This window comes from Miscanthus floridulus, chromosome 1, assembly GCF_019320115.1.
Source record: "Miscanthus floridulus cultivar M001 chromosome 1, ASM1932011v1, whole genome shotgun sequence".
In the NCBI taxonomy this organism is placed as follows: Eukaryota; Viridiplantae; Streptophyta; class Magnoliopsida; order Poales; family Poaceae; genus Miscanthus; species Miscanthus floridulus.
This window is the reverse complement of record NC_089580.1, coordinates 196,425,314-196,496,659: the sequence shown is the minus strand read 5'-3', so window position 1 is coordinate 196,496,659 and position 71,346 is coordinate 196,425,314. Positions and strand designations below refer to the sequence as shown.

The following is a 71,346-nucleotide window of genomic DNA, read 5'->3' as shown; positions in this document are numbered from 1 at the left end:
CACACTCCTAGAGTCCAAGTCAGTCAGCTCGCTTCATTCTCACTCCTTATTTGTTTCTCCCTCGTGTCCCTATCACATCGGATATTTGACACATGCATAAAATATTAAATATAGACTAAAAATAACTAATTACACAGATTGCGACTAATTTACGAGATGAATTTTTTAAACCTAATTAGCTCATGATTTGACAATGTGGTGCTACAGTAACACACGCGCTAATGATAGATTAATTAGGCTTAATAAATTTATCTCGTGGATTACCGAGAACTTGTGTAATTTATTTTATTATTACTATCTGAACACTCCCATGTGACACCCGATATAACACCCTTAAACTTTAGCCACTGAATTTAAACAAGCATATTCCCACCCTGATCGTTTGAGCTTGTTTGACTGATAAGTCATGACTGAAAATACTGTTGACTTATTTAGTGTGAGAAAAAAATATTGTTCGTTGGCTGATAAGCCATGGCTTATAAGCCAAACATGATCAGACGAACGGGCTATCAAGGAAACACTGGTACTCAGACTGTCGACAGCCTCGACGGAATGACTAACACGCTTCCTATTCTAAGGAGTGAGGAATCTAACCGTGCTGACTGAAAATGTAGTGCGGCGATCATCACGGTGTTCTTCAATTTGTCGTGCATGTAATGCTTCCAGTATACTGACAACGAGGAGTTTTTTCTCTATGAGCTGCTGGGCTCAGCAATGGTAGCTCGTTGCAGCTGTACTCATCGCACGCGCCATTGTCCTTGTATGGACTTTTTGTTTGGTTCTCATGGATACTTTCTTTTCGCTTGCTGTCTTCTGTATGAGCTTTCGGAAGCCGTAGCTTTCAACCATGGATCGCGGACAGGGATACCATCGTTTGCTTCACTGTCATGGACTCATGGGTGGTGCCATGGATGAAGTGCATCTCTACTGTGAGCACCGAATTTTCTTGGCGCTCAGAATCAGTCGATTTTTCGGCGACTTTGGGTGCTTGTGCCGGTAACATCGACGGTCCTGTCGATGCACTCTTGTCAGTATTTTCTTCAGTCCAACGACGCACTTGCCTCTCACTCTCAAGCCTCACTGAAAGTCTCTGCGGACGACTGGAGCTACCTGCAGAGCCTGTGATTATCCTCAGCTCACTGATCTGTTTGCAATACTACTGCTACTGGTAGTTCCTATCCGTGCCTCGCCGTAGATAACTACTGATGAGAAGACTTTGGAGGATTCGAAACGCTGACGAACTTTTGTGAGCTGCATTGATCGATGAGGTATCGATGTATGACGACACCATCACGTCACAAAGCGACCAGTTCATGTCCATCCATGTAAACCGATACATCAAGAATGGTATCGTACATTCGTACCCGTATCTGATAACTTCTCAATACGCCGATCAGCCATGATACTTCCGCGTATCGGGAATTATATAAAAAAATATATAACTAAAAAAAATAAAAGTTTAAATTCCCGACGATACTTCAAGTTGCCACTAATCACATTGGACAAGCTTGAATTTGAGGTTATGATATGTGAACACGGAGAAACTTCTTAAACATAGAGATAGTTTGGATGAAACAAATCCCATATTTAGCTTATGTTGAGCATTCATATTTAGTCTTGGGGTAATGTTGAACTTGAGTTAATGTGTTCACTCTTGTGGCTTATTGGTTAGTTGAATTTTAACTGTTTACTATGTATCATGACAGACTATATTTATAATATTTTTGCCTTGTTCTATGACATATTAAGTCATTTATTATGCATTATAAAAAAATTAATATAGACATGGTATCGGTATATTGGGGGATTTTAGAAAATTGTCGTATTTCAGAAATGCCACGGATCGATCTCTAGTTTTTGTGTGAATCGAAGAATTAAAAATCTTATAAGAAACACCTGTATTTGTTTTGCCCTGTGTGTTCACTAGTGGTACATCAGTGACCATTTACTGCATATCTCACTCCTTTCTGCAAGAAATCTACTGTCTTGTTGATGAGACGATTTTTTGGTGTTCTTTGTCCTCATTTCTTCCTGTGATGAGGCGGGCTTCGTCAGGGCTTCTGGCCGATCCGATGCCGTCACACAAACACTACTTATGGGTGTAAATCCTGTACTTTTTACAAGGGAGTTGATATTGGAGCTGCAAAGTGGTTTCTACTGCTTAGCAGCGCGATACACAAAACACATCGACATGCATGGCTGATCTTCTTCGCCTTCACAGCGCAGGCAGCACAGAGTGTCGTCAACCCAGTGGCTCTGCCTGAAGCTTGGCTTTCTCGGTCTCCAGGCCGATGACAATGTCGATGGTGTCACTGGACTGTGCCTTGTACCTGTACCTGGTGCTGAGCGCGAGGAAGGCGACGAAGTTGACGCCGCCGAGCACGGTGAGGAAGGCGTAGTAGTAGTCGAGGTTGGAGGCATTGAGGTTGTTTTTGACCCAGGCGTTGCCGCGCTCCCGCGTGATGCGCGTCACCGTGGACAGCAGGAAGCTGCTGAGGATGTTGCCGATGCCGTACGCCGTGAGGGACATGGCGGTGCCCAGGCTCTTCATGCCCTCCGGCGCCTGGTCGTAGAAGAACTCGAGCTTGCCCACCACCAGGAACGCGTCGGCGAGGCCCATCAGCACGAACTGCGGCAGCAGCACGAAGATGGTGAGCCCCAGCTGGCCCCCTGTCACGTCCAGGCCGTGGCTCCGGGCGTACGCCAGCCTCCGGCTCTCGATCACCGACGCCACCGCCATGGTCACCACCTGCAGCAGCATGCCCGTGCCCATCCGCTGCAGGAGCGTGATCCCGCGCGGGTTCCCGGTGTATCGCCGGACGGCCTTCACGAACACCCGGTCGTACACCACGATGGACACGAGCATGGTCAGCGTCACGAACGCGGCCAGGCTCGCCGGCGGGATCTCGAAGTGCGGGCCCATGTGCCGGTCCATCGTCGTGCCCTGCTTCACGAACAGGGTGTTGGTCTGCGCGATCAGCGTGCACGGCATGAACATCGTCACCAGGAGGGGCATCAGCTTCAGGATCTGCTTCGTCTCCTCCACCTGGGTCACCGTGCACAGGCTCCACGTCGTGTCCAGCGAACCGCCGTCCTTGTTGTCGTTCACGGGCACGGCGGCCTTGTTGAGGAACCTCATGGCGTTGGTGGAGTCCATCCTGAACCTGCGCTTCCTCGTGTACTCCTCGAGGTCCAGCTCGTGCAGCTCCTTGGCGTCGGCCGGGACGGGGACGCTCCATTTCCAGAGTGCGGCGGCGATGACCCTGCCCATGCTCGTGAACGCGCTGCCCTGCGGCACCTTGTGGCGGTACAGCCTGGTGCCGGCGAGGAAGATGGAGATGGAGACCATGAGGCCCAGCGTGGGGATGCCGTAGCCGATGGACCAGCTGACGTTGTCCTGCAGGTAGACGAGGACGGTGGAGGAGAAGAGGATGCCCAGGAAGATGGTGAACATCCACCAGTTGAAGAAGGAGAGCTTGTGCATCTTCTCCCGCGGGTCGAAGTCGTCGAACTGGTCCGCCCCGATGGTGGAGATGTTGGGCTTGGTGCCCCCGTTGCCGAAGGCTATGATGTAGAGCCCGCCGAAGTAGACCCCGAGCTGCAGCGCCGACGCCTTCGGGCACACGCCGGCGGCGTTGCACGGCGGCGGTTTCAGCGCCGGCAGGGAGACGGACAGCACCAGCAACACCATCCCCTGCATTACATTGTAATTGTTCCACCACTTTAGCTTAACATTTCAGGTCAAAATATGTTTAGAATAAAAAATTGGAAGATGAAATTGACGCTATGTAGTTTGCTTATTAAAGTACTACTATGTGGAATTGTCAGATTCTGGTAAGGACGGCATGACTCATGAGGTTGCTAAACTATTGGGAAAAATATAGTTACAGAGTCGCCATAAAAATATTTTATAAAAACTAAGGAGTGGAGGTGTAATTGTTCCAAACGACCTACAACCTGTTCGTTTGGCTGTAGCTTATCGTAAACGATCGTAAATTTTTAGCCGGAACAGTATTTTTCTCTCACACAAACCAGCCAGCAGTACTTCTTTACGAATCAGCAACGATACGAACCAGCCAACCGAATAGGCTGCTATATTTTGAATCAGATAGGTTTATGAAAAAGCTCAGCTTGGGCCACACAATCCTACTCCTAACAAGATTTCAGAGAAAGGCAGTCCTTCTCATGAATTCATTTTTTTCCTCGAACGAGCCATTGGCACGATATTCATTAAGCAGAAGTAGAGTTTTACAAAATAAAGCTTGGGACGATAATTTGTAATTACCAAGCCAAACACTAACAGAGATCACACAGTTGTGATTTACAAAAGAAAATACTTAGCGACCAAGAGAAGGATCAAGCAGTAGGGACCAAACCCAGTAGGCCCTGAGCTCAGCGGCTAAAGAGCGTCGTGCTCGAAGCCAGTGAGGTTTAGCTCCGTGGCAACCAGATCGAAGTCTGGAGCGAAGAGCGCCTGAAGGGCCTCTTGTTTGGAGGGCGACAACGGCGCAGCGAAGAAGGCATTGATACTATCCAAAGCTATAGTGTTCGGACCGTACAGTATATCTATGATCCCCTAGCTTTTGCTTGAGCACATTTTATGCTTGGACAGTCGGGTTGGAGGCGTTGGTCTTAGCATGGCACCCAATGGTTCAACCCAAAGGGAATCTAGGTTGGACTTAAGCTGATAGCTATCTGTAACCTCCCTCAGCTCTCCAACTCCAGTAGGCTACAAGACGCACTTTCTTTTCTTCTTTTTGTGATGGTGCCCCCGCGCACTGTACTGATACGTCCGGCGAGATCTTGGTACAGACTCCAAAAATTCCGAATGACTGACAATGCTGGCTGCGACTACGACAGATTCAGAAAGCAAGACGCTGACGCCACGTGCGTACGGGAGGAGCCCGGCCCGCCCATGGTCGCTCGTGCATTGACTGTGGCGACATGAACATCTGAACAATTCACGCTTGCACTACACGAGTACCGCACGACGGTTGCAGTTGCAGTTGCACTTGCACTGTCGTACTGACACCGGTTTAATTAGTCTGGCCAGCGTCCAAGCAAAGCGAAGCCAAGTCTAAAGCAGGACGACGCAACAACGCCCATAAGAAATGTCCTGCTTACATTACACTAGTCAGCTTGCTTGCTCTGTCTTAAACCCTTCCATGTACAGTGCTAATCACTGTGGAATCAGAGACTACAGTGTGATGCGTTAATCGCTGAGCTTATCATGAAATGGATGTGTGGCTAGCTAGCTATCACCTGTGAAAGTCTAGTCACACGCACGCTAGGTCGATCGGTCCATGCATGCGATTTGCAATCATGCAACGAGTCAAGAAGGATCCACGGATAGTTGCTTGGAATACGAGTCCGGTTTACGAATTGCGACTTGACGAGTGACGACCATCAGCCTGTTCGGTTGGCTGGTTCATATTGTTGCTGGTTCGTGAAGAAGTACTGCTGGCTAGTTTGTATGAGAGAAAAATACTTGTTCCGACTGAAAATTTACGATCGTTTACGACAGGCCACAAACGAACAGCTGCATACGTCGGTTCAAGCCTCATCGATTAGGTTCGGACCTGGATGCTGATGGAGGTGCCTGGTTGCCTGAATCTATGGCATCCAACCAAGTCACAGGAAGAGGATAGCATGGTGTATACGGCGCTACGACGTCGTGCGTATTGTTCCTATCCTACTACTACTACTAGGAGCCGGCCGGCCGTTCGATACAGTGCAAGCCAGTCACCAGCCTAGATGAGTACGAGTACGATGGCCTCACCTCACCGACGATGACGATGCTGCTACTATTTATTTATCAATTTCACAGATGGCGTCCCTTCTCTTAGCAACATTTTCTATCCATAATTCCATTTTGGGGACTTATTATAATATAAAGGGCAAAAGGAGAATCCGCCTGCTTGCAATCATACGACCGCAGACCGCAGCTCTTCCTATTGTCTTAAGCGCCTATGATGTACTGTCTTCTTGTTCTACTCCATCCCTAAAAAAAAACATAATCCTAGCTTTGAACCTGAACAAGCGGACGGAGGGAGTATCTTTTAACATTTTTTCTGAAAAAAAACAGTCTCACAGTTCCATTTTAGGCTGTGTTTAATTCGCGAAATGAAAATTTTTGGATATCACATTGAATGTTTCGGGGATGTCGGAAGGGGTTTTCGAATACTAATAAAAAAACTAATTACACAGCTCGCTTGGAAACTACGAGACGAATTTATTAAGCTAACTGTAGCACTTATGGCTAATCATGGACTAATTAGTCTTAAAACATTCGTCTCGTGATTTCCAACCAAACCATGCAATTAGTTTTTTTCGTCTATATTTAATACTCCATGCATATGCCGTAAGATTCGATGTGATAATTTAGGGTGAAATTTTTTTAAAACTAAAGCAGACCTTAGTTTGTTGAGGCCGACCCTGTACCTATGAGCAGGCAAGGCACGCGTGCAGTGACCGTGGTATCCCGTGGTGGAGCCATTCTGCTCTGCTCTTCTATTCAGTCGATCAGTGGTATGTTCGCTTGTCTGATAAGGGCCTGTTCGGATGGTATGATTATGGAAGAATTTAGATGGTTTGGAAGAAATTTTGAAGAATTTATGAGAGGAAAATACCGTTTCAGATGAAAAAAAATAAATGGATTAAGTCAAGTTTAAGGACACGCGAACGAAGCCAAAGTATAACTGAAAGTACTGTTGATTAATTTATTATAAGAGAAAAATTATTAACTTAAAAAAATACGATTTATAAGCCCAAGCGAACGTGACCAAGGACGCTTTTGGTACGTGTGTCGGTCAAGCTCGCTCGCTCGGCAAGATGAGGCTTGCCAGCATGGGATAGAGCGTTTTTGGCTCAGCCCTCGTTTAGTTCCATGAATTTAGATTTTGAGGCTATTGTAGCACGTTCGTTTTTATTTGGTAAATAGTGTTCAAACATGGACTAATTAGGCTTAAAACGTTCGTCTCGCAATTTCCCACCAAACTGTGCAATTAGTTTTTCTTTTTGTTTACATTTAATGCTCCATGCACGAGCCGCAAACATTTGATGTGACAGGTACTGTAGTAACTTTTTGGAAGTTGGGATGGAACTAAACAACGGCTCATTCTTGCTAGCGAGAGGAATCCTGGAAAGCGCGGCGGAAAACGAGGTAGCAACTAGCAAGCTCTGGCTCGGTTGGCGAGCGGTGCAGGTGAGCACGCTGCCCGCCCGTGTTCGAAGCCTGACTTCAACGCAGGTGTCTCACTTAAGAACAGTAGTTTTTTAAATAATTTTAGTTGCGCGTAGATGTGCCACAATAGTCAAATGACGTGTCCGCTCGGAGTCTGTTGATCTTTAAGTACCTTTCAGCTGCGTTCGTTATCTAGGTATAGTTATAGGTTTGTTCGTATACCATATATGTGAGGTGTGCATGTGTGTGATAGTGTATGTCTGTATCCAAACAAATTCTACGACTGTACTTAAGATGAGAGAAAAAAAAACTAACAAGCAAGACAACCAAACGTGGCGGACCAAGCCATGGCAAGGACTCCAAATTAAACGCGCCCTCTGTTAGTTTCTTTCAGTTTCGGCACCAAAAAAAAAGTTTCTTTCAGTTTCAGCACATGGTATGCCCATCCAATTTGCTCGATCGATGAGCGCAAGGTTTTTGGTAAGGCAACCAAGGACGACATGCATCCCAGGCAACAGCTGATGAGCTAGAGAGGATGAGTTTATAGGCTTGCAGCTAGGGGACAACGACGACACGTACCAGGAAGTAGATGGCGGAGCCGAGGACGAAGGTCCAGTAGCGGCCGAGGTAGGCGTCGGCGACGTAGGCGCCGAAGAGCGGCGTGATGAAGACGGTGCCTGACCAGTTGGTGACGTTGTTGGAGGCCTCCACGGTGCCCTGGTGGAGCTTGTCCGTCAGGTAGATGATGAGGTTGGACGCGATCCCGTAGTAGGCCATCCGCTCGAACAGCTCGTACACTGCAGGGAGCACATCATTCACGGTCCGTACCGACGATGAAGGAGCTAGCTAGGCACCGCACGGCAGCAGGAAACACGTACCGACAATGAAGGAGCAGGCGGTCCAGCCGCCGCGCTTGGAGCGGAGCACGGGGTTGCCGCGCAGGTCCACCGACCCGTCCTGCGCGTACTCCGCGCCGCCCTGCTGCGGCTTCTCCATGGCCAAGCTCCCAGTCGTCCCATGGCCGCCGGCAGCAGCCTCCTCGTCCCTGGCTCCGGCACCCATCGGCGGCAGGCAGCTAGTAGTAGCTTCGCTGCTGGGTCACTCTCTCACCCGCTGTCCCCGGCCTCGATGCTCGCTCCCGGCCGGTCCCGGGGGACCTGCTGCATTTATAGACGCCAAAGGCCAAAACGCTGCATGTCGCTTGCCCAGGCGTCCCCACCACGTTTACTAGTCGGTCTGGGGATCTAGACAAGTTTCACGGGGCACCGGCGCGGCCTGCAGCTTCTACAGTCGCGGACTCGCGGTGCGGTACCGTCAGTGAGGTGATGGGGGAGTGTCGGTCCAAGTTGAATGGTGAAGAACTCACGGGGGAAGTTGAAGATAACACCAGCAATAAATGCCAATTTTTTTTATTTTTTAGCCCTTTTAAAAAAAAATTCACAAATACGTCCCTAGAGTTAAGATTTTAAAATCTGGATCCTTAGCTCGGCGCCGACGTCATCGTTGCTCGGCGCCGACGTCATCGATGACTTGGTAGGCAGCTCGGCGCCGAGGATCCTTAGCTCGGCGCCGACATCATCGTTGCTCGGCGCCGACGTCATCGATGACTTGGCAGGCAGCTCGTCGCCGTAGATCTCGGCGCCGAGCTTGGCGCCGTGGTTACGCCTGTCTTACGTATGGGCCCCAATCCTTTCTCTCTTCCTCTCCCTCTCTCTCGCACTGCCAGCGCCCGCCCGAGTAGCGCAGCGCACTGTCGCCGCCGCCCTTTCCCGCCCCCGGCCACCCGCGCCCGCGCGCCCTCGCCCTCGCCCTCGGCCGCGGCCGCGGCGGCCACCGCGCCCTCGCCGCCCCCGCACCGTGCCGCCCACCGTGCCATGCCGCCTGCGACCGGCCTCGCCCGACGTGCCGCCCACGCCCGCGGCCGCCTTGCCCGCGCCGCGCCGCGCCGGCGCCATGCCCGTCGTGCCGTGACCGTATCTTCGATCTAGAAAGGGAAGTTAGCAGCGGTTACAAGGACGGAGGACAGGACGACAACAATAATGGTACTGATTCACATGAGGCACTTTGCAATGATCCATATTGCACATGCCCTAACCACAAGAACAAGGCCCCCCGCCGCCACCACCAACAGCAATGGGAGGCTACTGTGGAGAAGGTGCAACATAATTTGCTATGTGGCCACACTACTAGGACGGCCCTATCTTATTTACATGGCACATCCATGTGTTTGTTGTTTGGTTTAATTACCTAAGGCATGTTAGGTTTAGTCGAAGGAACTTTGTACCCTAGTTCGGTACATGTTCTCATTTGCCATTTTATGTGTTTTATGTGTTGAATTATATAATGTCCTACTTCATTAGGTTGGGTTTACAGCACGTGATCACATTTCACTATGTCCGCAACATTATACTGAATACTATTACCATAAATAATGAAAAAACCACATAATAAAAAGTCCAATACTATGTCACATTAAATAACATAATAATACTAGAAGTACGTGCCGACAGTAGACAACATTGTTTATGAATAAACCATAGAACTAGCAAGTCATGTAGACTACTAAGTACAACGAGGTCACTTTTCCTTCCTCAGGACATCGGGATTCTCCTCCATCGCTACTTTCGCTCGACATGCACGCTCAAGCTTCTTCTCCATCTCCTGCCTGTACGCAGCAACATGCCTCCTTTTCTCCTCTTTCTTGTGCTCCTTTTTTGCAGCCTCCTCTCCACGTCTCTTCTCCATCATCTCCTTGTCCTCTGCCTCTCACAGCAACAGTTCTGCATCCATTCCTTGTCTTCAGGATTGATCTCAGTGTCAATTCACTGCTCAAAATCACAGAGCGGTGGAGGGGTCTGTAAAAAATACAATTGTTACAAAACAAAAAAATCATGCAAGATATCATATGACACAAACATCAATTTCTCACCATCTTATTAATGCGGCGCTGACGAAGTGTAGGCTCAAACGTAAAATTGGAAGACATCCAATACCTCTGTCTGTACGTGTCCTCTTCATCGGACTTGGCTACCTTGCAAGGATCACCACAAAAGCACATGGGCACTGGAACACCACTAGGCAGAGGCAATGGGTCGAAGACATTTTCGGTCATCCGACCATAACTACAATACAACCAATTTCGTTCTAAGAACCAAAAGCAATTAACATTAAACCCTAAACCTAGGTTTTCCCATTTGATGCACAACAATAAACCCATAACATAACAACATGCGCTGCGGTTACCTTGGTTTGCTAGCTTTTCCATGTCTTGGCATCCTACGGTTGTATAATACAAATATTAAAAATGACATGAAACCCTAAGTAATGACGATTCTTAGGTTGAAAAATCCGATTAATATATACCGAATCGATGCGAAAAAAAACTAGGAGGGGAGCGAGGATACCATGCTCTCGAAGATCTATGGATCAAATCAAAGTTTTCAAGGTCCAATATACCGATTCGTGAGGTAGGGCGAAGTGGGGAGAGAAAAAACCCGAGAGGGAGGAGAAAGAAGAGGAATAAGGCTCGGGCAGGAAGGTTTGGGGCGGGGTTAAAACACCACCTCGGCGTCAGGATCTACGACGCCGAGCTGCCTGCTAAGTCACCGCCACGTCAGCGTCGAGCCCAAGAGCTCGGCGCCAGCAACGATGGCACCGAGCAGTATAAGCTCGGCGCAGGCAACGATGGTGCCGAGTTAAGGGTCCAGATTTTAAAATCTTACCTCCAGGAATATATTTGTAAAAAAAAAATTCAAAAAATGACTAAAAAATAAAAAATTCGGACAATAATGTCTGCCGGTCACTGAGTTGAAACAAACAAACAAACAAAAAACTGTATAAACTCGTGAGAACTACGAGGAATACAACTTTTATCAGAATCAGAAGTTGGATGTTTATGCATAATAACACCTGGCGGCAGGCAGGTGCCCATCAATCATTTGGACCGTTCTTACTGATTTTTTGCCCGCAACCACGCATGCCGGTGCACTGGTACTGCTGTGGTTGCAGTTGGCCAGCGTCCGTGGATATATGATTCTTCGTTCACGGGTGCGTCAGCGTCTTATATGATTCTTGCGACGGGTAAGACAACGCGCTGTGTTCTAGTTCTAGAACCTCGATCGGATTTCTCCGCCGTACAAGAAAATGTATTAGCACTGGATGCAATCCTGTGTGTAGCGTTACGCTGACGGGTGACGACGTGCCACATTTGGTTCCAGGACACGCCGCCACGTACGATCCATCGATCCATCGGATCTAAGCTGAGTCCAAGCTAGCGTGTGTGGCAATCGGGCCTTACGCCTTCGCGGTCCAGATGTAGACGCCCTCACAAGTCACCCCGCCCGTGCGCTCGCCTCCGTTTGTCCGGCGCGGAAACGAAAGGCGCGATCGATCGGCGCTTTGCCTTTCGGCTGTACGTGGTGCTGGCAGGGGAGGGGACCGCTGGTGCACGAGGGAGATCGGCGGCCACGCGCACGCCGGAGGTCTAGCAGCTAGGCGAGAAATTTACACGTAGGCGCACGTGCCACGCGCGGCGGGCACCGTACCGCCGCCGGTCTCGCCGGTCGTCGACGCTAGTCGGCGTCGTAAAGATGCTTAAGGGACGAAACGAACAAGCGATCGAGCCAGTGCCAGAATCTAGCCTGAAAGCTACAGGGTTTAATTTGTACGTAGCTGATCGATGCGATGAAAACGCTTCAGTGGTCCGACGGTGGGGTAGAGACGAAACGGGAGGCACCTAGAACGGAGTTATCTCTAGAGCATAATATTTCCTCCGCAAAGATGTCCTCGCACCTAAAAAATTGAGTTTTTTTTTTCTTAAAGATCCCAAAAATATTTGAGTTACCGAATCATCCAACTTTGACGCCGTTGAGTGAGGCTATCTCCAACAGCACAGACCCAAACCAGAGACTCATTCTATGATTTAGGTCACGTACAGTAAAAGAGTCACGCATCCAGAACATGTCTTCTCCAACAACCTATGCAAAAGTCCTCCCCTGCTCCCTCTCCTCTCTCCGCTCGATCCCTCCCTCTCTTCTCTCCCCCAGGTGACAGCTCCAGATCCATGGAGGCGCCTCACCAGCGGCGGCGGCGGCGGGGCCACAACCCCACGGCAGTGGCAGCTGCTTAGGTGCACGCCGCCCCTCCTCGGACCGCTGGGAGACGGATCTGGGCCGCGCGGCCACCTGCTCGGAGCGTCGGCGGCTCCTCGGTGCGGTCGCGCCGGCCGCGCTCCTCCGCTGACCCTCCTCGCTACGCCGGCTGCTCCTCGCCGCGGCTGCTCCTCTCCGCGTCGGCGGCTCCCCGCCGCAGTCTTGCCTGGCTGCGCAGGCCACGCCCACCGCGGACCCACCTCGCCCCGCGCCCGCTCCTTGCCGCGCCGGTGGCTCCCCGCCATTGTCCCGCCTAGCCACGCAGGCCGCGCTTGCCGCAGACCCGCCTCGCCCCGCTCCCTGCCTTGCCCCGCCGGCCGCGCCTCGTCGTGGACCCGTCTGGAAGCGCCGGCGGCTCCCCGCCGCGAGCTCGCCTCGCCGAGCCAGCCTCGCCTCGCCAGGGGCCCACCACTACGGGCGTCAGAGATTTGCGTCGTCTCCATGGAAGACGCTTATTTGTGTTTCGTCTCGGGTGGTATGCAAAATGGGTTATCTGTTTGGGTGTTCTGTTGGACCGTGTTTCTAGGTACGCCAAACACTACGTACAACTGATTTTACGTTTGGGTTGCGTTGTTGGAGACAGTCTGAGTGGGACGGGTGGGCTCAGCCGTGCTAGTGAGCTCAGTCGTTCTCGTTGACAATGCAGCATGTTCGCTTGCTCGTATCTAGCTCATAAGCCATGGCTTATCAGCCAACGAATAATATTTTTCTCTCATACCAAACCAGCCAACATTACTTTCAGCCATGGCTTATAAGCCAAACCAGCCCAAACGAATATGGTGCTAGTATCTGCCGGCACTCTAGCCACGAATCCAGTGGTCCTAGTTGGCCGAGGTCGCGGCTACGACTGGGCATGAAACCTAATACCCCATTTTTTAACCTGAATTAATTCTTGACGGTCCGCATCTAAAACGGTAATGCTACCGAACATACGTCCGGAATCTTAAAAAAATCGAATGATTTGTTCCACGCTCGCTCTAGCAGCGCGATCAGACCAACGGGTCCATCTGCGCTATCTCCTCTATCTACTCCATCCACGCTGCAACAGCCGACAGAAATCCCCAACTCCTCGCTTTGCTCATCGCGGCTCACCGCGCCGCCCGCCCGCCCCAAGCCGCCTCGCGGTGGCGCCCCCATCCCACGTCGAGACGCGCCACGTCTGCGCGCCATGCCGTGCTCCATCTCCCGCCGCGCCCACTCCGCCTCGTCGCACCGTGCCCGATCCCTGCCCCTGCATGCCATGCCCCATCCCTCACCGCGTTGAGGTGCTGCCGACGCCGCCGTTCCCCACCAGGAGGTCGTGGTCGCTGTCGACGGTGGCGCTGCCGTGACGCTCGACCTCAGCTCGCAACATGACACAAGATCTGGAGTAGCCTGACCTAGAGCGGGCTACTCTGGCTGCACCTCACGCTCCCTTCCTTCCTCAGACTTTGCAAGCGCGTGTTGCAAGCATATATTTCGTGTTTCGTATGCATGTTACAAGTGTTTCATGTGGACATTACAAAAGTAGATCAGGATGTTGCATATGTTGTAATGGTTGTACAATGTTGCAAGCGTCTGTTCTAAATGTTTTAGCTATTTTAGACGTATGTTGCACATGTTTTACGTGGATGTTGTATATGTTTCACACTTATGTTGTAGTGTTTCATCTGGATGTTGTATATGTTTTCACACATATGTTGCAAGTATTTCATCTAGATGTTGTATATGTTTTGCAATAGCTACACACATGTTTCCCTCGTGTTTCAGACGTATGTTGCAAGTGTTTTAACTGTTTTAGACGTATGTCGCAAATGTTTTCTCTAGATGTTGCAAAAGCAGATCTGGTGTTGCACATACTGTAGTGGACCCCATCTGCAGCAGCCGCTTGCTGCAGCTACTGGGCCCGCTTGCATGCACGTGGGTGTGGAAGGGCGCGAGCGGTAGGCGTGGGAAAACCGTGCGGGTGCAGATCGAGCGGGAGCGAGCGTGGGACACGGAGCGGCGTGGGACCCCATGTGAAGTAGGTGTATGGCGCGGGCGTTCAGACGATAGCCACTGTCCGGACGTCCGGGCGGTAGCCTTTCCCCATCTAAAATGTCCGATTATAATTTTGGAGTAACTCTAGATTTCCAAATAGTTTAACTTGGTTAGTTTAGATATTGACCTCCAGTATCTGAATTACCCATAGTACACGGAATTCATGTATGCGTGATTTGTGATACGTATTAGTGTACATGCTATCTGATTGATCATCATTTTTGTAGTTGTAGAAGATATATCTTCTGCTTTTTGGTACACTGGTAATACCTGAATTTTCAAATAGCTGAAGTACTTGACCTGAATCTTTTGGGTTACTGGTTGAATTCCCCACACGTTGCCGCGGGGATTTTCAGTTGAGTAATGACCGATGAAGCTGAATATCAATGATGTGTAGCTTAGTATTTTGTTGGAGAGCATGCTTATATTAACGTGTTGTGAGTAAGATGACAATCGAAAACACTTTAGTCAATTGGTATTGTTGGTATTAATATAAGTGGCATAGCTGTATTTTTATACCATTTAATTTAATATGGTATAAGTAGGGTAAGAAGCAAGGTACTATTTATGGAAGTACGCATCACATGAGTACACACAAAACAGGATATATTGTAATACGGTAGAATTAGTAGTTGTTGCCCCTACAGGGAGTGTTCGGCTGCCATTATAAGCCGGCTTATAAGCCATGGTACAGTATTTTTTCTCTTCCAACAAATTAGCCGTACAAATTAACACAAGCGGCTTTACGAGCATCGGAACAGAGCCATAAGGGATTTTTATATATGGAACAGAGTTTTTTTTTTGCATAAATACGGAACTTACAAAGGCCTCTGTCTATAACTTTGACCAGCATTCCTTCAGGGATAAATAAGGTATTAGGCCTGATAGATAGCTTTGTCTTTGTTTGCATCAGACACCAAATTTGACATATCTGAATGCTCAGATGTATGCTTCCACAAATCACGACATTGTTCCTATGTGATTGGTCAGGTACCCAATTTGGTATTATTTGTTCTTCAACGCATCTTTTCTGAAATATTCCTATGTGATCGATCAGGTACCCAATTTGGTATTAATTGTTCTTCAACGCATGTGTTCTGAAATATTTACATAAATCCACTTGAAACAACGAAGGGAAAGGTAGTCGAATGATTGTGATGCATGTTCAGTATGTTCCCTTAGATGTATTAACCTCGCATGATATTCAGAGTATACTCACAGCACATATGGTTGGTGGATCATCAACTATGTAGGCTGGAGGGCCATAACGATACAGCCCCCAGCGCACAAAAGGCCCACCACCCATCAAGCCCAGGGATGACCTCAAACTGATGCTGACGGAGGAGAGGAGAGCCGGATTGTAGGCAGCGAGGGCACCGGCGCCAGAGGGATGGCACCAAGGAGGGGCAGCACCGCGCCGGTGACAGTGGTTGCCTCGCCGACCGCTTGTCGTGGCGCTAGACAGCGGTGAGGGCGATGTCGTTCGCGTTGTAGAACCCGGAGGACTCGCGAATCTGGGCGTGGTGGAGGCCGCCCGCCGCCTAGTTGATGGTGATGTTGGCCTCCCGTGGTTGAGCTTGACGGCGGCGCTGGCGCTCCCTGCATAGGCCTGGCACAGAGGGAAGACGCGAGGAAGGTGATGACGTCGTCGAAGTGGAAGTGCGGATGCCGGACGGCCTCACAGGCCGGGTTGGGGAGGCAACGAGGGAGAGATCAAGGAAGCTATGGACCGCCGCCACCACCCGCGAGCGCAACACACGAATGCGGTGGGACTTTATCGGGAGGCACCGGTAAAATTGATATGTGATGAATCCGGGGAAGATAAAAGGGCCTAGATCCCTTCATATACCTGTCAATTTTTGGAGAGCGATATAATTGCATTGTGCAGACGTTTTGAGATAGCATGCTGCAGATAGGAGGTGTTGCCATTACTTCTGGTGTTCTCGACGGTATGCTACTCATCCTCCATTCCTCCTTGTATCGGTGGGCATGTCTTGAAGGACTGCTCAGCTGCCCTTCTTCTTAGTTACTATAAAAGGCCATGCGATGTGTTGGTGAATGCTGAAGGGGAGCCAAAGAGTTGGCAGCTGCAGGTGAGAGTTGGACGGTCAGATGAAGGAATTCATGCTGATCTAACGGCTGCAACTCTAGATGACGTGGCTTAACGTGGAGCAAGATTTGAAGGGAGTAAATGCTTAGTGGGTATGAACTATATAGTATATATATAGATTCTCATGCCCGTCTGTGGCAGAACTGCCTAATCTAATGTCCTCCCAAAAGTAATTGTCTTCCATTAGATACTAAGTACCCAAGAGAGTGCACTAAATCGTGTCGTTCAGCGAGCACACCCTAAGGAAGAACTCGAAAATCCATATTTTCCGTCAGGATCATAAATGAGAGAATAAAGCTTACAACATTCTTAACCATTTCTTACATCGCTTTATTACAACATTAGAGTACTTAAACAAGTTGAATGCAATAGCGGAATTAAGACAGCTTTACATGTAAAAGAGTTTATATATTTTAGGTTCACATTTTTATCTTGCAGCGGAGAACAATATATGATCAGAGTTACAGCGAAAATAAAGATTAACGGATGAATCATTAATATAGTAAACATTTATAAACCAGATAAGATGACAGATCATAAAACTTTTCTTCTAAAAACTTTTAGTGAGGGTTATAAATAAACATTACGGTCGTAGCGTGAAAGAAATCCTCTCTGAGCCCACCAGGAGGTTTCCACGCACAAGAGTCAGCTCTATGTATCCTCCGGTCACCTGCAACAGGGGAACAAAACTCTGAGTACTCGATTGTACTCAGTAAGACTTATCCGATAGAAGGAAAATAAAAGACTCCAAGGATATGCAAGACTCTCTGTCTTGTGGGTTATTGCATCTATAGGGCCTTACTAAACGTGCATCCTTATATTCAATTTTATTTGCAGTCACCATTAATTCCTTAACTATCTAATCTAGTTAAGCACCTATGCTACTTTCAAGCATGTGGTAAGCAATCAGCATTGCTTTATCTTCTTCCATGTTTTAGTTCTTACTATGGTGCTAGACCATAGCCAAGTCGTACCGTCACACAGAAACGGCGATTCGTGAATCATTGTATCCCAGCTGGGTACCCTGAAACACACGCCCGCTTATACTCCAGGCACAAACAGAACCAACTCGTCCCACTCCTGTCAAGGGGTCCAGGTCCCTGTCCAAAAGGAACCAATGCCTCCAACACCTGAGACCCGGTCTCAGTATGGTGCTTTGACCTTCACCTAATACCCACCCCTAAAAGTCAATTCAGAAAGAGTCAGAACCCATGAGAAGAGAGTGATAAGTCTTCCCGCTCCTATAAGCAAGTATGTGCTCAGGATAATAAGTCTGTGACCTGACTACCATCCACAGCAACGGACAGTCCTTAATCGACACAGGCGGAACAATTGCAACCAGAGCCTCGCTCGATTGCCCAACCAAATCCAGATCCAAAGTATAATTCCGCTCGGCCCCCAATTATCATCCCGATATCTATTCCATGTGATAGTTTATAATAATAACAATAATAATGTCTTTCCTATCTCTCGCGAGTGACACGTAATCACTCGACTTTATCGGGTCCTATAGCAGAACAATCTACACGATCCTGCCATACTAGTAAGACTCATAGGATAAGGATATATATATATATATATATATATATATATATATATATATATATATATATATATATATATATATATATATATATATATATATATATATATATGCAAGTGGATTTTATTTAACTCCTTAAAACTTAATGCACAAACATAAAATTTAGTGCAGAATAATAGAGGTTATGCACCGGGGCTTGCCTGGATGAGATTTAACTAAGGATTAGCATTCCACCGTGTTAACCCGATCATCAAGGCACCATCCTTTCTGCTACTCCAGATGACTCTGGAAGCCGTCGTTGTTCCTATTATACACGTGGATGCAACGCAGAAACATAATTAACCAACGGCAACCGCAACTCTTAAAATACGTTGACGCCTCTCAAGCTAACGAGCAAGCTCTACGACTAACGTACTAGGCTACATATCCACGTTGTCAAGTAAGGCGTCGTTTCTCGGAAAATATTTTAGTTTTACAATCCCAAGGTGTTTTGGCATTTGATCGATTAAACATATATATATTTGAACTAGAACTGATTTAACTACTTTAGCAAACTAATTATTATGGAGCTCCAAAAATTATAGTGTGCACTTAATAGTGTTAGGAATTTTATGTCAAAGTTTCAGAGATAACCCTATCACCAATTTATTACAATAATTCCTACAAGTTTATGTCTTAACCATATTAAGCATCCTGAATTACTTAAATAGCTCCTGAAAATACTATGAACTATGTAAACAAGATATAATGGCAGATAAAGCATGATTTAGGAACCTAACAAAATTAGTTTCACAATTTTTGGACAGGTACATTAATTGTTATTGAATCTACAAGTTCCTAGCAACAAAGAAAAAGGAAAAACAATTAGGAAATACAATTTAAAAAGCAATGGACTGGCACCAACCATTCGGCCCAGCGACGACCCAAGGCGGGGAGTCCGCGCGCGCATGGCTCTTTTGCAAAAGAGACCCTGATATTTTCTGAAACTACATCGCCGTTTGTTTACTATTTCCCTCTTTCTCTGACTAATTCATTTCACCCCCTGGCTTCTTCCTAATTTCCCCACGCACGTCCCCGAAGCAGGACGCGCGGCGGCGTGGCGAGCAAGGGCACCGAGCGGTCACGCCGGCCATCTAGGGTTCGCGCGGACTTACCTAGAGGGTCGATTGCAATCCCTGACCTAAGCGGCTACGCTGGGTGGCGGTGGAGAGCTGGGAGGTGCTCTAGCGCATGCTGCAGTGGTGGCAGTGGTGTACAGTGACGGTGCAGCCGTTTCCGATGAACTAGAGCAGCTACCAGCCTATACAGTTAACGATTGAGCAGTAGGGGCTCACTGCAAACCATGGCCGTGGTGATGGTTTGAACGGGGATGCCCTGAGCAAGGCTGGCCACTGTACGCGCGGTGAGCCTCGGCGACGAGTCCTAGCGGGACCGGCCGGGTCAGTGGCGCCAGGGAGGCGGTAGTGGTTCCGCTGGCGCGTGTAGGGTGGAGATGGATTTAGGATGAGGCCATTGGTGCAGCTGGTTGAGCCCGAACGGCAACTGGAGCTGGGTTGTCACCCACAATGGCCAAACATGGCCTTAACGGCTCGGTGGCGGGGAACTCCAAATTGGAGCTCGATCGGGCGCCATTCAAGGTGGGGTGGGGACGGGTAGCTGGGTGGGTTAATGGCGAGGTCCGTGGACGTGTTGAATCAACCCGAGATGACCTTTCCTGTTGGACCATGGACGGCGTTGTGATAGCGGAAACTATAGGGGAGGGAAAAAAGAGAGGGTCGACCTACTCTCAGCATGACGTTCATAAAGGCAAGGGAGATTGGGGGTGGTATAGCTGTCATGGTAGGGTTATGCGCACGTGGGAGCCACGGCTGTGAGCACGTCCAAGTGCCAGTGCTACGGGTGCACCATGTGCGCACGGCAGAGGGGGGCAGCGCCATCGGTCTGGGCTAGCAGCGGCGTAGAGGCACAAGGGGGGACCGCGAACATGATGGTGAGGCAGCATCATAGCTTAAGGCAGGGAGGGCAGCGGGTGTGGCAGCCGTGTGGCAGGGCGACAGCGGCGGGCGAGGGAGAGTGCCGAGGGCATTGGCCAGCAGTAGGCGACGCAGCCAGAGATGGCCAAGCCACGGCCACGCTGTGGCCAGGCTGAGGGCAGCCCCCACCAACCTGTGGCCACGCGCGCGAGTGGCCAAGTGCAGCCACGGCGCACCACGGCGCGCACTCCAGGCCGAACGGCCAGACAACGTGCTATGCACGAATTTTAAAAGCGTCAAAACCAACCGCTTAGAGCCTAGTTGATATTAAAACCCAAGCTCAAGATTCTAGTACACCCTAAGGGCTTCTCGTCCGAACAACGAGCATGGCCCGAGCGTGAGCATCGAGGGAGATAGAGATGTACCAACGGGGGTTCGTCACGCTGAGTGCTGGTTCATGAACGGAGCGCCCACGACATGATCTAGCGTGTTGCAACGAAGTTTGTGAAATTTTTAACAGGACAACGTGACACCCAGCCCTAGTACAACCTATACCACGCCCAAGTACCCACTTAGAGGCAACCAACAATACAAAAACATGAAGCTAGTGTTTAAACATTTTAGTTATAATTTAATTGCCAAAATAGCATTGTCTACAATCCTTTTCAGACTTGGAAAAAAAGGGCAAGGGTTCATAAACGACCATTAACACTTTTGCCACAATTTTTAAAATGTCTAAACCTTATTAACTTCAACCAACAAGTATTTTATGCAATAGTTCATACTCCATACTAAAAGTGCAATCAAGCCTTAATTGTGGGTTTTGGTGATAGTGACCACGCAATTAGAGAACTAATGAAATTATCGAGATGACAAGCAGGGAATTTATATTCGAGGATGCTACACGAAACGGAGGAGCCCCCAATTACAAATATAGATGGCTTTAAACTCAAAAGAGGTTTAAGATTCTTTTATATCTTGAATTTGAATATAGGAAAAGTCGTACTATAAAGGGGGACACAATGCTTAAGCTAATATGTACTACCAAGTGCTCAAATAACCACAAGTATCCTCAGATTCACAGCCAAGATAGTCTACACTTCACTATTACTCTTGTTGTCTTGCGTGTTGCAGCGCTGTCGCACTTGAAGAGAGGCACCGACGCACTTGAGTAGCGACACAAGGAAGTTAGCGCCCACGCTGACTTCCCTGGATGGCTCGAGACGTATTAAATGGTCTCGCCCGACCCCTTGGGTGCGGGATCCATCTCGCCTGACCCTAAGGTCGCGGGATCCATCTCGCCCGATCCCTTGGTGCGGGCTCCGTCTCACCCGACCCTAAGGTCGCGGGATCTATCTCGCCTGACCCCAAGGTCATGAGATCCGTCTTGCCTGACCCAAGGTCAAAGGCTCCATCTCGCCCGACCCCAAAGTCACGGGCTCCGTCTCGTCCGACCTCTAGACCACGGGCTCTGTCTCGCCCGACCTCGAGGCCGCGGGCTTCATCACGCCTGACCCCTTGGGTGCGGTGACCGTTGAGGGCTAAGGGTATATATACATTTCCCTTTCCTCTCCAATGGTTATCTACAATTTAAGTGGCCGTTGGAGGCTGGAGGGTATATATATACCTTTCTCCTTCCTTCTCAGGGGACCTGCCTTGTCGGGTACCTTAGAACAGGGTACCCTAAGCAAACATCAAACGGGTCGCAGTAATCCCATCTAAAAAAAATAAAGCTAGAAGGTGAGCCGTGGGCCCCTCACCTGCCACGACTGAGCCCACTGGGCCCTCCTCCACCTCGCCTCGAGCCTCGAGCAGGAGGTCTCGGCATCCTGGAACAAACTCCGCCTCACGTGAGCCTCCCCAAGGTAGGCCTCGGCAGGGGGCGCCGAGCCTCGGCAGGGGGGCGCCATCTCTGTCTCGCCCGAGGCTCTCCAGGGAAGGCTTCGGCAAGGAGCCCAATCTCCATCTCGCACGAGGCCCCAGCCTCCGTGTCGCTCGAGGCCGGGTCGCCCGTAGCCCGTCACCCCCCGCCTCGACCGACCCTCCAAACAATGTGTCATGTCCCATTAATGCTTCAACCACTCCCGCAATCTCAGTCGGACGACGGCTCAACGCCACAGAATGGCCGACGCAACCCAAGGTCGCATCAGCGCCATGCCCGGCCACTGTGTCCTAATGCTGTATCCACGATCAGTGCCATACTGGCTGGGACAGGGTACGGCGGGGATTACCGGCCACTGTGTCCTAACGCTGTATCCACGATCAACGCCATACCGGCTGGACAGGGTACGGTGGGGATTACCGGCCACTATGTCCTAACACTGTACCCACGATCAGCCGCCCACTCGAGGCCTCGGCACTGTACACCAAGGTCTCGGCTATCTTGGAGTTCGTGCCTGCCGAGACCCCTCCACCATGGTGCAGCCTCGACACCGACCAAGTCTCGGCCTCGCGCGCAGTCCGTCCACAGTGACTTACACGTCCACCGCCGCACCCACTCCGAGGCAGTCCCGGGGCTCCCACGACGCACAGGATCTGATGGGACGGCCACACCGCCTCAGTGCTCCAAGGACGGACCACTCCGACATCCACACCACCACAGGAACAGGCTATAGGGCCTGGACACGCCGCCTCTACTCACACGGCGCCGTATAGTTAGCTCATGTACCGTCCTAGTCCTCCCTTAGGCTATAAAAGGAGAGGACTTGGGCTGTTTTAAGGGAAAGACCGGGTGACACCCAGACACACACGCACATTCCAGCCGCCTGAGAGCAACGTCTCAAGCGGCCCGCACGACACCCTACCGAGACCTGGGACCAGCTCCCTCTCTCCTTTAGCTTGTAACCCCCTACTACGAGCACCTCGGTGCAAGGAATACAAGATCGATCTCTTAGACTGGACGTAGGGCCTCAATAGCCTGAACCAGTATAAACCTTGTGTCTCTTTGCATCACCATCCAGAATCGGGAGCACGCAGAACAAATTCACTGGTTGGTTGAGGACCCCCCGGTCTGAAACACTGACAGTTGGCGCGCCAGGTAGGGGCCGCTGCGTGTCGGTTTCGTCATCCTAGCAGGTTCCGGATGGCAGACCCCATACGACCATTGCATCTCGGCACTGTGGTTTGGTTCGGGAGCCTAGAGTTCATGTCTCTAGGGCATGAGTACGACATGGTGCTCCTCACTCCTCGAGCCCCACTGTCCGACGATGAAGTTACGCCCTGGCAGCCTAGGCGCGGGCGGTGTCCGGGCGGCCGTTCTCGCCGCGCTCGCCAAGCACGGCACGAACAAGGCCACCCGACGCTACGCGAATCCGGGGCGACACGCCACCCCCCCCCCCCCCGCCGATATCCTACGACCAGCTGTTGGCACAGGGTCCCTGGCTGGGGACCTGTCTAGCCTGAGCTTGGACAAAGGAAAGTCGCCTGAGGCACGCGGCGATGCCCAGTCGTCAAGCTCCGCTCCACCACTCCCTGAAGAGCCGACCCCGGCGGGGCAGAATCTGGCGACGGCACCGTCCCCATACCCCTTTGGGTTGACAAATGTCGCCGCCTCTTACGCCTACGCTTACACTGCCGCTCATGAGCATCCCTCAGAACGCCGCCAGCGCTTCACTCTCGACCTAAGCACCCACTCCGACTCCTCGGACGAGGACGAGGCATGGCCCGGGGTGGATTTCTCTAGACTCCACAACCCTGGGGCTTTGCGCCAGTTCTTGGCCGCAAGCGACTACTGCTTCGGCTACTCTGACTCCGACGACGAAGGCACCTACAACCCCACTCGCGAGTGTTTTCACGTCGGGCTCAGGATGCCGAGGGTGGGCGAAGAGGACGAGGGGGCAGGTAGCCGTTCCCCGCTCCGCCCCGGCGCGGGCGTCGCTACACTTCCACGCGCCGTCCTGCCGGCCGCACGAAATGAGAACGTCGCTCTTGCGCGACCTCAGCGCCCAGACCTAGAACAGCTCCGTGAGCTCTAGGCCAAGGTCGAGCAAGACCAACTCCTTCTGCAGCAGCTTCGAGACTCTCTCGAATAGGAACAGCGAGGTCGCGGCGAAGGCGGGGGAGCCCGACGGAGGGCCCTCGACGTGCATCACCGCATCCATAACGACGAAGGGAGTGAGCAACCCCCAATCTTCAATCGCGCTAGCCAGAACGTCGCGGCTGCGGCGATGCTGGTTCGCGCAATGCCCGAGCCTTCTACCGCGGAGGGGCGACGGGTCTACGGCAAGCTCCGAGATCTCCTAGAGACCGCCGCGGTTCAGCAGGCCGAGAGTTCCGCCTCCCAACAGCACGGGAGCGTCTCGAACCTACCCGAGGCACCGCCTCGGCAGGATAAGGAAGCCTCGGCTTGTCCTGAACCTGCTCGAGCACCGATAGCCCACAGGGTCTCCGTGCTTCTTGACTGCCTCGACAATCAACACGAGGTGCAGGGAGACCATGAGGTGGTCGGCCGACGACGACGCCACGACGGTGAGGGGCCCGCCCGAGGCTACCATGTGCACCGAGGTGGCTGCTATGACAGCGAGGAAGACCGCAGCCCTTCTCCTGAGCCTCCTGACCCTCGAGTCTTTAGCAGAGCTATCCGTGTCGCCCAGTTCCCGGCCCATTTTCGGCAACTAGCCAACCTCGCGAAATACAGCGGTGAGACCAACCCCGAACTCTGGCTTGCCGACTACCGCCTGGCCTGCCAGCTAGGTGGCGCGGATGATGACCTGCTCATCATCCGTAACCTCCCCTTGCTCTTGTCAGACTCGGCACGAGCCTAGCTCAAGCACCTCCCTCCCTCACAAATCCACAACTAGCGCGACTTGGTTAGGGTCTTCGTTGGGAATTTCCAGGGCACATACGTATGTCCCGGAAACTCCTGGGACCTTAAGAGTTGCCGCCAGAAACCAGGCGAGTCTCTCTGAGATTTCATCCGGCGCTTCTCCAAGCAGTGCACCGAGCTGCCCAGCGTCGGCGACTCAGAGATCGTCCAGGATTTCCTCTCCGGCACCACCTGCTGAGACCTGGTGTGGGAGCTAGGTCGGAACGTGCCACGCACCGCTGCTACGCTCCTCGACATCGCCACCAACTTCGCCTCGGGCGAGGAGGCCGTCGGTGCCATCTTCCCCGACAGCGACTCTAAGGGAAAACGGAGGGACGAGGCCCCCGACGCCTCGGCCACCCACCTCCCTAAGAGAAAGAAAAAGGGGCGCCTAGGGAAGCAGGAGGTCATGGAGGCTGATCTGGTCGGGGCCGTAGAACACAAGAATCCCTGAGGCCCCAAAGGCCCTAGGCCTTTCGACGACATGCTCAAGAAACCATGCCCTTATCACCAAGGCCCGGTCAAGCACGCCCTCGAGGATTGCTCCATGCTGCGACGTTACTACGCTAGGCTCGGGCTCCCCAACGACGATGCCAAGCAGAAGGGCACCGGCGACCGGGACGAGGACAAGGACGACGGGTTCCCCGAGGTACGCAACGCCTTCATGATCTTTGGCGGACCCTCAGCATGCCTTACGGCACGGCAGCGCAAGAGGGAATGTCGAGAAGTCTTCTCGGTCAAGGTAGCCACCCCCCAGTACCTTGACTGGTCTCGAGAGGCGATCACCTTCGATCGAGATGACCACCCTGATCGTGTTCCGAATCCCGGGCAGTACCCGCTGGTTGTCGACCTGATCATCAGCAACACCTGACTCTCCAAGGTGTTGATGGACGGAGGAGGCAGCGGCCTCAACATCCTCTACGCCAACACCCTAGAGCTCTTGGAGATTGATCGGACGAGGCTCCGAGGCGATGTCACACCCTTCCACGGCATCGTGCCAGGGAAGCGCACGTGACCCCTCGGGCGCATCGACCTTCCTGTCTGCTTCGGCACCCCCTCCAACTACCGCAAGGAAGTCCTCACCTTCAAGGTAGTCGGGTTCGGGGGAGCCTACCACGCCATTCTGGGGCGGCCATGCTACGCCAAGTTCATGGCAGTGCCCAACTATACCTACCTCAAGCTCAAGATGCCAGGCCCTAGTGGTGTCATCATGATTGAGTCCACGTACGAACATGCATACGACTGCGACGTTGAATGCATCGAGTATGCCGAGGCTCTTGCAGAGGCCGAGACCCTCATCGCCCACCTCGACCAACTCAGTGGCGAGGTGCCTAACTCCAAGCGTCGCGCGGGGGCGTTCGAGCCCGCGGAAACCATCAAACTCATCCCGGTCGACCCCGCCTGCCTCGACGACCGGGCGCTGAGGATCAGCGCCACCCTCGACATCAAATAGGAAGCCGTGCTCATCGACTTCCTCCGTGCGAATGCCGACATATTTGCATGGAGTCCCTCGGACATGCCGGGCATACCGAGGGAAGTCGCCGAGCACGCCTTGGACGTCCGAGCCGGCTCTAGACCGTTGAGGCAACGCCTACGCCGCTTCGATGAGGAAAAGCATAGGGCCATCGGTGAGGAGGTGCGGAAACTGCTGGTGGCCGGGTTCATCAAGGAAGTATCCCACCCGGAGTGGTTGGCTAACCCCGTGTTAGTTAGAAAGAAAAGTGGGAAATGGAGGATGTGTGTAGACTATACCGATTTGAACAAAGCCTATCCAAAAGTCCCCTTCCCATTACCCTGAATCGATCGGATCGTTGACTCCACTGCGGGATGCGAAACCCTGTCTTTCCTTGATGCGTATTTTGGTTACCATCAAATCAAGATGAAAGAGTCCGACCAGCTCGCAACTTCTTTCATCACACCATTCGGCATGTACTGCTACGTGACGATGCCCTTCGGCCTCAGAAACACCGGTGCCACGTACCAGCGGTGCATGACCCAGGTCTTTGGCGACAACATTGGGCGGACCATCGAGGCCTACGTAGACAACATCGTGGTCAAGACCAGAAAGGCCGAGGGTCTCATCGACGACTTGACAATAACCTTCAAATGCCTTAGAGAGAAGGGCATCAAGCTCAATCCCGAGAAGTGTGTGTTCGGGGTTCCCCGAGGCATGCTCTTGGGATTCATAGTCTCAGAACGCGGCATCGAAGCCAACCCAGAGAAGGTCTCGGCCATAACCGGCATGGGACCAATCAGGGACCTCAAGGGAGTACAGAGGGTCATGGGATGCCTTGCGGCCCTGTGCCAATTCATCTCGTGCCTCGGCGAAAAAAGGTTTGCCTCTGTACCGACTCCTGAGAAAATCCGAGCGTTTTTCCTGGACACCCAAGGCCAAAGAAGCCCTCGACAGACTCAAAGCACAGCTCACGAATCCTCCCATCCTGATACCCCCGGCCATGGACGAGACCCTCTTGCTCTACGTCACCGCAATGACCCAAGTGGTCAGCGCCGCTGTAGTGGTAGAGAGGCAGGAAGAAGGGCGCACTCTGCCCACCCAACGACCTGTTTATTTCATCAGCGAGGTGCTCTCCGAGACCAAAGCACGCTACCCCCATGTCTAGAAGCTGGTCTATGCCGTGGTCCTAGCCCGGCGCAAACTGCGTCACTACTTCGAGTCACACCCAGTGACTGTGGTATCATCTTTCCCCCTAGGCGAAATAGTTCATAACCGGGAGGCCTCGGGTAGGATAGCCAAATGGGCTGTCGAGCTTATGGGGGAAACCTTGACCTTTGCGCCTCGAAAGGCGATCAAGTCTCAGGTCTTGGCCGATTTCATGGCTAAATGGACAGATACCCAACTGCCACCCGCTCAAATTCAGACAGAATACTGGACCCTGTACTTCGATGGATCCCTGATGAAGACTGGGGCAGGCGCGGGTCTGCTCTTCATTTCACCCCTCGGAGTACACATGCGCTACATGGTGCGGCTCCACTTCGCCACCTCCAACAATGTGGCCGAATACGAGGCCCTCATCAACGGCTTAGAAGTCGCCATCGAACTTGGGGCGCGACGCCTCGGCGTCCGAGGCGACTCGCGGCTCGTCATAGATCAAGTGATGAAGGAGTCAAACTGCCTCGACCCCAAAATGGAGGCTTACTGCAAGCTGGTACGATGCCTAGAAGACAAGTTCGACGGTCTCGAGCTAAATCACGTTGCGCGGAAGTACAACGAGGCCACCGACGAGCTGGCAAAGATGGCCTCAGCACGGGTCCCGGTCCCCCCGAACGTCTTCGCCAGAGACCTCCACAAACCTTCCATTGGATACACCTCGGCAACAGAGGAGGGCCCACCTGTGGAACCCGCGGCGAAGCTCGACGCCCTCTCTACTGCCGAGACCCCCTCGACCAAGCCCGAGGTCATGGAAGTCAACGCCGAGCCTCCACGGACTGATCAGGACACGGATTGGCGAGTCCTGTTCCTCGATTGGCTCGATCGGGGGGAGCTTCCTGACGACAAAACCGAAGCACGACGGCTTGCGCGGCGAGCCAAGACCTACGCCCTCTACAACGGAGAATTGTACAGGCGAAGTCCCTCAGGTGTCCTCCAACGGTGTATCAGCTCCGAAGCGGGCCAAGCCCTGCTTTGGGACTTACACGCGGGCGCCTGCGGGCACCATGCGGCGCCTCGGACGCTCGTAGGGAATGCTTTTCGCCAAGGGTTCTACTGGCCAACGGCAGTCGCTGACGCTACCAAGCTGGTACGCTCCTACAAAGGATGCCAGTACTATGCCCGGCAGACACATCTCCTGGCCCTGGCCCTGCAAACCATCCCCATCACCTGGCCATTCGCCGTATAGGGTCTCGACATGGTCGGGCCTCTGCAAAGGGCCCCCGGGGGCTTCACCCATCTATTGGTATCAATCGACAAGTTCTCCAAATGGATCGAGGCTCGTCCGATCAATCGAATCAAATCCGAGCAGGCGGTGCTATTCTTCACTGACATCATCCATAGGTTTAGGGTCCCCAACACCATCATCACCGACAACAGGACGCAGTTCACCGGCAAAAGGTTCCTGACGTTTTGCGATGACCACCACATCCGTGTGGCCTGGTCGGCCGTAGGACACCCAAGGACCAACGGCCAAGTAGAGCGTGCCAACGGCATGATTCTACAAGGCCTCAAGCCAAGGATTCACAACCGATTGAAAAAGTTCGGCAAAAAATGGCTCGCCGAGCTCCCGTCGGTCATCTGGAGCCTGAGGAACACTCCAAGCCGAGCCACAGGATTCACGCCTTTCTTCCTAGTCTATGGGGCCGAGGCCATCCTCCCCACCGACTTGGAATATGGTTCCCCGAGGCTGCAAGCCTATAACGAACAAAGTAACCGCACCACCCGAGAGGATGCCCTTGATCAACTGGAGGAGGCCCGAGACGTCGCGCTACTACACTCGGCCAAATACCAGCAGAGCCTGCAGCGCTATCAGGCCCGACGCATCCGAGGCTGAGACTTAAAGGTAGGCGACCTGGTGTTGAGGCTAGCACAGAGCAACAAGGGTTGCCACAAGCTGACCCCGCCATGGGAAGGACCGTACATCATTGCCCGAGTGCTGAAGCCCGGAACCTACAAACTGGCCAACGAGAAGGGCGAAGTCTTCACCAACACTTGGAACATAGAACAGCTACGTCGCTTTTATCCCTAAATTTCCAAGCATTGTATATATCGTTTCTCGAAGCACAATTAAAAAGCGTTCTTTAGTTCGTCTAACTTTTTGAGAAACCCCCCATCGTAGGCCTCGGCAATACTGTAACACGGCAAGGGAAACTCGGTTCTGCCTCGGCAGAACCAAGCCTCCCTCGGGGGCTAGATGGGGGACCCCTCCCTACACGTCCCCTAGGTCCCATGCACCATTCTTCAGTTGTTTTTCACAAAAAATCCTACGCCAAGCCCCTAGCAGGCTCTGACGAATTAGTTGTAAAAACCCCTCGGACCAAGGTCTGTTTCCTAAGCAAGAGGCCGGTAGAGTCGCGAGACGGCCTACGCCTCCGGGCTACGGCACTCCCTCACTACCTCTCGCTCAAGGGGCGGCTTAGGCCCCAAGGGGGGTGTTTTGCAAACGAAATCCGATCAGGAGCGACAGAGGGCAGAGGCTCGGAAACATAAGAAAAACAACTAGGAAACACAAGTACTTCAAAAGTAAAGGCCTCGACGGCCACAAGCGTTACGATACAAAAAATAACCCCTATTCTATTTTTACATTTTTACATAGCCCCCGGGGCCCAGATCAAGGCTCAGGGCCTTCAGCGTCGGCAGATGGTAGGGGAGGGACCACCTCCTCTTCGAAGAGCATCGCCAGCGCCGTGTCAGGGCCTTCCGCCGCCTCCATCAGCTTCGCCACCGCCGCGTCGGCCTCCTCGTCATCATCAGGCAGAACATAGCCATCACTGATGGCCGGGAGGTCGACGCCAAGGTAGTGAGAGGAGATGATGGCCAGCGCCCGCTTGACACCCATGTGCAGTGCCCCTCGGAGCCGCTCGCGCATCTGGCTACTCAACGCAATCAAGCGGCTCCCAAGGGAGCTGCCTGATTGAACCCCCTCGACCTCCAAGGCCTCGCAGGCAGAAAGGGCAGCACGCTTCAGCACCTCATGCTCCCCGATCTCGGTCTCAAGCACCGTCTGCACCGCGCTGGAAGCCTCGGTGGCCCGAATGATCTCCGCCTCTGACTCTGCACCGCGGAAAACGGAATGAAGTCGAGCGAGAGAAAGGACAACCTAAGTTGGGGACGGAAGCCCACGGAGCTCACCCTTGGCCTTCTGCTCCCAGCGACGGGTCTCAGCCTGACAGGCCTCGGCCTTCTCCTTCAACCGTTGGGCCTCGAACCTAGAGGCCTCGGCCGCCCTGGAAGCTTCACTGCCCAGCTCTGCGTCATACAAGAAAGTCAGGGAGCAAACATAAGGAAAAGGAAACAGAACAAGGGGACTGGAACTCACCCTCGACCGTCCCCTTCAAAACCACAGCCTCGATTTGCAAGGCCTCAATCGCAGCGAGGGCCTCGTTCAGAGCACCTTTGGTCAGCCGGTGCGCACTCTCCTCTGCCCCCAGCTGCCCGGCGAGAGCCTTGCCCGAGGCCGTCGCCTCTTTGGCCCGAGACCTAAAGGCATCCCGATCGCTGACCGCACGGGTAAGCTCCTCCTCTAGCTCCTTGACCCGCACTGCCAAAGGGGCGAGCTGCGCCTGGACCACGGCCGCCTCGACCTTCACATCAGCACAGCGAAGGCGGAGGTCCTCCACCTCCGCGCTTCGTGCCGACAGAAGCTCGTTAGCATCGGCAAGAAGGCCCTTCTGCCGGTGAAGCTGGTCCCAGACGCCCCTCTCCCGTCGGAGAAAGACCGACTTCCCAAGCGACCGGGCCTCGAGCTCCTGGGGAAGCAGAGCAAGGGTCATTGGTCGCAACAAAATCAGGAAAGTAAACGTCGCGCGAGAAAGGAAAACACGAACCTGGGCGACTCTGGGCAGTTCGTCGGCCACCACGGACAGCGCCGTCCGTAGCGACCGCTCCGCTAGCTGGCAGTACTGCTCGAAGGTGTTCCAGCGCCCGCCCTCGGCCGCGTCCTCAAGGGCGAACAGAGGCTCCCCCTCAGGGTCGTTCCGGCTCCGCCAAAATACCCGCAGGTGATCCCACCCGCGAGGCTCGGGCCGGACCCGCACGAGGGCCGAGCTTCCCTCGTCCAAGAGCGGCGCTGGCTGCTCCACGGCATCGGTCTCCTCGGCGTCGACCACCTCCCGCGCCCGGGAAGTATCGTCGGAGGAGATCGGATAGACCAACGGTGGGCCCTGAACCAAGGGCACCACCGAGGTAGCCGCCGCCTGCATCTCCGCCTCCTGCACAGATGGCCTCGCCGCCATCACGACGGTCTTGGTGACCTCGGGGGCTCCAGCCTCTACAATTACGGCCTCGGCGGTCTCGGGGGCTCTGGCCTCTGCCATCATGGCCTCGGCAGACGCAGAGACACCGACCACGGCCACCGCGGTCTCAGCGGTTGTAGGCGCCATTGCCTCTGTCGCCTCAGCCTCGGAGACCCCGGGGGCCTCGGCAACAAAGGGCACGCCGGCCCCATCCGATTCATGAGCCTCGCCCCCATAGGGCGAAAGCGCTCCCTCCCTCGTCTGTGTAGGGACCGCCTCGGTAGCCCTCCTTGGGTGGCCGGCCCCTTTGGGTCGACCCTCGCCGACGCCGCGCCGCATTGGATAGCGGCTTGTGCCTCCGCCACCCAGTGTGTGGAGGAGCCAGGGCTCGCCTTAAGCGCCTTAAGGGGCGCCAAGGGGAGGTCGTCCGCAGGCCGCTTCTGACTAAGGAAAATCAACCTACAGGGTTAGCACAAAACTAAAAAAGCGACTGAAAAACACCATGCCCCTGCCAAGAATACACTTGCCTTGATCAGGGCGGCCCCCACTTCGCCACGGCAAACCTCACCCGTAGTGGCGGAGGCGGCGGCAGAGGCGTCGCCTCCGTGTCCATCAATGCCGGTCGGTCTTTAGTGGACCCCAGCGCCCCTTCGATCCTCTGCAGGGGCGGTGGCGTCGCCTCCGCCGCCACCCGCTCCACCACGGCCGCCGAGCCTACCGGGCCGACGGCGCGTTTGCCTAACACCCACGCCTCAGGCGTGTCGGCCTCAGCCCCGAAGCGGGCAACCGCCGGCCCTGGGTCCGCTTCTCCTCCCCTTCCCGGGGGTGCCGGGCCGCTTACCGACACCCCGGGCACCACCTCCACGACATCAGGAAGGTGGTCCAGGGGACCTCGTCCTCGCTCAACCTTGTCGTCCCCGTTCGAGGCCTCCGTCGACAACGACGTCGACGGGGATTCCTCCAGCGGAAGACCGTCCTTCCGTTGTTGACGGCGGCGCTTATCCAGCTCCTCGCGCGCGAGGATGTGCTTCGTGTGCTTCACCACCTTGGGGTCCTTTCGCCTCTTCTGCGCATCGGCATGAGCGCGGTTGACCGCCCGCCGCCCCGCGTCCTCGGGAACGGGCGGTGGAGAGGAGCGCACGTCCCTCATCCCCTAAAGGAACGACAAACGTACATAAGGGAACAAGGGGTAAGGGGAGACTGAGGAGGTTCAGAGGCTACAACGTCGCGTGACTTACCAGCGAAAGGAACCCCCGCGACGGCCACATCACGATAGGTGTCAAGTTGCCGCCCCTCAGCTTCGCCTCTACCGTCTCCCCCACCCGACGAAGAATCTCCTCCTCAGAAAGGGCAGAGGAGGACATCCGGGTGCCCTCAATGGGCTCACCCGGCTTCATCTCAAACAGCCGCCGCCGCCGAGCCATCAGCGGCAGCACCCTCCGGCGGTGGAACGCGGCCACAACCACAGCCACGGTGAGGCCGTGGCCCCGCAGCCTCGCCAGCCCCTCCAGGAGCGGCTCTAGCTTGGGCTGGTCGACCTTCGGGACGCCCCACTTCCACTTCTCTGGGCAACTCCCCACAATCCGCCCGATGTAGGGGGGAAGCCCTCCGTCGTCGTTACGAAGGTAAAACCAACTCGTGTACCACCGGTGGTTGGAGGACGCGAGTTGGGCCGGGATGTAGAGGTGCAGGCGGTCCTGACACACTTGGAGAGTGCAGCCTCCGGCCCTCGCCGCCTTCCTCTTACCCAACGTGCCCGTCGGCTTTGTAGTATGCCCCGCCCAGAACAGATGGAGCCACAACTCCCAGTGGGGAGCGATCCCTAAATACCCCTCGCAGACGGCAACAAAGATAGCCGCCTGAGCGATGGAGTTAGGATTAAAATTGTGGAGCTCCACGCCATAGTAGTGCGTGAGCGCCCGCATGAACCGGTCCGCCGGGACGCCGAGGCCGTGCTTGTGGAAGGAGATGAAGCTTACGACATAGCCGTCGCGAGGCCTCGGCTCTGACTCGCTGTACGGAGCAATCCACTCCGGCCTAGTGGAGTCAGTCACCGGGCGGAGGAGCCCACCGTCGACAAGCGACTGGAGCATCTCCTCGGTGATGTCCGACGGATCCCAGGGGTCCGCCTCGACAACAACGATGTCACCGGCCATGGGTGCGATAAAGGAAGCAGGTGCGGCGGTGAGTCTTTTCTCTCCCTCCCACGCTCTTGCTTTTCTCTCGCTTCGTCCCTAGGCTCGCTCTTCCTCCTCTCCTTCTCGGCACTCGCTGCTCTAGCGATGGCTCGGTGGGGGCGGCGCTAATACAGGCAAGGTAAGACGAGGAGGGGCAAAACTCCCTAGGTATTTATGCAGGGAGGAGGCGAAATGAGCGGGCGATGAAATCGGGGAAATTTCCCCCCAATCCGGCGCGGTTAACCACGAGCCGATTTCGCCGACCCACGCGCCCACGTCTCCCGCATTAAATGTGAGAATGGTTACATCCCATCCACCACGCCATGCTCGACCACTATGACAGCAGGTGTCGTTTCGACTCCCAATGAAACTGCCTCAAAAGGCGCGCCGCCCATACCGAGCCAATAGGGAAGATATTCCCTGCGGCCTATTCCTTTCGTATGAAGGAATCCAGCTCTGAACCTATTACGATCCAGGGGTTCGAAGGCTGGGCCCCAAAGGGTTTCGACAGCCGCCCCAGGATAACAGAGTCGGGGACGACCGCGAGCGAGCCCATACGGGGCCGAGGCCCAAGCGAGCGAAACGCTTGGGACGCCCAAAGTTGTGTCCGAGACCGGAGGAAAGTCTCCGAATGGGATCCCACCGTAGGGAGGCACCGAGCCACCGAGGCCTAGCGAACGGCCTCGGCACCCACTAGAGACGTCCTTTGGTACTCTTGGAGTGTGTCTCTGGACCGCTAGCCGTCCCCTAGCGAACGGGGTATGGGCCTCCACTCGGACTACCCGATAACAGCTCACCGGAAGTGCCACCGCTCATGCCCATCGAGGGCAGCGAGGCACATTCCACCCCTCCTTCTGAGCGAAAAGGAAGCATGAGGGCCGTACAAAAAGACAGGGGAGTCCCTGACAGCCCTCTCACCCTATGCAGAGGCTAGGGGGCTCTTCCTGCAAATACGCCGAGACCCCACAACTCGGGCACGTGCCCAAAAGGGGCCTCGACAAACAAACCCTCACACGCGAGGGGCGTATAAAAAGTTAGGGGAACTCCCGACGGCCCTCTCGCTCTGCGCAGAGGCTAGGGGCTCTTCCTGCAACCTTGCCGAGACCAGAATAGGCTCGGCAAACAAACCTTCCGTCCGAACAAAAAGGATATGTCAGGGGCGAATGGAAAAGTTAGGGGACCCCCGACCGTCCTCTTGCTCCAGGCGGAGGCTCGGGGGCTCCTCTTGTACCCAAAAACCAAAACAAATGGTTCAAAGCCATGCTGGAGGTTTCATTAGAAAACACGATAAAGGGCACCGAGCCCGTTACGGTCTAGGGGTTCGAAGGCTGGGCCTCTAAGAGGTTTCGATAGCCACCCTAGGGCAATAGAGTCAGGGACGATTTCAGGGCAAGCCTACGAATGGCCCAGGCCCGAACGAACAGTCGCTCGGGGCGCCCTAAGTCGTGTCCGAGACCGGCAGGGAAGTATCCGAATGGGATCCCACCATAGGGAGGCACCGAGCCACCGAGGCCCAGCGAACGGCCTCGGCACCCATTAGATAAATCCTCCGGTACTTTTGGAGTGCGTCTCTGGACCGCTAGCCGTCCCCTAGCGAATGGGGCTCGGGCCTCCACTCGGACTACCCGATAACAGCTCACCGAAAGTGTCCACGCTCGCGCCCATCGAGGGTAGCCTGGCACATTCCACCCCTCCTTCCGAGCGAAAGGAAGCATGAGGGACATACCCAAAGTCAGGGGGACCCCTGACGAACCTCTCGCTCCGTGCGGAGGCTAGAGGGCTTCCTTTTCTTCTGCAGCCTTGCCGAGACCCCCGCAACCCGAACTTGCGCTTATGGGCTCGGCAAATGCAATAAGAACCAATCGCTCAAACGCGAAAATGGAGAAAGCCCCTGGAGGAGTAACTTCACTCCTCTAGGGGCTCGAGGGCTACACCCGGCGGATGCGCTCACGCGCACCCACCGGAACCTCAAAAAACAAAACAATTCCTATGGAGCAGGCATAAACCCGGCCTCGACAAACCCTCAGGGAGAGTGCACCCACTCACCCCAAGGCTCGGGGGCTACTGTCGGGTACCTTAGAATGGGGTACCCCAAGCAAACATCAAACGGGTCGCAGTAATCCCATCTAAAAAAATAAAGCTAGAAGGTAAGCCATGGGCCCCTCACCTGCCACGACCGAGCCCACTGGGCCCTCCTCCTCGCCTCGAGCCTTGAGCAGGAGGTCTCGGCATCCTGGAACAAACTCCACCTCGCGCGAGGCTCCCCAAGGTAGGCCTCGGCAGGGGGCGCCGAGCCTCGGCAGGGGGGCGCTGTCTCCGTCTCGCCCGAGGCTCTCCAGGGAAGGCTTTGGTAAGGAGCCCAATCTCCGTCTCGCGCGAGGCCCCAACCTCCGTGTCGCTCGAGGCCGGGTCGCCCGCAGCTAGGCCTGGATAACGAGCCGGCTCGGCTCGTTTGGGCTCGGCTCGTTCTGGCTCGTTAAGATAACGAGCTAGCTCGGCTCGGCTCGTTATCCTAACGAGCCAGAAAGCCAGCTCGGCTCGGCTCATTAAAAGCTCGAGCTGGCTCGTTAAGCTCGCGAGCCAGGTATAAAAAATACACAAAATATAATATTTGCATTTATTTAAAGTTTGAGAATAATAATAATACAAAAGAAATGCATCTAGACCAGTTATCAGTCAATTTATAGGGTCTAGACCAGTTACCAGTCAATTGTAAAATGTAAGACATGAAGTAATACAAAAACTAATACAAGTTTGGATACTTTTTTTCTGGAAGCTTGGCTCGTTTAGCTTGCGAGCGGCTCGCGAGCTGGCTCGAGTTGGCTCGTTATAGCTAACGAGCTAAAATCTTGGCTCGGCTCGGCTCGTTATCATAACGAGCCGAGCCGAGCCGAGTCGAGCCAGCCACGAGCCGAGCGAGCTAACGAACTTCGAGTTTTTCGTCCAGCCTTACCCGCAGCCTGTCACCCCCCGCCTCGACCGACCCTCCAGACAACGTGTCATGTCCCATTAATGCTTCAACCACTCCCGCAATCTCAGCCGGACGATGGCTCAACGCCACAGAATGGCCGACACAACCCAAGGTCGCATCAGCGCCATGCCCGGCCACTGTGTCCTAACGCTGTATCCACGATCAGCACCATACCGGCTGGGACAGGGTACGGCGGGGATTACCGGCCACTGTGTCCTAACGATGCTTCAACCACTCCCGCAATCTCAGCCGGACGATGGCTCAACGCCACAAAATGGCCGACGCAACCCAAGGTCACATCAGTGCCATGCCCGGCCACTGTGTCCTAACGCTGTATCCACGATCAGCGCCATACCGGCTGGGACAGGGTACGGCGGGGATCAGCCGCCCACTCGAGGCCTCGGCACTGTACACCAAGGTCTCGGCTATCTTGGAGTTCGTGCCTGCCGAGACCCCTCCACCATGGTGCAGCCTCGACACCGACCAAGTCTCGGCCTCGCGCGCAGTCCGTCCACAGTGGCTTACACGTCCACCGCCGCACCCACTCCGAGGCAGTCCCGGGGCTCCCACGACGCATAGGATCTGATGGGATGGCCACGCCGCCTCAGTGCTCCAAGGACGGACCACTCCGACGTCCACACCACCACAGGAACAGGCTACAGGGCCCGGACACGCCGCCTCTGCTCACACGGCGCCGTATAGTTAGCTCATGTACCGTCCTAGTCCTCCCTTAGGCTATAAAAGGAGAGGACTTGGGCTATTTTAAGGGAAAGACCGGGTGACACCCAGACACACACGCACATTCCAGCCGCCTGAGAGCAATGTCTCAAGCGGCCCGCACGACATCCTACCGAGACCTGGGACCAGCTCCCTCTCTCCTTTAGCTTGTAACCCCCTACTACGAGCACCTCGGTGCAAGGAATACAAGATTGATCTCTCAGACTGGACGTAGGGCCTCAATAGCCTGAACCAGTATAAACCTTGTGTCTCTTTGCATCACCATCCGGAATCGGGAGCACGCAGAACAAATTCACTGGTTGGTTGAGGACCCCTCGGTCCGAAACACCGACATGCCTCTTCTTCCTCACTTGAGCACGTCCAAAGCAGAGCAGGAGCTCTCTCTCTCCCTCCATTGTTGACCTCAAGCCCTCAAGCAAATCCATTGATTTCCCCATCAATCCTTGAGGAAAAAGGGTCCCAAACTCGATTAGAGAGCAGCTCCATTAATTTCGCAACTCTAAAGAGCACTTGGTTTATGTTTTGGTCGGTGGTTGTGTTTGCTACTCTGGGAGCTTGGCTCCTAGCCGGCTAGTGCATCGCCTGTGGAGCTTGCCAACTTGTATGACAGCCCCGGGAGGTTTGTAACCATCTCTTAAAGATAGTAAACGCATCCTTTATCTCAAGAGTTAAGTCTCTTGACTTGAGAATGAGGAAGGGTTGGAAAGCTCTAAGCCTTAGTGGCTAACCTCAACAACGTGGAGGTAGGCAAGCCTTGGTGGCGAGCCAAACCACGGGATAAATCATTGTATCACTTGTGCTTGATTTACATTACTTGCATGACATATTATGGTTGAGGTGATTTCTAGGTTTTTAGTCGATCTACTTATGTGTGGTGTTTCTACCACTTCTAGCTCTTGATCTGTGATTGTCATACCTGTAGTAAGCTAGGAAATTTCTTCGATCTAAGTTTTTGTTCACAGTATTAAACTGTGACTCAGTTGTCTGCATGTGCGGCAGTGTCGTAGTTCTGGTCTGGCAGTGCCGTAGTCCGGCAGTGCCGCCCTCCAGAGCGACAGTGCCACAGGGTGAATTTAATAAAAGTTTGAGTGTTTATTTTGACAGGCCTATTCACCCCCCCTCTAAGCCAACCAGAGACCCTACACATACCAACCCATAGGAACAGATTATTTAAGCACTCTTTAATTATTTTGTTCAATATAATTCACCAAAAATTATACTTTAAATAATAGTGCAAGTGTTTGCCGACTTAACAAAAAGACTTATCTTAATTTTATATTTGATCTTTGAGCTCTCCAGAACACTAATTAACAACATATGTTTTCAAGAATTAAAGTTGCATTTTCCACTACAACACTTGCTCACCATCTTCACATAAGCACTATACACGAGTCATATTTTATTTTGTTTACAGAAATTGTTTTTCATACCAAACAATTAACTACTTATTTTATTCTTTTTGTTAGGATTTTCATAGTATTCTTAAGCACTGAGTAAATTAACTTAGATTTTATTTTATTTCTCTCAACCATAAAGGTAGGTCGCGCAGGGTTTGTTTATCATTTCATGCGTGATTTTAAAATTTTCAACTCGAGAACTTGTTTTGCTAATTTCCTGAAGACCTTAACCTAGGTGCTAAGCAAGCTCGTAACATCAGAGATGTTACACTGCCTCTACTTGGCGATTGAATCTGCCACCTAGGTGGCGGTAGGACAAGGCAATGCGTGTTGAGTGACGACATGAGCAAAGGAGATAGTAGGGATGAGGAGGCCGAAGGGTGGGGCAAGTGCAAGAAGCCGCGAGCAGGGGCACAACGGCCTCGGCTAGGGGTGTCTGAAAGAAGGCACCGAAGTTTGGGCGGCGCATAGACTTTGCGTGCATTTGAGGAAAAAGAAGAAACGTCCTAGAGGCTGGCAAACAGGCCCCACAATTGACGACGCAAATGAAATCCATCCAACCTGTTCCTTTTACCATGATTCTGTCTCATAAACCAAACACCCAAGTAAAATGGTTCTATACCAACAAAAGAGGAATGCAACCATCTCGTCCTAGCTGTCCCCAAACCAAATATATTGTAAGAAATCTGGTACATAACATATCTGATATGTAACTATTATGTGTTTGTGTTACTCCATTCGTCCCAAAATAGAAGGTGATCTGACTTAGCGCGGCCTTCAAGATCATACTTTGACCGTTAATTCCTCTGGTCCTGTTTGGATCCTCGGAATTGAATTCATTTTAATAATCATAATTTAGACACATATTAATTAAGCTAATATGGTTGTATATGGATTATATTTGTATATTATTGTTGGTTATACGAGAGTGATACTTATGTGTTGCATTTCTATCGTAGGGGAGTGAGTTGAAGAGCATGTTATAAGTTGCAAAATAGAAACATAGAATAATGATCTATAGAATCAATTTCCTTCTCCCACACTATAAATTTGAGATAGGCTTATGTGTGAACTTCAGAAAGTGGTGGAATGTCAAATTCCAAGCCCAACAGCCTAATTTATTGAGTAGATTTCAATTCCTCCAAATGAAATGATCCAAACATCCTCTTATATTAATTTATAACAATTTATGGCAACAAAAATATTATTACAAAGTATTTCCTAAACATAAATCTAATGTTACAAGTTTTGTAGTATAAACTTTGTATATGAATAGGATAATTGTTGGTGAAACTACTAGCTCGACTAATATTTTAACGGGGTGTCTTATCAAAGCAGTGAGCTAAAATAGCTCTCACAACTAATAGTTGGATCATTTAGAGACCTAAACAAATAGCAGTCCATAAACAAACTGAATAATTCCAAGGCAGTCCTGGGCTATTTGATGTTTTTTTGGTTGGAGACCTGGAGGACTTGCCTAATAAAAAGTGTTGCCGGTGAGTTACTTAAAAAATTGATGTTTTTCGCTTGGCCAAGCAAGTTCAAAGAAGGTCCGTTTGGGTGGAGACCTATGCGTAAGACTGAGAATACTAATAGAGATATGCATAAAACTAAAATGTTTTTAATATATATTATATGTAAGATTAACATATATCTTTATAGTTTGATTATGATCGTGATATTTTGTCCCACATGTTTATTGAGAAACTAATGACGACAAAGTATTCGCAAGGAAATAATTAAGTTTTGCCCTGCGAGTAATAGATTCTTTATAACCATCATCAACTAGCTAATCACCAAAGATAAAAAAAAACATGCGGTCAGTAAAAATGAAACCAGACAAAAGACAACAAGAGAAAAAGACAGGCACAAAAGCTAACTCGATGCATGGCCCCTTTTTTTCCAACGGTGTATCAACTAATCAAATCAAAAGTACTATAGGCCAGGCAACACAGGCGCTCGATTTTCATTGCCTGGGCGACGGCACGCCTGGTACAGGCAACATCCGAGGACAGGCAACGTCCCAAACAAACGCATCACAAGGTAAGGCACAGGACAAATTTGTCCCCGGGCTTGAACCAAACAAGCCCGTGGTCTCGTAGGTAGGATTGTTTGGTAATACGCATTTGGCGCTTGGGCAATAATTCGAAGGGGTCTTACAATACTATCGCTACGTGTCAATCAAGTCTAGGAGGATATGACAATGACAACTGAACAAACGAGGAATGACGATGGACATCCCCGACCATGCGTCGCTGCATGCGGCTGCTAAATTTAAATAGGGTTGCTCCCTGAATCCCTGGTCCTTTTCGTGTATTTTCTTGCGTGCATCAGGCATCAGCCACGCACCAATTATATTTACAAATATGGCCGCCGGTATACCGGCGCCGGCGCAAGAAAAGATCGATCGATGCGGCCAATAGACGTAGCTCTCTGAAGCCGGCCGCGCGCGGACCAACCAGCCGCCGACTAGTAGAGTATAAGTAGCAGTAGAGCGAAGACAAACTCGTATCCTACATGGTAGTGACGCTGAGAAGGCATCGCCCCGTGTGTTGACACGACGATGCTTGAGGGCGTGAGACAAACCTGACCTTGGACATGTAGTACCATGCAGTCCAAATCGTCGCTGTTTGGCACTTTCTGGCTGCCTGCTACACCTGCACTACACTTCCAGCAGGCAGCAGCTTTCGGCGTTGGGTGGTCGTGGTAGCTGCAGAGCCAGTGAGTAGTGTGGTGTGGCGCCGAGGGAAGCTGTCTTGTGTCACCCAAGACTGCCTGATCTCAAGACAGCTAGCTAAACGCGACCACGCGACTGGGCCATGCATTCACACCTAGAGTAGAGTACTTGTCATAGTCCATTGTTTCTGATCTTGTGCACGCCGCGAACTGGTACCAAAACACGCAAAACAGGTTATGCTCAAACATCATGTTCGCTTGTTGGTTTCAGTCAACAATATTTTTCTCTCACAACAAACTAGTATCAGCCGAGTTTATCAGTCCAAAAACCAATCAGCGAACAGACCGAAAATCATAATATACAAGGGCTGACAGACTATTAGCCCTAATCATGATTTGTGATGCTTTGAGAAAAGAAGCGAACAAAACAGCACCAGTGGTCTAGTGGTAGAATAGTACCCTGCCACCGTACAGACCCGGGTTCGATTCCCGGCTGGTGCAACTTATGACCCGTTTGGCTGGCTGCGGGCGGCTCCGGCTGCTTCGCCGAAATCACTGTTCATCTATACGTATTTCACTGTTCATCGAAGCCCTTTTTCTCTCTCCTCTCCTCCTCACTCAGACGCGGTCGCAGCAGCCGGAGCCAGAAATTCGAGCTCCGCTGGCTCCGGCTCCCGCAGCCTCCTGTCGGCCGCTCAGCGGCCAACACCCTGCTACAGTGTCAGAGCCGGAGCCGGCAGGAGCCCGGCCAAATGGTTCCTTAGTTTTATGGAATTTTTGTCTGCAAAAAGAGAGTATGCAACTGTGCAAGACACGTTTCTTCACTATATTCGCCACTGCATTTTGGGCTTTCTATTGTCGGCTTCCACGGATTACTGTTACGGGCCACACAATCACGTACAACTTCGTGATTCGTATGAATGAAGAAATGAAGGCCCCCAGTCCAGGCCGCCGGCACGCTGCGTCTGACCCGTGGCCCAGACTCGCCCGGCCAAATTGGGCTGCATATCCGTCGTTACCTGCCAAGGGATTTTATTTTATTTTATTTTTACCTAAGGGCAAATTTTTTGATTGATGATGAAATGTGTAGCAGAGTTTCATTAGCCACGTGTTCCGCACAGATGCATACAGTTCAGTCCCACGACCTCCAGCGTATCGTCAGCTGCAGCATTAAGAGCATGTTTGTTTCATGCTCTCCCAGTCATTTCCTCCACCAGACAAGCATGTTAGCTTCAGACACTCAAAAAACAAAGCCTAGGAGAGCACCTTGCTGGCAGGAAAGTTTGTCTCGGAGCAAACCAAACACATCACATGAGAAATAGTACATTCACAGTACATAAAGGTTTTAGTCTCAGATTTGCAAGCATAGATCTATCGATGCATGGATTAGTTAATGCCCTAACAATAACAACTACACCAGTCTCTGAAATAACTCGCCTCATTCCTAGCGACCTTTCAAGCAAGCAGTTGCTTCAACATATTGGACTGGAACCGTCATATGCCGCACAATAATATCTAAGGATATAGAGCTTTCTTCTTCAAAACTTTGTGTTACACAGCGTAAACCGTGAACAAGCTATATGAAATGTCCAAATTTTGTGAACAAATGTCAACTAAAATATTATATTCTTTGTGGGCTTGATGTTGATCCATCAATGTGACTTACTCCATCATAATCTGATGCCTACGTGATCATAGATGCCTAGATGATCATGATGCGAGCAAGTAGCAACACACAGGTAATCCTAGTAAACCTTGTGTCATAGAAAATCACGATCCTAACAAAAAAATTATGTATAGTATTTATTACTTTATATTTAAAACTTAATTTAACATAGGTTAGATAAACCTAATAAAACATAACAAAATTTATATATCTACATATAATTATTATTTGTATTATATTTATTATATTTATTTTTTGCTTTATATTTACAAACTTAATTTAATATTGACTAGTTTAAACCTAATATAAATTCATAATATAAAAAGTAATATATATTGGGTTTAAACTTAATTTAATATTGACTAATTTAAACCTAAACACGCAAAGAAATGCCTCAGAAGGCCTATGCGTGTCCCTCTTCCCAATTCCCAACACTCGCGTGCTGCGTGGGCAGTGGGTGGCTACTGCCAAGCGTTCCGTTCCGTTCCTCTTCCAGCAGTGCCATCTGAAACGTGCGGCAATGGAGACCGCAACGGCGACAGCTCGTGACCTAAGTGAGAGGCGACGTTTTAGTTTGCTGATGGGCATTTTGGCCATACATCATATACTTTTTTCGGTAGAAATGAGGGGGGCAATGGCCCCCTCCCCCCGCAGCCTGCGCACGCTAAATAATATTACCACACTCATGTTAAAACAAAACACAAGTTAACATGCTATATGTTTATAGGCGGGTAAATGCTTTACCCACACCTTTTCTAACTTGCTGTGATAGGGGAGCTAGACCTCCGGTGGCCGGAGTCGCTGGAGTAACCCTGTACACGCGTGGGCGCCACCGTCGCACAGGGTTGCGGTGGCGTGGAAGGTGATTCTAGTGGCGACGTCCATTGTCGTCGGAATGGTATTGCACATCGCCTCCAAGCTGTGTGTTGCAGAATGTATCCAACCATGATCTAGCGTCGTCACTTACTTACTTATGTGCCTAAAAACATTATTTATCCATGTTTAGAATGATAAATTTGTGAAGCCTGATCTCTAACATGGCAAATAACCATTTTTTCTCTTGAATTTGATGGCTACACGAAGAGAATGACAACCTAGTTGCCACCATAGATGATTTCAGTAGCTTATAATGGCTCAACGGCAAGAAGTAAATGGCCCCCTAAAGTCCTAGGTGTTGTTTGGTTGTACGGTGACAACGCTAACCTAAAAGGGAGGGTTCCACGGCGGCAAGGGGAAGAGAATCATTCATTTACTTGTTTGGATGGACGGTTTTAAGACTAATACCCCTGTAAGGTCTGGAAAATTATACAAGCTAGTCAAGAAAAAACTGTTTGGGCGATCGGTTTTGTTATTAAATTTACACCCAGTTTTACCGACCGAAAAATGATATAGACCTACACATGATTCAGGGGATGCTGGCCTTCCCGGCGGGCAGCTAGCCCTCGGCAAATTACCCGCTACCCAATACCCGTACCCGATTTACCCAATCACAATTTTGGATAGTGACTGCGGATACCCAAAATTAGTTGAGGAAATTCGGGTAATAGGTCGCGGTATCCAAATTACACATATTACCCGATATCAGAATTCAAGGGCTTCAAGCCCAACATGGCACTTACCCAATCCAGACCCCAGCGGCCCAGCACCACTTGCATTCCTCCGTTCCACCTCCCTGGACTCCACGAGCACAGGCAGCCCCGACTCCCCGAGGTCGTGACTCCAGTTCTCTTTGCGGCTCCACCCTTCGTCCATTCCGGAGTGGCGCTGGAAACCTAGCCTCCTAGCTGCTCCGTGGCTGCCGCCCGCCGCTGCGCCCCCTGCCCCTACCGACGCACGAGGCCGAGAGAGAGCCCCTGCCAACGCGCGAGCCGCTGACTGTGCCCGACGCCTCGACCTGGGGTCCTCAAGGAAGGCCCTCACACCCCTCCACCCGTCACATCGGGCAAAGCCGCAACGGCACGAGAGCGACGCATCACCCGTCGACGCACCCGACGGCCGACGGCCCACACGCGGAAGCACCTATCGACCGGCGTCCCAGATTCGTTTTGTGAATCCCGGGTAGTTCGAGAATACCCGAACCCGAATTATCATGTATCCGAAATATCAGTAGTGATTTTTCGGGGCTGATATTGGGTACTGATTTCTATTACCTGAATTTCTAAATACCCAAACTACCCGACCCGAATTTTTTGGGTAACCCGAACGCCCAGGTTACGGGCAGCCAGCACCTGGCCTGCGCTCCTCCTCAACCTCCACGGGCTCTCCCAGGTCCCCCTCGAACTGGCCGCCGGCGACCTGCTGAACAGAGTGAACATCTCCGTCGCCCAGACGAGCTCGCCCGCGGTGATCGCCGTGTACGCGCGGCAGTTCAGACGGGACCTCACGCTGTTCCTCGAGTCACGGGCGGTGGAGGTCGTCGTCGGCGGTTGGGTGCTGGCCTTCCTCAAGGGACGATCGGCCAGGGATCCCCCTAGCGAGGGCTGCGCCATGTACGATCACCCCAACAAAATCCTCAACGGCACTTCGAGCTCATCGATCGGACCCGTTCTAATTCCAGCTCTGCATCTGCTGACAGACGGACGAGGTTGGTGTATCGTCGTCGCCAGTCCGGAGTTCGGACTTGGGTGCAGCTGCTGTCGCCGCCGACGGAGTCGCAGGAGTGCCAAGAACAGAGGCAAGCTCGTCGATGTCGTATGCTCTCTGGGTCATTCAGAAACATGTTTCTATCCAATAAGGCAAATTCGTGATTGGTTATTCCATTCACTGTTCTTCTGAGGTTCAGCGAGCTATTAATGCCTTTCGTCGTGCATGTACGAGTCTGGGAGGCCACAACCTCTCTTACCCAAACATTATTTTCCACGGGCAAAGGGTGTGTTTGTTTGAAGAATGAGGTGATCTATCGTCTTCTCACTTTTTACTTTTTTATTTGGTTTGTGGAATGGAATGAGTTGATCCATCACCGTCTCATTCCTCATAAGCTAATAATTAGTATATGAATGAAGAATGGGTTGATTCCACCAAAATTTATGAGATAAACTAATGATGCATCGCCTCATAAAGCAGGTGGTGACTCTACCAACCAAACACCCCATGCACGAGATCTTACCGGCGAAAATGATTTACAGGTGAAAAAGAGTACAATATCACCAAACAGGGCCTTATTCTATTTGGTTCACGCGTGGCAATATAGTTTTTTCAACTCACAAAAATATATTGGAAGGAATAAATAAGACCATCTCTAATAGTTTTCAATAATTCACTCATTATCAGAAATCCTTTACTGTTTCTAAATTATCCTAAGCCAGCTTTATATATTCTTTCGATCTTATACATCAGAAACTCTTTCCTACTCTTTATTCTTTCTCACGGCCCTTGCACCTTATATTGGCAGACCCATAAGCGCGTGGAAAACATGCACATATATACGCGTTAGGTGATTTTTTTTCAAGTGCTGAAAAATTGGAAAGTGAGATTGGCAACTCTTGGAGATGTTTTTTTTATTCTTGCAAAAAATCCAAGATCAGGAGGTTTTATTGGGAAGAGTTCCCAAAAATTTATTTCAAAACCATGAAGTTTTCTAACTCACCAAAAAGTATCGGAAGAAATAAATAAAGCCATCTCCAACGATTTCAATAATTTACTGCTAAAATATAGAAGATAATTTTATATCGGAAATCATATACTATTTCTAAATTATCTTAACCACTTTGTATATATTTTTTTTCTCTTGTACATTTGCATCAAGAATCCTTTCCTACTATTTATTCTTTCACATGTCCCTTCCACCTTAGATTTGGAGACCGATACACGTGTTTTCCACACGCGGATATATCCGTGTTTTCGGTGATTTTTTTCCAAGTGCCAAAAGATTGGGAGGTGAGATTGTGAACTTTTGAGATGGATTTTTTTCTATTCTTACCAAAAACCCTCAGATTGGGAGACTTTATTGAAAACTCTTGGAGATGCTCTTACATAGTACTTGAAACAAACAATAACTAACATGATATGTTGGGGGTGTGAACGGATGAGGCTACAAAATGAGTCAACCAAACAACATCCTTGGTTTAGAGAATGAACCCATTCTAGATGAGGTGAAGCGGATGCATCATGAATCCATTACTCAAACTCTATGGAGTCACTGGTTTGGAGAATGAACCTATATTCTAGACTGAGGTGAGGTGATGCAGTCATGAATCCATTACTCAAATTGAGTGGAACGACTTCATTTCTCGTACTAGTACTAACTACTAGCTTGCGAGGAATGAGGTGGTGATTAATCAACTCATTTCATTTCACAAACCAAACAAAAAATCAAAGAGTTCGATGAGATAGACTACCTCATTCCACGAACCAAAACACTCATTAAGGCTAATTTGGAAGCAAGGGGAGGCACACCAAGGGATAGGAAACTCTTCCATGAAGAACTAAATAATTATTCAAATAATTTCCCGATTGATTTCCCATCCTGGAAAAAGTCTCGCATCCCTATAAAAAGAAGAAGAAGAAAAAAAAAATCAAAAGCCAGTTGGTTCCTACTAGATACGGGCCTTAACTGTCAGCAGCCCATTAAACCTGAATCCGGTGGGCTCCATTATTTTCTTCTCTTCTTCCAAGCCTGGCCCGTTAGAAACCCACGGCCGCCGCCGTCAAGAAACCTTGCGCGCAAAAGACCTCGAGACCCTCCCACAGCAAACCTGTGCCCTAACGGCGCGAAGGGCAGGTTCGTCTTTAGAGGCATCCAAAACCCTAGCCCCCAAGTCCTATATAAACAGCGAGCCAGGCGAAACTCTACGGATCGGGTCCAATACCAGCCGCCGCCATGTCGAAGCGAGGTATGCCGCCTCCTTTCCTCAGCTCGATTCGCCCATTTCCTCGTCGATTGATTATCCATCCTGTTGCGATCTCGCGTTTTTAATGGAGTTCTCGCTTTGCGTGGTGTCTCGTGATGTGATCCAGGGAGGGGTGGTACGGCGGGGAACAAGTTCCGCATGTCGCTGGGTCTGCCGGTGGCGGCGACGGTGAACTGCGCGGACAACACAGGCGCCAAGAACCTGTACATCATCTCCGTCAAGGGCATCAAGGGCCGCCTCAACCGCCTCCCGTCCGCCTGCGTCGGCGACATGGTCATGGCCACCGTCAAGAAGGGGAAGCCCGATCTCAGGAAGAAGGTGATGCCCGCCGTCATCGTCCGCCAGCGCAAGCCCTGGCGCCGCAAGGATGGTGTCTACATGTACTTCGAAGGTAGCATCCCGATCCCATCTCACCAATAGCTTCATAGATCAAGTGTTGTCGATGTGCTTAGATTGATGTTCAATTTACTTTCGATGGTCCTGGTGATGCATGCTTAGTATCTAGCTTAGAGGTGAAATTCCTTTTCTTTGATGGGAGGGCCGCGAGGCTCTCTAGCTTTTACTGGAGCAGAAGCCGATAGTGTCTGCATATTCCAAAGCAAACGTCATAAATTAAGCCTTTCGATGTTGAGGATTTCCGTTGAAAGTTTACTCTTTCATGGATATTATCCGTCAGAGGGCAGCCTCATATTCCATTGCCTTGTGTAGCAGCGTCGCCGCCATGAAAATTTGGGACTGGCCATGAGGCTCATATTTCATACATCTCAGTTTCACAATGCAGTGTTTTGTGTTTGTTTTGGTACATGTTTTGTATTATGGTATCCAGTTGCTCCTGAGCTGGTTTCATATTCTGTTGTTTACTGGGTCACATTGCGCTGTTAAATTTTACATGTTTGCACTTGTATAAATGTTGAAAAGGATGATGTTACACGTTTGGATTTATGTATTAGAGAACGTCTCAGGGGACACTTAACCACAATTTTCTGATTGACGGTTGGAGATCCATGTCCTTCAGCTTTACTAGTGGAGCAAACAACACATGTTTGTATATTCCCAAGCAAACGTCATATATTAACCCTTTGGGTGTTGAGATGTTCCCTTGGAATTTCTCCATCTGAAGGCGGCCTCATATTCCATTGCCCTTGGTAGCGGCGTTGCTGCATTGAAACTTTGGGACTGGCCATGAGGCAGATAGTTCTATATTTACTTTTCATTCATTGCATTTACATTTGTTTTTTTGTTGCTTGTTAATTGAACCAGATAGGTTTACCCGAGTTATCTTTTATCACAAGTGCCACTTGTTTTTGTAATTGCTTCTACTTGATTGTTCATGTGAGGTGTGTGGTAACTTGTGAATACCAATACACTTCTTACTGACGGAAGGGCTCCGAGGTTCTTCAGCTTTTTTTGGAGCAAACATTACATGTTTGTATATTCCAAAGCAAACGTCAGAAATTAAGTTTTTATCTGTAGAGGTTTGCTGGCAAGGATTTTCATCTTTGAGAGCTTTCCTCCATTTGAAAATAGTCTCATATTCCATTGCCTTGGGTAGCGGCATCGCTGCATTGAAACTTTGGGACTGGCCATGAGACATATATTTTCTTCATTTCTTATAATGATGTTTCCTTGTTATAAGTTTTGGCTCTGTGGAAAGCTTGTTTCTTTATATGTTCTAGTGTTTTCTACTGTCTAGTCTCCGGCTTTGTTTTTGTTAATAATTGTTGAACTAATTTGGGGTGATGCATTTCATTTGCAGATAATGCTGGAGTGATTGTGAATCCCAAGGGTGAGATGAAAGGTATGCCCTGCCAACTGTAATTCCTCCAGCATCAGGCTAATCTTGTTTGGCATGGGCATTTAACAAACTAACAATTGCCTCTCTTGCAGGTTCTGCTATCACTGGACCTATCGGCAAGGAGTGTGCTGACCTTTGGCCTAGGATTGCTAGCGCAGCAAATGCCATCGTTTGAGAGCTTGTTGGAATGTGTTTAGACTTCTGTATGATCATCTCAGTGTCCTGTTGCAACTGTTGCCTAAGAGTGCTATTGGACTTGATGGCTTCTTTATGTTGGTCACTCAATTTTGTATTTAGCAGAAATTTGTCTACCATGTGGATCTATATAACAATGTGGTTGCCTTAAGTTTGCTGTCGTACCATTTTTATGAGATGCTTATCATGTAATGTGGAAGCCCTGTTTGTTTACACCTAGCATATTTCTTTGGTGACTGCAAATTTGTTGGTATTTCATTGATATAACGATAGTGTGAACCGGATTGTTTTAAGGTCATGATTCTAACTCATCATTGTGATCATGTACTGGAATTTTCGTCGTTGGCTTGGACAATCAGCTGAGTTGTTTTGCCTCGATGTGTTGCTGTCAGACACGGAATTATTGCATTTTCAATAGAAAAATTTAAAATGTCACCTAGTTATTGCGATGCTGCACTGTTTAATCCCAGCCATATCAACTGATTTATTTCTCAAATCCCCGCTGATTTATATGAGAAACATTTCTATCAGGATTCTCTCGGCCCTAAAATAACTGCACATCATGCTTTAATTTTTACTAAATTCTATAGAAAATGTTATCAACATTATATTTTTGATGATATGAAAATAATTTCCACTGTTATAGAGTTCAATTAGATTTAGAGAATATATTATGAATACTTGTATCTTTTAATATTTAATATTAATACGTATATGTATTTACTTAAAAAGTGAGATTTGCAGATATTTAGGGTCTACTTGAGTTCACCAATCGTCAAGTCAATTAAGGGATTTGAAAAATCATAGTTGTAAACGAAGATTTGTAATTCATCTTTCTGTTCTTTCGCTCAATCGGCCAAACCAACAGATTTGATAATTTAACAAGCAGGCTGAAAACAACAGCTTGCAATTTTCTCTCTCAAAATTATAAGTAATAAATGACAAGAAATGTTCCCATTCTACTATCTACATCTACACATAGCGCTTCACCAAGCTCTGTAATTTAGCTATACCAAGCTTTGCAATTCACAGTTTGGGGGCAGAGCTGTGGTGCAGGGCTGTGCACAATTCACAGTTTGGGGCAAAGCTGTGGTGCGTGGCGGTGCACAATCGCTATCCCTGTTGAGAAGCATTGCAATGGTGAGATACTCGAGTCGAAGTAGAGGATATGAAGGTCCTCCGTGATATTCACGAGCTTTAACATCGTTTCATTCTTTGCACCCTGAAAAGTAACGGTGTAAAGATCAGAATCTGAAACCATCCTTGCACATTAAAACCTGAATTACTCATAAACAAAACTACAAATGGCTTAGCAGTGATTCTGATATCTGAAGGTAACCATAAAATTCTATTGCAAATAAGCTCCATGTTAGTTACCTTGATAGATAGCTCTACTGATCTGCTGTCCTGTGACTCTCCTTCAGGCAAGGAGCCATAACCATCGCCGTTAAACACTCTGATGGGGCAGCCAAGATCCCATCCCCCGCAATCACAGCATCCTCCTGATCTCCATCTCTCGATGAGGCCTGATGGTCGGCTGCTCTTTGATACCGTGCCGCCGTGGTAACCTCTAGGGACAACAACAGTTATACATTGTGTGGCACCATTACTGTTCTGAACATCAGTTTCTTTACTGCCTTCTGAATGATTTAGTCCTGCTTTCTCAAGGAACTTCAGGCCCCAGCCACCCAAAACAGGCTCTTCCTGGCGTTTGTGCCGTTGTTCCCTCACCACAATTGCTGCTAATTCTTGGTTGGTCGGCAGATCATCGGTGTTGAGATTCATCAGATCTGATTCTCTAGCACTGATCATTTCACCTTCAAGTATTTCAGTTAAGTCGTCGAACTGATGAGAGGAAGATTTGCCAAACTTCCAGGAATGTTTCGGGCTAGAGGAAACATTGCCTGTTCTCATAATTTCTGTCACTCTCTTGACAAGACCCTTCCCTTTTGGAACACTGTAGGGACTGCACATTTGCCTAAGATAGTCATCTGGAGAACCATACAGAACAAACTCAGTTTCCAAAAGACTTGACTTGTCTGAGTTTAGAACTAAAGAACTTGACACCACCATCTTGCCCACAAGTCTGGACACGTTGCTTGAGTGACCCATCCAATCTTTTCTTCCTTGCTCTCCAGAATGGATCATGTAGACATAGTCCAAGGCCTTGTCCTTTTCCTGCAGCCTGATTGGGTTTGCAGCGTATACTGCAATAGGATCGTCCAGTGACAATTCAAAATGAGGGAGCCCATCCTTCCATATGCATTGTAGAAGACCTGCACTAAGAGATGATGGGCAATTGTGACAGAACAGGCTGATTTGAGCTCATAGATGAGCACAGTGGCGACTTGTTCTCATGGATGCTGACCTCAGCTGTGCCTTTGTTCATTGGAGATGCCCCATGGGAGGAGGTTTCCCATGTCTCAGGAGATATGAGCTTCAATATTTCTGACTGTGTTATGATGTAGGGATTTCGACCGGATTTTTCTCAGTTTAGAACCTGCAAGGAAAGGTGATGGGCTTTTCGGTCTTGTCTTTGCATTTACAAGAGCATGCAAAGAATCCAGGACCTTTTTCTCGGAAGGACCAAGATTTACACTCCCTTGGCTTACCCCATCGGTAATCAAGTCATCAAGATCATTGACATTATGGGTTCTTGTTGGGTGCCTGAGGCTTCTGATGAGAAACTCCAAGATCATCATCTTGGCAGGATGTGCAGGGAACAATTCTGAATGGGGAGTGCTACCACTGCATGAACAAAATGACTTATGGCATGATTGGCAGCCCTTGCTTTTCTTCTCATCAATATCTGTCGCAAATCAGACTGAACCTCAGATGCAGCAGTGGACGGGTCTTGATCCCCTTCAGCCCTTCCACTGAACTCTGGAGTTACACCCCCGTCGTATAATCCATTTCTCCTTTCCATGTATACAAGTTCCATCTCTGATCAAGAAGTAAAAGATATGGAGAATGCAGCCAAACAAGTCTTTACCTGCACAGTGATAACATATAACATTGCTAAAAAAAAGTGATAACATATAACAGATCAGCCCAAAGAGAACCAAATGTGACCGGCTACCATATACTTTAAAATTGAAGAAATCCTGGATGGCTGTTTCTGGTGACAGGGACAGACTACATCAGAAAGAGCTGAAAATAGAGATAAGATTCCCCTAAGATAACTTTCACACCAAGGATCAGAATTTGCCACGGAGATCATACAAGGAAGCAAGGAACATGTAACATGTTCATATACGGGACTAAGGAACATGTGGCATGATTTCATAGTTGATCAATTAAATTAGAAAAAATATTGCAAGTGATTAACAGCTGCCAGAGAAGTGCCCATGTGATGTTTTCGATTTACTCAATTTTTTATGGAACACGAACATCCTCTGCTGAAAATAAAGCAGGAGTAGTGGAGGTAGGTATACTCAGGAGTGGTGCAGAAGTGCTCACATAAAAATGCTTGACATCGATAAGCAGTAACCACAAGATAAAAACTTTCTTTCTCCAAATGGAAGCAGCTAACCGCCGTCCTCAGTTCTCAGCACATTAATTTCTCTCAAGTACTAGGGCACCATATAAATAAATGGCAGTTACACCACACACTAAAACTTCCTTCGTATGATTCATGGCGTACACTCTATTCACCAACAACACATCTAAGGCTTTTCTTATCATAACAACAAAAGGGGACATGCCAGTACTATTGTACTAACTGTACTTGGTTTGCTTAAACTGAAAGGCTGATAACAACTAGTATTACTATTTCACTGCCTTCTCCTATCAAAGCAATGGATAATGGCTTACAGGAAAATGGACACGGGTACTTGCAAACAGATTCTGAACTAGGAAGGACAGTTGAGACATGGGCTGATGCTCTGCATCTTTGCTCTGTAGCATGAGAGATGAACAGAGGGCAGGTACATGACCAATGGTTCAGAAGCCACAAATTACTGACCTCTGAACCCCAAAGAACTGAGACATAGGATGGAAGAGATGAGGACTCTTCAATCAATCACATAATAAAAAGAAAAGTGTCATTAAAAACAAAAGTTGCAGCCACGCCCACGCTGCAAAAGAGTGGTAAAGCCCAACCGAAAAGCATGACCATAAATGCATTCATCACTGGCGTAAAGAACGGCCAGGTTCAACGGGAAATCACTTTGTTGCACCTTGTTGCCTTTAACACGGCAGCAAAGGAAAGCCTATGTACTTATGGGTTACTACAGCACCAAGAGAGAAAACAACAACAAGAAAGTCGCATCCATCTTTCCTTTCCTTTGTCAAAGCAAGAAGTAAACTAAGAATTAATAAACACTCTTACTCTACAACAACAGTAACTTAAGCTGAAAAGACAAGCTAAAGATGCATCATTTTGGCCAAACAAAAGCAGGACAAGAGAAGTGGAGGAAGCATCAGATTCCTCACCTCAGGCACAGAGATTAGCACGCAGCAGCATCCAAGACCTCGCTTGAAGCAAATCACTGCCTCCCAACCTCCCAGCACAGACGACAGACGAGCTCTCCTCTCGTCCTTGATCTCGAGCAGTTCGTCTCGTCTTGGAAGGAGCAGCAGGGGGGACGAGCCACCAATGCGAAGAGCTGAAGAACAGAAGACGACGGCCGGGAGATTATATACTCCAGGTCCAAGACCAAGAAGAACTGAGCCAACCAGCAAGAGGTAGCCAGTGACTCACCAACCAACCGAAACTAGAAACAAGGTTAGGTGAAGAGCCTAAACCAAGCCGCTGTCAACGGGAAGGAGAACGACCGAGAGGCCGGAGGAGCATCAAGCCGAGGCGCAAGGCTGCCGCTTACTAGAACGGCAGCGGATGAGACAAAGCGCTCGGCTTTTGTGCGATAACAACAGCCCCCAACCAAAACCAGCAGGGAGGTGGAGGGGCGGACGGGCAAAGAAAGGGAAGAGAGGAAGAAGACCAAGGACTGATGAAGGACGTAAGCAGGCAGACGAGAGGAGGCGCGGGGGCGGCTTCCGGCTTGACTTGTTCCAGAACTGGAGAGGAGAGGGCAGGCAAAACAAGGGGAGGCGTCAAGGGGAAAAAGCTGTTGCCTTTACTCCTGCTCCTCACACTCTTCCCTTTCCATCAACACACGACGGTTTGTATGGCTTTGGAGGCGGGGGGTGGACTCGACTCTCTCGGTAACGCGTGGGCGCTACAGTTCCCTTCCATGTCCGGCTGCCTGTGCCTACGCATGCAAGCCAAAGAAACAGGGCCCTGTTCAGAGCGAGGCGTAACTCCTCGTCGCCATTAATGGCCGGCCGAGAAAGGCAACGTTGTTGTTTGCTCGAGTTTAATGGCCAAGGGGAAGGGAAAGAAGCGGAGGCGTCAGCTAACTGAAGCCTGAACCGCGGAAGGAAGCGAGCTGCGTGCGGCAGGAGAGCCCTGAAATCAGCTAAGGAACGGAAGCGAGCGACCTGATGATGGGCGAGAATGCGAGATTGGCGTGGGAGGGACGCGGCAGGCCATGTGAAGTGAAAGGGGGAGACTAAACGGAACAAACCGATGGACTGCAGCGGCGGCCGCAGAGAAGTGGGGGCTTTGTTGGGGGGACGGCGCTAAAAAATCAGGCCCTAGAGCTGATTTCTTTGGGGGTTCAGTTCTTGGCACGCGTGATTGCGTGCTTCTAGGCTCCGAATTCTGCAGCGGATGCTGTAATAAAGAAAGAAAGGTTCGCGGTTGCCGGGCCGGTTGCGGTGCCGGAACTTATTCCCCGTTCCCCACTCCCACTGGGGGCCGGCCGAGGCTGACCACGGGCGGGCGCTGCTGCATCGTGGTTCGTTTGCGGCTTGGACTTGGGCGCTCCCGAGCACTGCTCCCTCGCCGTAGTGCTCGGGCGGGCCAGCGGACAAGACAAGAAGAGGAGACGGGGAGGGCTGGTCCGCTGGTGTGGTGTGGCGTCACGAGCGGCCACAGCAGCAGTGGAGTGTCCAGTTTCAGCTCCGATAAGCCCATGCGACCATGCAGGAAATGTAGGCTTGGATGGCGATAAAAGAGGGGCGACGTGTACGTCTAGCCATCCAGGCCCGGTCTATTCGTCGGCCCGGCCGGCCTCGAGGCGCCCACCACTAACGGCCACTTCCGGGGACCGGCTGCGCTGCGCAGCTGTTGCCCAACCAGCAGCCCGCCCAGCACGACTCTATGTACGCTGTGTCCGCCCAGGTTTTTGTTGCCTTTCCCCGCGTTTCTTCCCGTTTTCACCCGGTCCTGCCGCTGCCCATGCACGCGCGGTCGGAAGATGACACCGCCCGTGGAGTGGAGGAGGATCCAGAGCGGCTTGACCTAGCCACCCGGGGCGTGTGCGTCGTCGATCTGCCTCCAGGGATACGCCGTCGCGTCCCCTGCAGGCGTGCGTTCCGGGGCCGAATGGAGCGAGGTCTTCGGTGAAACTGATGAACGAGGCGTGCACGTCCTGGTAGACCTGAAGAGAGGTTTGGAATCTTCAGAGGATCACTGGACCACTCCGGGCGAGGGTGCTCCAGACTGTTGCTGCAAGAATTTTTCAAAAAAGACGGTTGCTGCAAGTGGTACGTGCAGTGCAGTAGTACTAGCAGCCTGTTTGTTTCGACTGGATTGGTTTATAAGTCATGGCTCAAAGTACGGTTGTCTGATTTAGTATGAGAGAAAAATACTGTTCAAGTCATGGATTATAAACCAAATACGAGCAATCCAGCCGAAACGAACCCGTGGAAGACCTCGTCTTCTTTCTCTGAATTTGTTCTTGACTTTTCGAATGAATGCGCTGTGCGCTGTGCGAAAATGGTTTTGGAAGAATGGAAGGTGGTAATCTTTGGATATGGTTATTTAATTCTGGAAAACGACAGGCCCAGCTTCCACTGATCCTATGTGAATATGTGATAACGCACAATCACGTTAGAGGATGTTTGGTTCGCAGCCTCGTCTGGAAGGAGCGGCCAGGCAAGCGCGTTCCTGAAATTAGGAGTACATGCAATCTGCCTCTGTTGTGCAGAGGCTAAGAATGGATTGTTCAAAGCTTCGAGTAGATAGATACGCTCCGGCATGCAGGGCGCAGTCACTGCAGAATGTGGCGTCCAGCAATGTCGACGGGGGTTGTCCGGGCAACGTCTCGTACAACTACGAGGCAGTAGATAGTGCGTCGTCGTCGTCGTAAAGACAGGGACCGGCAATACTTAGTAAGCCGGCTCCGATTTGGCTACAAAGATCTCCGGTTTTGACAGCCACCACCACCACCACCATCTCTCTCTTGTTGTTCTTCAGCCTGTTCGGCTGGCTAGGCTGGATCGTAGATTATTTACTATTGTCTGGTTTGGTTGGTTTGGTGTGAGAGAAAAATATTGTTCCAGCTTATAATTTACGATCGTATATGATCGTTTACGGTCTATCGAACAGTCTGCTTGTTGTTGAGGAACAGCTGGGGTAAGTGGAAGATCCATCTCCACGGATCACGATCCTCAAGTGGAGGGATCAAAGCGACGGGCGACGGTGACTTGCATTTCCGCCGTGCCGACGAAGGATCGATGAACCTACAAATACGGCAGTGTTCTACATTCTAGTTAAAGAGGTCTTGCTAGTTTTACTGGATGTAATTTTCAGCATATTAATAACTCGATGTATTAAGGAATTGTTTTTTTACACTGCCAATTAAAAAGTACCACCAGTGATGGAGGCTGTAGATAGTGCGTCGTCGTCGTCGTAAAGACAGGGACCGGCAATACTTAGTAAGCCGGCTCCGATTTGGCTACAAAGATCTCCGGTTTTGACAGCCACCACCACCACCACCATCTCTCTGTTGTTGTTCTTGTTGTTGAGGAACGGCTGGGGTAAGTGGAAGATCCATCTCCACGGATCACGATCCTCAAGTGGAGGGATCAAAGCGACGGGCGACGGTGACTTGCATTTCCGCCGTGCCGACGAAGGATCGATGAACCTACAAATACGGCCGTGTTCTACATTCTAGTTAAAGAGGTCTTGCTAGTTTTACTGGATGTAATTTTCAGCATATTAATAACTCGATGTATTAAGGAATTGTTTTTTACACTGCCAATTAAAAGTACCACCAGTTATGGAGGTACTATTTTTTAGCAACTGAGGGATGAGGTCAGTAGATACTAAAATCTAAGCTATATATAATTTTGGTGCTCAACTCATAAAAAAATACAGAAGGATCGTACCAGTTCAAGGCTTCTAGCTAGCAGCTGTGCATGTGAATAGCCTTCAGGTTCAGCAGGTGCAGGTGGCCTAATCTGCACAGCAGAGACCAGATTCTCGGTACTCGGGCTTTGTTTAGATCGTAAGTTTTTTACGTTTTCTCCATCACATTAAATCTTTGACATATGCATGGAGTATTAAATATAGATAAAAAATAACTAATTACACAGTTTGATTGTAAATTACGAGACGAATCTTTTAAGCCTAGTTAGGCCATGATTGAACAGTAATTATCAAATACAAACGAAAGTGCTACAGTGCCAAATACTGATTCCTAACCCCAATCTAAACAAGGCCTCGATGGCAATGGCATCACATCGCCTGGCCTTGTGTTCGGTGAAGTCCTAATGATCCACATGTCCTAAGTCATGGCTCGTGGCGTTTCCTTCTCGCATTTCCCCTCCCCTCACTACTAGAGAACAGACTTTAGAACGATGTCTCAATTTGGCATTAGCCTCGGTATTTTTTGTCCCTGGGACTAAAGGTTTCTTTACTCCCGGTTGGAGCCACCAACCGGGACTAAAAGTCCCCCAACCTTTAGTCCCGGTTGGTAATACCAACCGGGACTAAAGGTAGACCCTTTAGTCCCGGTTGGTAACACCAACCCAGACTAAATGACCCTTTAGTCCCGGTTGGTAACAGGTCCCCCGATGGGTTAGTTCAAAAGGAAAGCATCACATCTATTGTCAGATGTGTTGTGTAGGTGGGGTGGAAACCTCCGCGCGAGGTAGTGCATGAGGTCCTGGGTTGTCCTGAGTTCGAATCTCACAGGGCGCAGCGGTGGGAGGTATTATTTTTTTTTAAAGCTGAAAGGATCTTTAGTCCCAGTTGTGGCAAATCGGGACTAAAGAACACCACCTTTAATCCCGGAACGCTAGTCCCGGTTGGAAAACCGGGACTAAAACCAGTTTCCAACCGGGACTAGATGTCAGTTCTGTAGCAGTGCCTCTCCTTTCGTTTTCGTCACAGCCGTTGGAAGCATACATAAATAAACAGTATATTATATACATATACGCGTACTATTTCAAACCTTGGTAAGCAACCAAATCCAAGCGAGACGTGAGTACGTACGTGACCACGACACGACACGAGAGCCATGATTTCGCCGACAAATCGTTGCATCACGGCGGGTGCCTGACTTGCTTGCAGCGTTATGCCTGCTGCCTGGTGATCCGCAGCTAGCAGTGTCATTTTTTCGGTCAAACGAACGGAATGGCGCCAACCAAACAACAGAGACGGGAAAGCTCTTGGGCGTCCACCGTCGCCGTCAGCGTTTAGTATTTTGTTAACTACTGATGACAAGCGACATGATCGCTGTTCTGTTCTCCATTGCCGTCCTGATCATTCTCCATTCTCCTTGGGAGACGGCAAGACGAACTTGCGATAAGATACTGCGCACTGCACTACCCATGCATGGTTCTCTTGCAGTCTCCAGCTGCAATCCTGCAGAGATGATAATGTATAAAGAAACTGAAGGAAAGAAGAAGGGGTTGCTTGCAAGCTGGTCAAAGACAAGTGTGTCAGGAAGCAAGTGTTGCTGGGCCTTATGGGCCGTGGGCCAAGGCTGCTCGGTGGCACAAGCCAAGAGTACTAGGGATATCGAACAAATTATCAGATTACCTTTTACCCTTACTAGTTACTGTTCTTCTTCCTCGAGCCTCTTCCTCTCCATCCCTTGTTGATTCCAAACCTCCCTCTCCCTGAGGTCTTGTATCCCTACTACTTGATTCAAGTTATCTGTTAGTCAATCGAGTTGGATTACTAACAATTGGTACCAGAGCCAGTCTGTCTTCGACGAGATCCGCAGGACGTTCGCTGAGATCCACAGGAAGTTCGACGAGTCCGATGCTCGTTGGGACCGGCTCTTCATCAAGTTCCTCGCCGCGCCAGAGCAGCGAGCTTCCGCCGTGGACCTCCGCGTCGGCAACCCCGAGCGATACCCCGCGGCGCAATTCGATGCCCCGGTGGTCGCCGACAACTGGGGCGGGCTCTTCGACGGAGGCAACGACTCTGTCGAGCAGCACTGCGAGGCGCAACCCATGGTCGCCGACAACTGGGGCAACCTGTTCGAGCCTGACCCCATTCTAGAGGAGCACGTCTATGAATCGGCCGACCTCTATGACTCTGCCTCGCCTCCGCCGATGCAGGAGCAGTGGGATGGCACTGTGGACCTCTGCGTCGGCGCCCTCGAGCGGATCCCTGCGGTGCGGTGCGGTCCGATGCCGTGGTGGTTCCAGACAACTGGGGCGAGCTGTTTGACCAGCCTGCCCACACCTCGGAGGAGCGCGACCTCGACCTCGCCGCCCGCGTCGTCCTCATGGGACTCGTGTCCGCCGACCAGATCCATAACGAGAATGACCTCACCTCCACCGTTCCCGACGTGTTGCTCGAGTCCGACCCCACGTGCATCGCCTACAGGGTGCTCGACGTTGGGTCACAACCACGACGCGCACGTCGTCGCGCGGGTGCCGTGGAAGGTCGTCGCGGAGCGCTCCTCGCCTACGTCGTCGCTGTTCACGGGGACGCGGTGCTCATCCTCTCCTCGCTTCCCTCCGCGCCGCCGCGGCTCAAGCTGTTGGCCCACTCCCACCTCGTGAGCGCCTCCGCTATCCTAGGGGCGATCGCGTCGCAGAAGCACGTGCTCCGCCGCGACCTGGGCCTCCTGGATTCTGCGTCCGCCTCGGGGCTCGTCCAGCGTGAGCCGGTGCTGCTATGGACCTGCAACTTCTAGGCGCAGCTCGTGCCCGCCCTTACCATTGATGGGGACGCCGCGTCAGCGCTCTCCACCCTATCCGTGGGGGCATCCGCCGCCGCCGAGCTCGGGAGCCCCCAGCACGAGCTCTTCTTCGTCGCCTCCGACCTCCACGTCCACCTCCTCTGCTGGGACGACAGCGCTGTTGTTGACAACGCCGTCGAGCTCGCGCCAGACTCCATCGAGCTGGCCCACTTCCACGCCATGCTGCTCTTCGTCGACGCACTACCGACTCCTGACGTCACTATGGAGCATGCCAGTCCGGGTGTACGCCAGGTGTTCGAGGTATTGTCACTACATGCTAACATCTTCTGCAACTTCTGTATTGGCTTCGGGTTGCTAGGTCATATGTCACTGGAAGTCAATCAACACCAACCATGGCCACCACCTGATGAACTGAGGTTGACGGGTTGTGATGCTGAGTTACGGCCTACACCATGGACGTCGTTCAACATGGCTGTGAGGTTCTCTGTCAGGAGTTCCTGTAGTCGCCTTTGGAAGCCCCCATGGCCTATACATATTCGTGGACAAATCAATTTATTACCGCTTCAGTTGAAGACAAATGTGCGAGTCTCAGGGAGAGGTGATGAGAGTAGCAGTAGTGTCAATTTGGGTGATGGTGCTTCTGAATTCATGAAGGGGGAAAATGTTGTAGTTGCTGCAAACTATCATCTTCTTCATGGAATTGCTGGCTCAAGTTCATCTGTTCACGTGCCTCAGAATCCTGAGAGTATGACATGGAATGCTTCATCTCAATCAAATTGTTTACCAAGTTCTGCAGCTCCAAACCTACCAGAATACCACAATAGTAATGGGTGGCTATTCTTAGAAGAATCTTCTACAGCTGCTTCCAACAGTTTCAGTTCAGTGGCTGCTTGCCCGGAGTTGGTGACCTCAATGGGTTCTATTACTGCTCCTATAATTTGGCCCATGAGTTCTATTCTGCTAATTCAAGCGAACACAGAACAACAACGTGGTGGTGTTTGTCAGACTTCTTTGCTTGAGAGGTTTAACCCTGGGAATACAGAGCATGGTCGACAACTAATTGGAGGACCAAATGTGCCACTGGTTGATCGCAGCAGCGAGTCTGAAGCTAAGGTTGTCATTATCGGCAACAAGGGTGGGACGCTGATACATATTGCTACTGAAAATGGACATGCTAAAATGTTGAAGTTATTGTTGCAGCATAGAGCAGATTACAATGCTGACAATCCTGCAACTGCTCAGTTCATTATGCTGTTACTTGCTACAAAGCCCCTTGCTATACAGCTAGTACACATGCTTTGGGATCCAGGAGGCTGCTTTCAGTGTGCGCTGGTGAACAGTCACACAACTGGCACTTCTTCTGTTGCCCCAACTTCTAGGCCTAGCCAGGAAGCATTGCTGGAATGGAGTGTCAATCTTCACTGCTACGACTGCCAAATGGTGGTTGCTTCTCAGCTCAGAATTCAGCGGAGGATCATTCTAGTTGAGAGATACAGTCAATCATTACAAATCCATGACATCGGCTCGGGGGCAAGCTAATTTTTAAGGAGGGGAGAATGTCAGGAAGCAAGTGTTGCTGGGCTTTATGGGCCGTGGGCCAAGGCTGCTCGGTGGTTGGTCGCTGGTGTACAAAAGGCACAAGCCAAGAGTATTAGGGACATCGAACAAATTATCAGATTACCTTTTACCCTTACTAGTTACTGTTCTTCTTCCTCAAGTCTCTTCCTCTCCATCCCGTTGTTGATTTTAGACCTCCCTCTTCTTAAGATCTTGTATCCCTACTACTTGATTTAAGTTATCTGTTAGTCAATCAAGTTGGATTACTAACAAAGTGCGCCGGGAGAAGTGACTTGTTACGTGTCTGTTGACCGCTTGCGTGCCGCAGCTCAAGTGCAAGTGATAATAAGATAGCATACGGAGTGTGTGTGTGTCTATATATATATATATATATATATATATACTCCCTCCATATCATATTTAGATGACGTTTAGGACATGAGTACGCTTACCAAGGAGAGATTAATTAAGGAGTAATTTTCCATGTCTACCCTTATTAAATGGGGCTGCAGTTGTCCCCTGTACAGAAAAGATGCGTTGCTCTAGTGGCTAGCTCTTGGGTGCCCAGCGAAGCAGGTCGCCGGTTCGAGTCCCCGCAGCTCGCTTATTTTTTATATGTGATGCATTTTGCATGGCACTGTACACGAATGCATTTCGTTTGCCGTGGTGGCTGCTCGTGCGCGCGCGTTTTGGCCGAGTCCTCCGCAGCGACCAGCACGACGTCCTCCGCAGCGACCAGCACCCGCGCGCCGCCGGTCTCCATGCCGAGCGTGATGTGAGGAAGATGAACTGGTGGGCGACTTTGCTGTTAGGCGGCGAGGGATGGCAGGAGCGTGATGGATGGCGGGCGAGCGGGCTGCATGCGGAGATTAAGGAAGGCGGCGCGCGATTAATGCAGTGTCGAGCGGATAACCGGGCCGAGCGTGCGAACCCAAGCGGCAGGGGCAAACGAGTCAAAATTCCATCCCACGAGTCGCAACGTCTTCCTTTCGCGCAAACGACTACGACGCCAGAACGTCATCTAAAACGGATACAGAGGGAGTATATATATATATATATATATATATATATATATATATATATATATATATATATATATATATATATATATATATATATACACCAGTGCCAACTGACAGTACTAGCATATGGATCAGCTCAGCATACTACGCAACGCAATGCAATCATCTGTGTCACGTACAAAAGCACAGGACGCCGAAGACCAAGCCAAAGCGAGCGTTAATTCGTCGCTGACGTACATGTCTGGCCCTGCACTGCTAGAAAGGGAAGCTGTTCATTTGTGCAAGTACGGCGTGCCGCCACTGACCTGTAGTTGAATACAGAGTACTAGTACTTCAGCGTTGTGTACCAAGTACGTAGCGTACTAGCGTGTGAGCGTTAGGTATCGGAAAGAAATGTTGTATCCGCCAGGTCGTTTGTGGTTCTTGTCCTTGCGTGAATTGGTTGTACTAGGCGAAATTCGGAGTGGAGAGCCCAAAGAAGAATTCTGGCTGAGGAGCCCAACAGCACCACGGCAAGAAATGAAGCCCACGGGAACACGAGAAACACGCGGGCCTGGGACCATGCATGTCTCGACGCTTCCGGAGCTCTGTACTTAGGCTGGAGTAGGCCTGCAGCCGCCGGTCCACCAACGTCGTCCAGTAGAGTCGAGGGACGGAGTGGACCAACCCCGACGGCGCTGCTTTCCCGGAGAATTTTCGATGGGCTGCGACCTGCAATTCCAATTCTGCCGAGTTCGGCTCGGTCGTCCGGTGGCCTCCCCGCGCCGCCGCGCCGTGCCAAACCACACGGCATATGCCGCGGCGCACCGGGGGATCGATCAGCCACGGTGCGCCCCCGCTCCGGCATATATCTGCCACGAATTCTCCCCGCCGCTGGCCGCCCCCCAACGCGCGATCGCGGCCGCATCCACGTCACGCCTTGTCATCCACATCCAATGTTCAACCCCTTCGTCCCGTGACCTTTCCCTTTTTCCCACCCCCGGCGGGCTCGCTACCCTTTCCATGCCCACCCGCACCCGCCTCGCCGCCTCCTATGGCCTGCGCCTCCCCACGCGGGCCGCCGGCAGCATGCCTCTGGCCGAGCACGAGCTCGCGGCGGCGGCGGCCACCTCCGCGCTCGGCGTAGCGCTCGGGGTGCGCCTGCTCGTCGCCCTGTCCCGCTCCCGCGCGCTCAAGCCGCTGGCGGCCGCCACGTCCGCCGCCGCCGCCGCGCTCCGGACGCCGCGGGCGCTCGCCACCGCCTCCTCCCCGGTCGCCGCCATCCTCGCTGCGTCCAAGGCCGCATCCAAGTCGTACAAGGCCGCGCGCACGCTCGGCCCCGCCGCGCGCCTCCCCAAGCTCCCTGATTCCAAGCACCTCAAGGCCGCCTTCGCCGCCGCCTCGCTCCTCCGCCTCGCTGCCGCCGCGCCGGCCTCCCTCCACGCCGCGTCGCCCGCGGGCGTGGCCGTGCTCGCCGTCCTCAAGTCCAGCTACAAGCTCTCCAACAACACGTCTAAGATCGTCGAGGGCTTCCTCGGCCTCCAGGTGCACAAGGGGTTCAGGAACGGGGTCGACGCGCTCGGGGTGGTCGTCAAGGTCTCCGTCATCGTCTCTGAGGTCGCTGTCTGGGTCGGGGGCCGATTCTGGAGTTACGGACGCGCTCGCTGCGTCAGGTTCCTCGGCTTCACCAGACCCAGTAGCTTAGTCCTGCTTGGGTGTAGCAAATCTGAACCCCAAGTTGTACTATTCGATCCTGTTCTGGTTGACATGGATGCTGAGGGGTGCGAATTGAAGGAGCGAGGGGCCTCAGAATTGCTCTCTCTTGCTGTGCCAGTGCCCCAGGTGACAACATTAATGAGTATGAGTTAGGCTTAGCACATAGTAACTCTTTGCACATTTGCTTCTATATCAGATACATATGTAGAGGTGGTTTTTGATCCAGTGCGTGCTATATTCTTGAATGTCACAAAGTGTCGGTGAAGTAACTGTACATCAATTTAAGGATCCAACTGCATTGACTCTATCGATAATATCATGTTTGACAGAGTAAATTCTGACTGTTGTTTTCTACATTGCCATTCAGTCCCAGTCGGAGTTCCAATTCTGTAGAATGTTGGTTTGAGCGACCATTGTTTGTGTGAATTTGACCACTCATTGTAGCTTAGCTGAAATGGAGATTTGTAATGTGGTAGTACTACTAGAGCTTCACATTGCCTACTTGCGGGTGTGGTATGTCTTTCACTTTGGTTACTTATTAAATGACACAGATAGTGCTTATACTTCAGAGAAAAAACATTTTAGTTGATTAAGATTTTCATCTTTGCCCTAACGCAACTGTGGAATACACTACTCTATAAGTCTGTAGCTTGTTCTTGGATAACTCCACTAAAACAGAAAATCAACAGAATTGGATTTCTACAATTGCATGGGCCTACGAATTATCAGCAAGATCATGAACCTTACTAAACTCATGAGTATAGTGCTAAACATTTTTGCTATGCTTATTCATATTGTTCGTTGTTGGTTCCAACTCTTGATCCTTCTGCAAATGGGGGCACAGGCTAAAAGGCAGCTATGTGACACTCCAATATATTAAGTTTACTTATCACTATGCTCTGTTACCATGTTATTTTGATTACTCTGATGTATCATTGCTACTTGCTGTCCTTGGAATTCTCTGAGCAGACCAAACCTAGACTCTGCAACAAAGAAATATTTAAGAGATCCTCGGAACTTTTATTTCCCTCTATAAATGGCATAGTAATATACACAAATCACTGTTCTGGAGACTAACTACCACATTCACTTATGACAATGGTAAAAAAGTGACAGCAGATTGACACATACATTAAATCTACCTTAATTGAACTAGGTTCTTGACCTGCAATTGAGCTTCTAATGCTGTAGGTTTATTTTAATAGAAATGAAAAAAAAAACTGTGCTCGATGTTGCACAGCTTGAAATAAGACACTGGGTCTTAGTTTGTGTGGTTGAGACTTGAGAATCATATCCATGATTCAATGGTGCATTTATACTTGTAGTTGTAGAAATTTAATCCACTCAGTTGCGCAAGAATGTCAGATGTGTCCAGCATGTCTTCTTCTTTCATATGGTCCTGAAAAAGGTAAGAGTTCTTGTTAACTATGCATAGAAATGTGCCAGGTTTTCGTTTAAAAACAATGAGAATACATAAGAAGAATCATGTTTCGTCTCTTAATTTTAATGGGACAGGGACTTAAAATCATGGCCTCATGTCCTCATCCACTACAATCTTGTGCTCAGTAACTAGTGTACATGGGTGTCCAGTACATATCCTAGCTTAATATTTGTTAGAATGGATACATAGAAAGTTGAAACAAATGGTTTATGTATTTCTCGATTTGTCTCTGTGGTGCATCAAGTTACATTTACCCTTAACATTTACTGTAGCCATTTCTTCTAGTTGTACTAGACTGTTTGACAAGACTGTAGCATAATTGAAAACTTACAGTTTGTTCATAATGTTCATGACTCTGGGAGCCTGATTGTGCTGCTTCACAGAGTTCATCATTCTTTGCAAACCTTCCACGGACACGGGGCCTGCTATCTGCCAAGGTTTTTCTACAAGCGTACTGCATTTTGTTGTGTGTCAGCACAGCTGAATTGGTAATGTCATGCACATGTATTTCTCTATTGAAATGCTCAATGGTACCTTTATTTTTTTGCTGAAATTTCTCTCGTTCCGTTTCTTTATATACCTATGGATCTTTTCCTTTCTCTCTTCAGGTGACAAGGCGGACAACCTTGAATGTGGAGTCCTTCCAATCCTGATAGTTCTGTTGGAGGTAATGTTGCTGGGTTCCCATTGCATCCGTTTATGAGGTGCTGATTATTTCCTCCTACCTGTTTAGTTAATATAATAGTTACTTGACCTGTGCTTTTATTTGGCATCATTGTGGTGTACATAGGTTCTGAATGTTACCTGCATCTCTGCATTAGTATTAAATGTCCCTTGCATGGAATCTGTGTCGTTGTATGCTGTGGTCAGTCCTTCACCTTCAATCATCTTCTGATACTCGCCAATCATCACCATACTATTGCTGCTGGCACTATTGAAGAATCCCTGTTGTGATGCTTCTGCGTTGCAGCCTGGAAGAATTGCTCCAGTTTGCTGATACATGGTTCCTTCCAGACCCATGAACCCTCCAGCTAACGCTGCTGTGTAGCACTCATCATAGTCTGAAGTGAGTGGCATCAAGGCAGATGCACTGGTGCTCATTTGCATTGGAGGCACCTGTTCAGCTAAGGTCTCTGGAAGTCCCATCTGGTTGAATTGCCCTATGCTGGCCTCATCGTGCAGTGGAGTATGCTACTTCTGAAAGGCCATCGATCTGCGGAAGGAGCTCGGTGTCAAGGCCATGGTGTTGCTCTTCCTCAAGGAGGGCCGTGAGAGTGGTGTCGAAGGATGGCAATGGGGAGTAGGCTGTGGCACCAGCAGCTGGAGCGTCGTCACTGTAGCTGCAGATAGGAGGGGTGGTAGTGGTAGACGAAGAAACGTCATCGTCAGTGGCAGGAAATGGACCGGAGGTGGTAGTCGCCGCAGCAAAGAGGTCATTACCAAGGCCACCATCATAGAAGTCAAGAATATGAGCAGTTATGGGGCTTGAAATTTCCTCCTGTAAATTTCAGAGTGGGACAAAATATGTGAGTCCTTTTTTTTTGTTAAGTGAGTGTTATTCTAATAATCAAATCACAAAAAATGCAGGTCATAAATTTTGAAGGCAAATCAATAACTTTGTGGGTCTCTGACTGAATTACATCTTATAGGAAGTGAAATAACCGCACTTTGCAAACTCGTTGTGAGAGTAGTGAATATTAGATGCATCACTACCTTTTGTTGCAAAAAACAGCTATTTTTTTTTCAGTGCAGTTACTTCTATGCAATTTGTGAGAGGATCAAAAGCTTTAGATATCCAACAACGTGTGATTTTAATTCTACGTACTGTCTTCATTGAAGCGAACTTCTCAAAATTAGATCATCTATGTGATTCGGAATGAAATTATACTACATGCTGTCATTCATTGAAGCGAACTTCTCAAAATAAGATCATCTATGTGATCTGGAATAAAATTATAAAGACATAGACGGCAGAAAAAGAAAAAGAAAACATCTTTTATTCTCTGGAAAGTGCCGAAGACCCAAATCTGAAAGAAGCCATGATGTTAATGTTATGCTTATCTCAAAGCTGTTGTGCTTTAGCTTTGACAGATATCTAATAACTATTGAATTACATGCGCAGGCAAGTACCAGTTGTCTAGGAAACGACTTCTTGTCGTTTTACGTACAGCCCCACTGAGCATGCATTGATGCATAGACAGGATGTAAGAAATACGGCAGCAAAAGATCTCAATAAGGAAATGAAATTGCTTGGTTGGGTTTCAGAACATCTTCGCAAACCTAGGAAGAAGAACCGAGTAAAAAAATGTGTTCGATCAGATAAGCAATTACAGTGATGCAATCATCGGGAGGCATGGCGGGCACCAACGATCTTCAATGCATGAAGATGATCAAAATGGTGCGCAGCGCAGCTTTTCGGGTAAACTTTCTCCAGTATGTTACATTGATCCTTGAGAAGAGAAATGGCTCTACTTGTGGCTATATTGGGAGAACGGGCATGCGCGAGCAGATAGGCTATAACGAAAGAGAGGGGACCGAAAATAAGCCTGTTTGGCCATGCAGATGCACATGACTTTTTTCCAAGATGACATCACCAAGGAAGTCAGGACCCTGAAGTTTCTCTGCTACGATTGCGGTCGGGAGAGATACGGGATAGAACCAAAGACAGAACCAAGAAGTCGGCGAACATAAATTGGATATCCTATAAATGCTGGTGCATGGTCTAATGCAAGGATGCTATTTTTGCGCAGACTGCTTATTCCTGGAAAGAAGTCTCAATCACCATGTTCGTTTGGGCTTATAAGTCCGTACTTTTTCAGCCTAACGAACAATATTTTTCTCTCACGACAAATCAAGCCGACAGTACTTTCAGCCATGGCTTATCAGCCAAACGAACAGGGACAAATGAATTCGGTCACTCCTCGAAACATCATGCGACCTCATTGACAGGAGTGGTTTTAGCCGATATGAAACATATATATTTCCCTTGGCTTTATTTGCAACATGGCAATCTCCTTCTAGTCATTTTACAGTACAGAACATTGTGTTTTGATGAATATATGAAATATATTATATGATGCCAACTTAGTAATTTTATGACAATATCATGCCTTAGCCTTGCTAATGAAAAAGATCTTGACAAGCTGAAAATATATTATAAGCATGATACGAGGAAGCGGTGCATCATTCAGTGTCTATATATATCTTGACTACGAGGCATATGAGCAGCACACTCTGCTATGAGCTCACAAATAATTCAGGTAGACATGCAGCAAACAAGACTAATACAATGAAAATGGTGTGTATACGTACAAAATAAATCAAAGAGGTATATATACCAAAATAAATAAAGAACGGAAATGGTTAGACAGGCAGACATTGATATCAAGGCTGAGAGACACTTACAATGCAGAAGCCATCTGGGATGGCCATGCCGGCTGCATCCTCCTCGAACAGCATCATCATTATTTGTATGAGCAGCAGCCTGTGGGAAGTTGCCGCTATATATACACGCCGGTATTGAGCAGCGTGGGAAGTTTCCGCTATATATGCACGGTGCCGGTGTTGGTTACACAGTATGGGAGGGAGATATCTGATATCAGTACACCATATCTATGAACCGCGATCGATGAATGGAGGAGAGGGATGGTGTCGTCGAAGCTATCTGGGCAAGCGAGAGAGGGGAGCGAGGAAGAAAGGTCAAAGTGAAGTCGGTCCCCTAGGCTGGCCTAACCATGGCGAATGCAGGAGCTCGATACTTATAGGGGAGGGAGAAGGGCAGTGCATAGCAACTGCATGGGCATCCTTTTGCTATCTTTGGGTGATGCCGGCCGTCTGGTGTGATGAACCGACAAATAATAACCTGATGCAAAGCTTGGTTAAAGCAAACCGCTGGACAGGAAGAGAATGAAGGAATTTTTGGCTGTTTACTCCATAGAGTACATATGCATGGGTGACCACGTGAGTAGCTAGATATTAATGACTGTTGGATTAGTGCAGCTGATCGATTACTGTCGTGATTACCTACTGGTGGTGGGAAGACAAAGACAACCTCGGTGATGAAGTCGACAACGGGATTGGAATCTGGTCGGGTGGTCGATCAGCTTTGGGTCATCTCATGTCTGTCAGCTGTGCCTAGCAGCTATCCGTCTATCCATCTCTCTCTCTCTCTCTCCAGTGTCTGCCTCGACACATATATCTTCATCCTCAAGGATGAGCCGCCAGCGGCCGATATGATACTGCTCCACTTGAAGCCGTAAGGGCAGCTGCTAGATAGCCAGAGGATCGTACGACGGTAACATGCTACTACTCCATATATGAGCCTTTAGCTAGCTAGGCATATATATAGGTACTAGCCCTTTATTTCTTCTGCAGATTGTTGCCTTGAAGATATATAATATATAGATCACTGATGCGGAGGTAGAGAAGGAAGCGGCCGGATCCCAACATATCGATCGATCGGCACCCGAACTTTTGCGTGACAGATTCCGATCTTCCGACGAGACCGCCGATTTCAACAGTTCGAG

The 71,346-nt window shown here is 50.3% G+C and overlaps 3 protein-coding genes, 1 non-coding gene and 2 pseudogenes across 4 annotated transcripts; 3 read left to right on the top strand and 3 right to left on the bottom strand.

The window, feature by feature from the left end:
* Positions 1-1,874: 1,874 nt before the first annotated feature.
* On the bottom strand, positions 1,875-8,341 carry LOC136449561 (protein NRT1/ PTR FAMILY 5.2-like). Its single transcript, XM_066449618.1, has 3 exons — positions 8,062-8,341; positions 7,763-7,980; positions 1,875-3,694 (listed from the first exon to the last, which is right to left on the bottom strand). The coding sequence occupies exons 1-3, from the start codon at positions 8,243-8,245 to the stop codon at positions 2,243-2,245; spliced, it is 1,854 nt and encodes a 617-aa protein (XP_066305715.1). The 5' UTR covers positions 8,246-8,341; the 3' UTR covers positions 1,875-2,242.
* Positions 8,342-42,077: 33,736 nt separating this feature from the next.
* On the top strand, positions 42,078-42,148 carry TRNAG-GCC (transfer RNA glycine (anticodon GCC)). Its single transcript has one exon. It is a non-coding gene; the product is annotated as a tRNA-Gly (tRNA).
* Positions 42,149-48,029: 5,881 nt separating this feature from the next.
* LOC136508196 (large ribosomal subunit protein uL14x/uL14z/uL14y) lies at positions 48,030-50,352 on the top strand. The gene is made up of 4 exons (XM_066502833.1): positions 48,030-48,145; positions 48,270-48,554; positions 49,920-49,961; positions 50,051-50,352. The coding sequence occupies exons 1-4, from the start codon at positions 48,133-48,135 to the stop codon at positions 50,131-50,133; spliced, it is 423 nt and encodes a 140-aa protein (XP_066358930.1). The 5' UTR covers positions 48,030-48,132; the 3' UTR covers positions 50,134-50,352.
* A 605-nt stretch (positions 50,353-50,957) lies between these two features.
* On the bottom strand, positions 50,958-55,304 carry LOC136449556 (uncharacterized; annotated as a pseudogene).
* Positions 55,305-64,427: 9,123 nt separating this feature from the next.
* Positions 64,428-66,649, top strand: LOC136449546 (uncharacterized). Its single transcript, XM_066449597.1, has one exon. The coding sequence runs from the start codon at positions 64,687-64,689 to the stop codon at positions 65,530-65,532; it is 846 nt and encodes a 281-aa protein (XP_066305694.1). The 5' UTR covers positions 64,428-64,686; the 3' UTR covers positions 65,533-66,649.
* Positions 66,444-69,612, bottom strand: LOC136449540 (uncharacterized; annotated as a pseudogene).
* Between the last annotated feature and the right edge of the window lie 1,734 nt (positions 69,613-71,346).

Bases quoted from the DNA above. Each gene is read 5' to 3' on its own strand.
- LOC136449546 (XM_066449597.1), top strand. From the start codon at position 64,687: ATGCCCACCCGCACCCGCCTCGCCGCCTCCTATGGCCTGCGCCTCCCC.
- LOC136449561 (XM_066449618.1), bottom strand. From the start codon at position 8,245: ATGGGTGCCGGAGCCAGGGACGAGGAGGCTGCTGCCGGCGGCCATGGG. The intron at 7,981-8,061 runs GTACGTGTTTCC...TGCTCCCTGCAG, and splicing joins CGCCTGCTCCTTCATTGTCG to TGTACGAGCTGTTCGAGCGG. The intron at 3,695-7,762 runs GTACGTGTCGTC...AATGTAATGCAG, and splicing joins GCTCCGCCATCTACTTCCTG to GGGATGGTGTTGCTGGTGCT.
- LOC136508196 (XM_066502833.1), top strand. The intron at 48,555-49,919 runs GTAGCATCCCGA...TTTCATTTGCAG, and splicing joins TGTCTACATGTACTTCGAAG to ATAATGCTGGAGTGATTGTG. The intron at 49,962-50,050 runs GTATGCCCTGCC...CCTCTCTTGCAG, and splicing joins TCCCAAGGGTGAGATGAAAG to GTTCTGCTATCACTGGACCT.